This window comes from Hyperolius riggenbachi, chromosome 1 (genome assembly GCF_040937935.1).
Source record: "Hyperolius riggenbachi isolate aHypRig1 chromosome 1, aHypRig1.pri, whole genome shotgun sequence".
In the NCBI taxonomy this organism is placed as follows: domain Eukaryota; kingdom Metazoa; phylum Chordata; class Amphibia; order Anura; family Hyperoliidae; genus Hyperolius; species Hyperolius riggenbachi.
Genome location: NC_090646.1, coordinates 682867648 through 682939736, shown reverse-complemented (window position 1 = coordinate 682939736; position 72089 = coordinate 682867648). Strand labels below are relative to the sequence as shown.

The 72089-nt window shown below is 45.4% G+C and overlaps 2 protein-coding genes across 2 annotated transcripts; one reads left to right on the top strand and one right to left on the bottom strand.

The window, feature by feature from the left end:
* Positions 1–60664: 60664 nt before the first annotated feature.
* LOC137561389 (E3 ubiquitin-protein ligase TRIM11-like) lies at positions 60665–63035 on the bottom strand. The gene has a single exon (XM_068272687.1). It carries the CDS (start codon positions 62826–62828, stop codon positions 60717–60719), a length of 2112 nt encoding a protein of 703 aa, XP_068128788.1. The 5' UTR covers positions 62829–63035; the 3' UTR covers positions 60665–60716.
* Positions 63036–64806: 1771 nt separating this feature from the next.
* LOC137544605 (putative uncharacterized protein FLJ45035) lies at positions 64807–65277 on the top strand. Its single transcript, XM_068265703.1, has one exon. It carries the CDS (start codon positions 64807–64809, stop codon positions 65275–65277), a length of 471 nt encoding a protein of 156 aa, XP_068121804.1.
* Positions 65278–72089: the final 6812 nt, after the last annotated feature.

Below are 72089 nucleotides of genomic sequence, written 5' to 3'. Positions count from 1 at the left end.
ATTTGCAATTATCTTTTCTCCTGTTTTTTCTACTAGGGGATAAGTTTTTATCTTCTCTATATGTATACAGTATATCAGAATCAGAACGTTTATTTCGCCAAGCATGACAGGGTCACGTCCGGAATTGGGTTTGGCACAATACATTTCTCCAGAGATGGACATGGATAGGTAGGGGAGCTGAACAAGTATGCAAGACTCATCAAGCAGAGGAATAACTATCAAGTAGAGGAACATAAAAAATCAAAAAACATCAATTACAGTTACATTGCTTATTATACATAACAGATCATCCTGTATACAGTCTCAGTCTGACATAGGGATAGAGTTTGTCATTGGTGTGATCCATTGATTCCCCATGTCACGTGGCACCCTTGGGGTGGGAGGCTGGTGATGGGACTGATGGGAGAATGTGGAGGGAGTTTAGGAGGCTGACCGTCGAGGGAAAAAATGAGTTCATGTGTCTGGCGGTCCTCATGGGGATGACCCTAAGCCTTCGGCCCAATGGGAGCAAAGTAGTGGTTGCCTGATTGGGAGGAGTCGTTTGCTATCTTCAGTGTCCTAGAACGCAGCCTTGTGTTGTATAGGTGTGCAAGTGAGGGGAGGGGTCTACCAATGATCCTCTCCGCAGTCCTGATGACCCTCTGAAGTGTGTGCTTTTTGTAAGCAGTCTGCAACTGAATAAGTACTGAAAAGTATGTGGAAAAAGTACTATTAAAATTATATTTAGTATTTTTTTTTTTTTTGTTTCCTGGTGGTTTAAAATGCATTTTACTGACAAAGTGTGAACATATCTCCTAGGAGGAATCTCAGGAAAAGAAGTTAATTGCATTTAGTCTAAGGCCTGGTTCACATTAGCGTTCCAGGTCCGGCTTTCCCGGACCTGGAACGCTCCGTACACAGCGGATGGTGAATGGATACATTGTTAATCAATGTATCCATTCACACTCGTGCGACCTTCCGGATCCGATCCGGGAACGCAGCTCCGGGACGATCCGATTTTTTTCCAACATGCTCCATTTTTGCCGTACGTCCCCGTGTGGCTGCGGACCCGGGCCGGATCCTGACCCGAACATGCGGCCATGCTGTGCAATGAGAAACGGATGTTTCCCATCACACTGGCAATAGGACCGGATGCTTCCAGCACCGGTCCTATGCCACTTGGGGGCCCAGACTACACGCCGGTAACCCCATGCTTGCGGTGCCTGTCTGGCACTGCAATGTATCTAGTTCCGGCTACTTTATTGTAGCCGGAACTGATACATTCCGGATCCGCAACTGCTGGCAACTTGTGGCTACCGCAGAGACTCGTACGGTCTCTTTGCGACCCCCGGACACTTGCGGACTGGAACTGCAAGTGTGAACGGGCCTTATAAGGAATGTGCATGTAATTGACTTTTTCTCCAGAAATTTCTCCATGGTGATATTTTCAGACCGTGTCAATATAATGCATTTTAAACCAAGAGCAAGAAAAAAAAAAAATACTTACAATATTTTGATCGTGTATTTTCTCCGACTTGTACTTTTTTTTAATTGCAAAATGCTGAAAAGTACATTTTAAAGAGAAGATGAAAACTTGTCTCCCAAGAGAAAACTTAGAAAAAACTATGGGACCTGGGCTCTAAATGATAGCTTCTCTGCAGTCATACTGCTGTAAGGCTAAGGCGTGTCATTTACTGATGTCCTTGGTTTCTCCTCCCACCTCCATACAGTTTTACCTGGTGTCCTAGTGCCCTCTCCCCAACCGGGACAGTCCCAGGGAAACCAGAATGGTTGGGAGGCCTGAAAATTTCATATTACAGGGCAGTATCTCCTGTGTGCAGCTGCCTGTATCATTACTGACCGTCTCTGTTATTCTATATTACAGGAGGTTATCTCATATGTCCCGATCTCTGGATCATTACTGACCGTCTCTGTTATTCTATATTACAGGAGGTTATCTCATATGTCCCGATCTCTGGATCAGCGCTGGCAATAAATGCTATTACTTCTCTGAGGACAAGAAGATCCACAAACAAAGCTCTGAGTATTGTGCAGGCCATGACTCCAGACTGGCTATGGTGAAGGAGGGGCCCATAAGGGTGAGCATTGGGGTCACCAGGGATGGGAAGAGAAAAGTACAGACACTCAGACAGTATATTTATTGAGCTTCTTCAAGCAAATACTCTGAATAATTTTACTCCATGGCCTCAATTCTGGTAGGGTTATCAAACAAATTACTCATGTGAGGTAATGACATTTAGCAATTCTGGTAGGTTTTAGTCATGTTTTACCTCATGAGGTAAATGATGAGGGTAATTTGTGAGGCAATTTACCAAAAATAGCTATTCTCATGGAAAATGGGCATGTTAGCACATCATTTACCGATCAGTTTAAGACCTGCCTGTACCTGGAAGTAAAGTCAGTTTGGATGCATTTTGCAGTTTTTAATGGAGTTCCGATTGCTGTTTTAGTGTCACTCCTATTCAGACTGTGTAATAGAAAATAATAGTAGAAATACAACTTTACTAAACAAATATTTACTGGATTTTTTTTTTATTTTAATTTTTTTTTAATAAGGGATGCCTATAAATATGCTTTTCATTTGTTGCTACATAATCAAATACACCTCCCCCTCCCCACCTTCAAAAAAAAAATCTTCCAAAGATTATCCTAACTTATGGAAGACAATTAACCAGTTCACCCCCAAGGGTTTTTACCCTAACGGACCAGAGCAATTTTCACCTGTCAGTGTTCCTCCCTTTTATTCCCTAATAACTTTATTACTACTTATCACAAGAAAATGATCTATACCTCATTTTTTTCCGCCACCAATTAGGCTTTCTGTGGGTAGTACATTTTGCTAAGACTTTTTTTTATTCTAAATGCATTTTAATGGGAAAAATACAAAAAGAATGGGAAAAAATCATTATTTCTCAGTTTTCAGCCATTATAGTTTTAAAATTAAACATTCTCCTGTGGATAAAACCAACACATTTTATTTGCCCAGTTGTCTCAATTATTAAACTATTTAAATTATGTCCCTATCACAATGTATGGCGACAATATATTATTTTGAAATATAGGTGTTATTTTTCTGCTTTTTTTGTTTTTGTTTTTTTGTTCTGGCCATAATTACAAGCCCCTATGTCAGTGGTTCCTAACCTTTTTGGAGTCGTGACACATCAAACCAAACGTTCAGATCTCCGTGACACATAGACTAAATGCATGTAATGAGAGACAGCGTTTCCCCACTAAATGCACATAAGAGACAACGTTTCACTAGTAAATGCAGGTAATGACAGACAGCCTTTCACCAGTAAATGCACATAATAAGAGACAGCTTTTCACCAGTAAATGCACATAATAAGAGACAGCTTTTCACCAGTAAATGCACATAATAAGAGACAGCTTTTCAACAGGGGGTGGAAATGTAATCTATTAATTGTATTAATATTGTGTGGCTATTATGTATGTGCCTGTATGTGAAATATACTTTTTGGCCACAAGATGGCGATAGTGAACACTCTCCCGGTAGGAAGTGATCACTTTTTTTTCTTTTTACATTTTAAAAACTGTGACAGTTTCCTGTTTTGTGAATGGATGCGGCCGCTGTTCGCGGTCGCGTCCATTCACTCTAGGCAGTGCGATTGGGTAGAGGACTGCTCGGTCCTCTTCCCCAATCACCCGGCATGGGAAGCCGATGAAAACCGCGGCGGCAGCGGCGTGGAGCGGCGGTGGGAACGCGCGACGTATTAAAACGTCATGTTGCCGTTAATAGGCGAAAGCATGACGTTTTAATACGTATGTTTGTCATTAAATGGTTAAAGACTATTACTTACGTACTGCATGCTTACCACTGAAATACCTCATGTTTTACCTCACTTTATGCATTTACCTTACGTTTTACCTCATGTTCGGAAATGGAGAAAAATCTTTCAGAATTGCTAAAACCATAAATTGATAAACCAAATATCCCTCAACTTCTCGTTTCAAGGGTGTTTATTTATAAAGAAGGCATATTACAGGTTATGCATAAACTGAGGCAAAAAGTCCCCCTTAGGGGTGATGCCAGTAAATAATATAGAAAGATAAAATTGCTTATACATGTTAGCCTTCAAATCAGATATAAGATATCAGATAATAATTTTTTATGTTATATAGCGGGGAAGGGGAAAAAAAGGTAAAGCTAGGGAAGAAGGGAGAGGGTCAGGGATGGGGTATATAAGGATGTACCATGGGCGGGACGAAGCCCGCAGCATGCCAATGGTATCATCCAGAGGAAAAGACAGGGTAAAGATAGGGAAAATAGGGTAGGGGGACACTCACATATAAGTAGAACAGTAGGGTGAAACCTATCGGAAACCAGCCCAAAACTACTCACTATATGGTTATATGCTCAGGGTGTGTTCCACCAAAAAAGGTTAAGAAAAATTAGCGGGAAAGGTTTAGAAATTATGTAGTGTATAGGACAAGCCAAGATTATCCTGCCACTGGATCCAGGGGGACCATACCTTAAAAAAGTGTTCTAGTCTATCCTTTAGTTTTGCGAGAATGTGTTCTGATAGCATGGTATGGTTAAGGTCTTGTAACACTCTATCAACATTCAGAGTCTGTGATTTCCATTGGGTTGCAATGTGTCTTTTGGCTTGAGCCATGAAAAACTGGATGAGTTTGTGCGAGGCATACGGAAGGGAGGATGGTTTGTTGCCAAGCAAAACAATTGAAGGGTCTAATTGAATATTGATTTTTAATATAAGTGAAAGCTTATTCCAAATTTCCCTCCAGTATGTCTCCACCTTGGGACAATCCCACCATATATGTCGTGTTGTACCTATAGCATCACAGCCTCTAAAACATCTATCCGAGTAGGAATCAGAGAAGAGGCTCAGTCTATGTGGTGTATAGTAAGCTCTATGATAAAGTTTATAAGATGTCTCGATAGATGAGTAAAAAAGGCTTGATTTTGTGAGTGTGGTTGAGCAGTGAGCCCATTTAGCATCCGACATGGTGATTCCACAGTCTGTCTCCCAGTCGGTTTGTACCTTGAGCTTGGTCTGAGAAATGGACTGGGTAAGGGTGGAGTATATGTCCGAAATTATACCTTTTCCTATAGGATTATCTTTACATAAAATTTCGAAATGTGTATATATTAGGACCTCTTTATCTGGATCTAATTGTGTTAAAAAGTTAAAAATATCCATACATCTACCTCGTTCAGATAGTGGGATTGTGTTAGTTTCACTGAAAATTGTGGGGGTCATAAGCTTAAATGCGCTTGTGAAGTTTCCTACTCTATATAGGCCCTTATTCCTCCACCATACAAATCGGCTTGGAATTAATCCAGGGGGAAAATCTGGGTTGTTAAATAGGTTCGTCATGCGGGAGACCTTAGATTGAAGGCCATGGGCAAATCTGTGGATGTTCCAGAGTTTTAATGAGTGAGCTGAGATAGGGGAGGATTTACGAATAGTTTTAAATGGGATTTGCTTAGCCCACATTACACCCGGCATAGATAAGGGATATATCAATTGAGATTCCAGAGATACCCACAAGGGGGCGCTCTGGCCAGCGTTAACGGCCACCATCTGAGATAGTTGTGCCGCGATGTAATATTGCCAAAGAAGGGGAGCATTAAGACCTCCTGCATCCCTCCTTCTGGCCAGAGTAAGATATTTAATGCGGGGTTTGCGCCTCCTCCAGATAAATTGCTGAATTTTACGTTGGAGGAGTTTGAGGGGGCCCTTTTTAACGGGTATGGGGAGAACTCTAAAAAGATACAATATGCGAGGTAGTAATGTCATTTTGACAGATGCGACTCTACCCAGTAAAGATAGGGGGTAGTCCATCCAAGTGGTCAGATCGTTGGTCAGTTTATTATACAATTTAGAATAATTTAATTCATATGCCTTCGAGGGATCAATGGGAAGTTCTATGCCCAAGTATTTAAGATATTTGGGTTGGAATTTAAGGCCTAGGGAATTCGCCAGATTCTGGCCATCTTGTGCTGAAGTAAGGGATAACATTAATTCAGATTTATCTAGATTCAGTTTGAACCCCGAAAATGTAGAGAATCTTTTGATAATAGACAATAAATTTGGAATAGATGTGTGTGGGGGGAGCTGGGAAAAAAGGGCGCATGCCGCTAGTGGACAAAAAGGGCGCCGCCATTCACTCCCATAATAAATAGCGTTTAATGGGCGCCGGGTAGGAAAAAAGGGCGCCGGAGCTAAATAAAGTTTATAAACGGCGCCAGGAGCTAAATAAAGTTTACAAACGGCGCCCGGAGCTGTTTAATGATTTATAACTGAACTTGTGGTGATTTACGTTTATAAAATGCACCCGTGCCGAATAACGTTTATGAAAATACTAAACATATTTATCTTATTTAAATAATTAAAACATTATTTAAAGTTTTATCCCTTACTGTTTGTAAAACATTATTATTCACAAAATAAAGCGATCAGTACGTAACGTAAATTGCAAAATATTTTTTTAATCCACAATTAGTAAAACATAATTATCCACATAATAAAGGGGGGTCTTAGGTTTAGGCACCAACAGGGGGGTCTTAGGTTTAGGCACCAACAGGGGGGTCTTAGGTTTAGGCATTAACAGGGGGGTCTTAGGTTTAGGCATTAACAGGGGGGTCTTAGGTTTAGGCACCAACAGGGGGGGTCTTAGGTTTAGGCACCAAGAGGGGGGTCTAGGGGTTAGGGGTAGGTACAGGGAGGGTTACTTAGGCACCAACAGGGGGGTCTTAGGTTTAGGCACCAACAGGGGGGTCTTAGGTTTAGGCACCAACAGGGGGGTCTTAGGTTTAGGCACCAACAGGGGGGTCTTAGGTTTAGGCACCAACAGGGGGGTCTTAGGTTTAGGCACCAACAGGGGAGTCTAGGGGTTAGGGATAGGTACAGGTAGGGTTCTGTGTAAGAGTAGGCTTAGGTATAGTTTTAGTAAAATTTTAGTAATAATTACTAATGTATTACAACACTTATTACGAACGTAGTTATATTTATATCATCTTTATAAACAATATTTTCAAATTTTATTATAAGAACAAACCATAAATGACGGTTATTCACAATAATATACAATTATAACAATTAAACATATATTATTGGTTTTTTTATAAACGTAATTATAAGTTTAACTTTTGAAACAGGGAAGATTAACGTTTTCACAATTTCCGATTTCATAAACATTATTTAATGATTTATAATTTTGTTAAACATTATTTGTAAACGAAATATAGCACACTATATTTATAAACCCTATTAATGATTAATTATTATTTAGAGTTTACACCCCGCGCCCTTTTTGTCCAGGCGCCCTTTTTGTACGTACGCGTGTGTGGGGAGGTGAGTGTGAGGAATATATCATCCGCAAACATACTTAATTTGTAATCACATGGTCCTACCCGTACCCCCTGAACATCCACTGATTTACGGATCATGATAGCCAATGGCTCCATCATAAGGGCGAAAATCCCCGGTGAAAGGGGGCATCCTTGCCTTGTGCCTCTCTGGATTGGAAAAGACGTCCGACCAGATGCGGGCAATTTAAGGGAGGCAGTAGGAGTTGAATATAAGGCTTGAATTGCTTTAAGATAATTGCCCGTGAATCCAAATTTTTGAAGTACCGAGATCATATATGGCCACTTTATAAGGTCGAACGCCTTCTCCATATCCAGAGAGAGCAGGGCTAATTTCTTCTTTTTTATAATGCAATGGTTTTGGATATTCATGATTTTTCGAATGTTATCGGGGGCCTGTCTGTCTGGAATAAATCCTACCTGGTCTTTATGTATCAGTCCCGGGAGGACAGTGTTGATTATTTTAGCTAAAATAGAGGTAAATAATTTATAATCAATGCCCAATAGGGAAATTGGCCTATAATTTTTAGGGGAAAGTGGATCTCTATTCGGTTTGGGAATAACTACTATGTGGGAGCTCAAGAAGTCTGGTGGAGGAACATTGCCTTTCATAATATCATTAAAAAAACGCAAAAGATGGGGGGACAAAGAGGCTTCGTATTTTTTATAATAAAGTGCTGTGAGGCCGTCGGGGCCAGGGGCTTTTGCCCTTTTTAATTTTTTAATGGCCTCATGTAACTCTGTTGGGGAAATGTCGCTACTAAGAGCGTTGGCTGTTTCTGCGGTTATCACTTTATTAATAGTTTGATTGATGAACTCAGTTTTGTCGGAGACATAAAACATCAGGTGATTGTCTGGTGTAGTCCAAAAATGCCTTAGATCTCCTATGTGGGGAATTTAGCCCATTAACATTGTGGGTTAAGATCTTTATGGGTTTAGAGGCCATAAGGTGGTGTGGAAAAAGCTATCGAGCAGTAAATCACAACCTGAGCAGGGAAATAATCGTTACCATATCGGGCATGTAGAATATTAAGTGGGCTGGTTTCATCCTGAACTATAGAGTGAGTGTGGGGGGGGGGGGGGGGGGGGGGAAGGGGAACATTACATAAAGAGCACAAAAGTGCCAGAAAGGCTCGAAGGGGCAGCCCTGTAGTTGGGTCGCTCCCACGATGCCTTCCGGGGGGGGGGCAACAAATCGTACGGGCAGGACCACCTAAGTAAGATAAGTGTAGTAAAATATACGATACCATATTGGACAGCTAAAACTTTTAAAGTGGAAGAGGGGATCATTTGAGTCTATTAATGGACCTTATGGGCTTTCTGTCCTCTAGGTGGTCAGGAGGAAAATTCAAGGGGGCCATGTGTACAATATAGGTTATAAACAACAGACCATAATAACAGAGAAAAACATATCAACACCTATTTAGTCTCAAGTACTTGAGTCCACCTGCCAGCAGTGCAGACCAAAGCATTCTAGAGTGTTCTCCTATAACATCAAAAACATGCTGTGCATATCCAATAAACATCATCTATAAGTATTAAAGATGAGAGTAAAACAACACAAAAGTCACGAAATATTAGCTAGAAATTATGTTAAAATAAGCTAAGCTTTTCTAGTGTGGGTTATATCACGCTCATGAGAAAGAGGGTGATTGGGATAGAACAGATCTCTATAATAACTATTTACTTATAACTACAAACGTGAAAAACGATGGGGTAAATTCACTCCGTATTATGACAGAGAGCAAGTAAAACTGGTTCTCGTTATATGTTCAAATAAGCGATCAGGGGACACCGTCTCATCTGCGTAGAATGGTATATGTGGCAAAGGCTATTTACCTATGTTCCGAAGTTCCTAGTAGGTTAAGACGAGTATAGGATGAGTCACCAAGTGTATGGGACATATCACACTAGTGTGAGACTGAAGTAGAGCATCAGAACAAGAGAACCCTGCCCCCACATCATAAAGGGGAGCAGGGTTGCCAAACATAAGAATAGCGGAACAGTAGTGATTAGGTAGTAAGGACATGGTGGGCTCACATCATAAAGGAGTCCGCTTTTAAAGAGGACAGATGGTAATAGTGTGTGCAAGGGATCTGAACCATCTTGTCAATGAGACGACCAGGGTGGCCATCGATCCATCAAGTGTCGTTGGTCGTTGGTGATCTTGAAGGGGATGAGCGGTTGCTCACCGTGGACCAATTGCGATTCAGTCGGGGACGTTGAGTAGTGGATGGTATCTGGTAGTCGGTGGGCAAGGTGAATGAAATGTCGGCATCTTTCAGTGCGTCAGCTGCTTCCTCCACGGTTCTACAAATGTATTGGCAGCGGCCAGCTTTAAAAATAAGAGAAAATGGGAAACCCCATTTATATCGTATGGCGGCATCTCTCAGGCCCTGCGTGTAGGGACGCATCAATCGTCTTTTATTAACCGTGGTAGGCGAAAGGTCTGCGTACAGCTGTACAGACTGTGGAAGATCAGGGAGATTGCTTAGATCTCTGGCAGCCAGCAAAATTCTATCCCTGGCGTCCTCGGAACATATTTTGGCGATGACGTCTCGGGGAAGTTCTGAGTTGCGGGGCTTCGTCATGGCTCTATGGATTCTCACCACCCGCAGAGATAATGGGTCCACTTGAGGTAGTAGAGCTGTGAACAGGTTAGCTGCCATGGCACCCAGATCCTCTACACTCTCGGGAAGGCCTCTAATTCTGACATTTGCCCGGCGACTCCTATTCTCTAGATCTTCTAATTTCGCCTCCATTCCCTCCATACGATCGTCTTGTTTGACTAGCTGCGCTCTATCTTCGTTTACTGCTGTTGTAAGATCGTCTGATTGTTTTTCTAGTGTGTGGACCCTCTCCCCTATTTCCGCCATCTGCGCGGCAAATTCACCCATAGCGTGGCGCATCTCCGCTCTGATAATGCGGGAGATTGTGCCCTCAAGCTCAAGTATAGTCATATTGCCCACGTGCTGGGGTTGAGCGTAGGTTTGGGAGTGTGGGGGGCAGGGGGAAGTTGGGGGAACACTCACTGTGGTTGCGGAGGCTTCCATGTGGGTCTGGGAGGTAGGCCTCTGAGATCCTTCAGACATCTTATTTGTGTAGCGTCTGTAGCTGGTCTTGAGTGGTGAAAGAAGCTGTCTGACGCTTGTGTTACTTCTGGTCTGGCGTCCAGAAGGGGTCCCTTGCATTGCCCAGGTCTTCCTATTTTGGTTTATATGCAGCAGACGTGGTTTCACTCAGGATGCGGAGTTCACTGGCGTCCATAAGCGGCCCCTCGTATTGCCCAGGCTCTCCTATGTTGCTTTATGTGCAGCAGACCTAATATGTGTGCTCTAGATAAGCATGGCCCGGGTCTTCCTGCATCGGGTGATGTGCCAGATCGCAATGTCACTAGGCGGAGACTGCCGCTGCGGAGGCATCCATGCGGGTCTAGGTGGCGGGGCTCTAAGGAGCGTGGGCCATTTTCTTTGTATGCCACGTGTTGCTGGCGATGAGCGGAGGTAGAAGCTAACTGACGCTTTTGTGGTTTTTTTTTCAGCGTCCGGAGAAGATCCCCCGTGTAGCCCAAGTCCTCCTGCGTTGCTTGATGCGCCAGAGTCCCGGTATCGGAGGTTTAGGTAGGCGTAATCCCGCCCGTAGTGCGGAGCTTACCGAGAGCACATCTACCCTCTGCAGCTGCGCGCATGCGCCCCCCCCCTCAACTTCTCTATCCATAACACATGTACAATTCTGAGGGGTTTTCACATTGCAGTAGAATTCCTTCACTTTATACCTGCAATACCTCAAAATACATTTTCACTGATTAGCTACAAAGTTGAAGTTAATTTACAAACCGGTTATTTTGGCGCTTTACACTCAATTGATGTGTAAAAGCCATAACTGTAGAAGTATAACCCTTTCTGACCATATGGCAGGCTCTGTTGGCACTTCCTACATATATATGCCTGATGTTGGACATAGTGCAGCACAGGAAAATGGGTACGCTAGGTGCTGCTGTTGCTGGTAAAAATCCGGCACAGTGCCAGTCTCTTTATTCACATAGTATATGCCCCCCTTCGGACCGGTACGCCAAAGAGAGAGAGAGAGAGAGAGAGAGAGAGAGAGAGACCAGCAAAGTTGCTTAGAAACCACTTCATTGTGCTGTTTTCTAGTAATCTGATCAGTTTTGTTTTTTTCCTCCTGTCTACTGTATGTGTGTGTGTTTTTTTTCCTGTGGTTTGGGGGACTGGGGAGGGTGGAGAATTTTAATAGCTGTGCTGGGGGGAAAGAGGGATGGAGTCTCTTCTGTTTGCAGGTTAGAAGAACTCACTAGGTATCCTATGGGATGCTAATAATGCTATACAAAATTATGTAGCACAGAATAATTTTAATTCAGTTAGACAGCATGGGTTTACTAAAGACAGGGCCTGACTTACCTACATGCTCAACTTTTAGTGGTGAATGAAAATGTAGCTCTTGGGAAAGCTATAGATGTAGTGTACTTGGGCTTTGCAAAGGCTTGTGACACTGTTCCCCACAATAGCGTAGTGCAGAAGCTGAAGATACAGGGACTAGGAGGAAATGTGTGTTTGTGGATAGAGAACTGGTTAAGGCATCGAAGGCAAGTAGTGGTGGTAAACGGAACATACTCAAAATGGGAAACTGTTAGCAGCAGGGCCACCATTAGAAATTTTGGGACCCCTCACACATCATCAGGCCTGGGCCCCTGCCTCCCTGGGCCCACCCACTGGTTGATGTCCCCGCCCACTAGCCACCCCACTCTTGTATTCGTGCGCGAAGTGCACTGCGGCAAAAAATGTGCATGGCTCCAACTCTGAAAAAAGCGGCAAGCACAGCGTGATGCAGCAAAAAGTGGGCGTGGTCATGGCATGTTGTGGGTGGAGCCAAATACAAGCAAAATACAGGTAGTCCCTGTCAGGAACCGGCCCCGCGGCATGCCTGCAGATACGGTTCCTGACTGCGGGTTCGACCAGTTCGAGAGGGAAGCAGCCTGATTCAAGCTACAACAAGGCTGTCGCCCCTCAAAGCACTTCTCACTGCCACCACTAGCTGCTGCTAGACACTTCCACATTTCCCACTCTGAAAAAAGCGGTCGATTGATCTGCATGCAGTCTGTGTTTTCGTATTTGGGTCAGCTTTGCGCTTAGGACAAACACGGGAACGCCACACACACAATACAATCGTACAGTAGCAAGGCACAATCAGGCACTGAACTTTGTAACGCAAGTTACACTGCAGACTCTCTCTAGAATATGAGCGTTGGCTTAGTACAGCAGAAGTCAAACTTATTAAATAAAGGTTTAATATTCCAGAAAAAAAGTGGAACAGTGCAGAAAGAAATATATACAAAAGATTTACAAAAACAAAGTAAAAATTACAAAGGATAAAAGTTACAAAGATACACAAGACAGTGTGCATAAAATAAAATGGAATAAACGTCACCAGCATATAGATCTGAGCGTTGTTGCGAGGAGAATGCGGTTCTGGTCAGACCAGGTTAGTCCTAGCGTTTTGCTATCTCCAAAGAACTACGAGTTGTGACTATCCTAGCTGATGTTTTATAGCAAAATGTGTGTCCCGGGGCCACTCAAATGTCCAGATCCAGGAATAATCCAATTTCCTCAGGTGTGACAGCCCATCCTTGCTGGCTATGACATGCCACTTCAAATCTTTTCCTGTTTATACACATAGACTTCAAAACACTTCACACACTTCCAGCAGGCTGTCATATGTAAACTTCAAACGTTCCTGTGTTAGCTCCCAACTGTCCAGACTCATTTAGTCTGGATTGTATATTGGCTTGTTTACATATACACAAAGTTCAAAGCAATGCAACACTTTTTCAGGATGCAGGACAAAAGCGGAGGTTGTTATGTAATTACCTGTTTCCTTGTTATGGCACTCTAGACTTCTGTACTACAAGTTACAGGCGACAAAGCAAAGTATTTCATAGCAGATCAAAGGTAAGGACCTGGCTGGCTATTGACTAATTAGCCATCTCCTAATTAGAGGCTAGGTAGACAGTCCCTAATTGAATGTCTAGGTTCATTTGCCTATCCAATGTAATTGATCTATTTAAATGCAGACAATGTGTAACGATCGGTGTAACAAAGAGAGGATCTGATCATCGGTGATCTGCAGTATCACCGAAAATACAGATATATACCCGATTATTGATGATCTGCAGTATTACATAATAATCAGATATATCACTAACCTCTGGACACCTGAGTAATATGAGTGTTTGGTGCAACAGTAATACTTTGAGGAGAGCACCCATATAGAGGGTGCCAGGCAGTAAGAGATACTGCTCAGAGAACAGGTTCCTTCCAATGGTCTGATGCTCCCCAAGGGGCGGAGACAGACTGAGAGTGGGAAGGATCAGAGAGTGAGTGACACCAATGGTGAAGTGTTACTGACAGGTCTGTGAACTATCTCCAAACAGGGAAGATAGTTCTCGAAGTCGGACAGGCCAGGTCGGCAACAGACAGACAGATCAGATACAGACACAGGAGACAGATTCGGAATCTAAAGACAAGCAGGGATCAGCAACAGAGTATCAGATATAGCGAAGTACCAAATCAGAGATCAAGAGAGTGGTCAGGAAAGCAGAAAGTCATAACAGATAATAACAATGCCTAGTCTTGGGTGTGAGTTCCTTGATCATCAACACCCTGGAACTAATCTGAAGTATAACAGAATGGTAATACAGTTCCCTAGTCTTGGGTGTGAGTTCCTTGATCATCAACACCCTGGAACTAGCCTGAAGTAATAACACAGAAAATATCACAGATACTGACAAGGTCTGAGTGCTACCACGTAGTGATCACAACGCCAGACACCAGAGAAATGACCAGCACCCAGTATATATACACAAGCGCTCTCCGGCGCCTCCCCTAAGTGCTGGACCAATGAAACCTGATAGAATTGTCAGCTGATCGGCTGGATCAGCTGACACCCTTCTGACTGTCATAAAGGCTCTGCCTCTCAGTGCGCACGCGCGTCCTTCTGAACCTGTGTGGACTATCAGTCCCAGCCACACCAGACATGTGTTGTAATGTATCTGCTGGTTTGAACGCGGAGCCCGCTGCACCGCAGTCAGAGCATGCGGCAGTTTCCCCGCGTTCAGCCATACTGCTAGTGGTAGGCCCCTGCATGCAAACCACCACGTCGGACGCAGAATCCGCCGCCTTGTTCACTGAGCATGCGGTGGTTTCTCCGTGCTCTGTCAGGCTAGTGGATGCAGGCCCATGCACGCAAGCTGCCATGTTGGACGCGGAATTAGCCGCCTTACTCTGAGTACTTGCGGCGCCTTTTCCGCGTTTTCTCACAGTACCCCCCCCCCCCCCTGAGGAGTGGACTCCGGACAGCTCCTACCCGGTTTCTCAGGATATAAAGTGTGGAACTCCCTCCTTAATTTATCCGCATGCATGCGACACTCAGGTACCCATGTTCTCTCCTCAATACCATACCCTTTCCAGTGAACTAGATACTGCACTAAGTTCTGTACAACACGTGAGTCTAAAATCTTTTCTACTTCGTACTCAGGTTGGTCATCTACCATCACAGGAGGAGGAGGAGTGGGACCTACATGAACTGCTGGCTTAAGCAGAGACACATGAAAGGCTCTTACACCACGCATGCTGGCAGGGAGATCAATGGCATAAGTAACATTGTTGATCTTCCTGGTCACTGGAAAAGTGCCCACAAATCTGGGTCCTAACTTGGGGGAGGGCTGTTTCAGGGTCAAATGACGCGTGGACACCCAGACCAAGTCTTCTGGCCGGAACTTCCACTCTATGGAACGTTTCTTGTCAGCTTGACCTTTCTGACTTTGAAAAGCCTTCTCCAAATTATTTTTCACAATCCCCCAAATGTTCTTAAATGACTTTTGCCAAGCCTCCAAAGCTGGAAACAGAGTGGAAGCTACTGGCAGAGGAGAGAACTCAGGCAACTTTCCAGTTACCACCTGAAACGGAGAAAATCCAGAGGAAGAGCTTTTCAAATTATTGTGCGCAAATTCTGCAAACGGCAAGAACTTGACCCAATCATTTTGCGCATCCGCAACATAACACCTTAGAAACTGCTCCAATGACTGATTAACTCTCTCAGTCTGACCATTGGTCTGTGGGTGGTAGCCCGACGAAAATGACAGTTCCATGCCCATTTCATGACAAAATGCCCTCCAAAATTTAGAAACAAATTGGACTCCCCGATCTGACACAATGTTTTCCGGAATGCCATGTAGCCGGAAAATGTGGATGATGAAAAGATCGGCCAACTCCTGGGCCGAGGGGAGTCCTTTCAGGGGCACAAAATGGGCCATTTTATTGAAACGGTCGACTACCACCCAAATGACCGACATAGCCTCAGACCTCGGAAGCTCACCCACAAAATCCATGGACAAATGGATCCATGGTTCATTCGGGGTGGGCAAAGGCTGCAACGTTCCCACAGGTGCCAGACGGGAGGGTTTGTTTTTTTGCACATACTGCACACTCTCTAATGTACTCCTTGCAGTCAGTTGCCAATGAAGGCCACCAAGCACACCTAGCAACAAGGTCCTGTGTTCTAGTGGCCCCAGGATGTCCAGCATTTTTGTGGGAGTGGAACATCTGCAATATCTGGAGATGAAATGGCAGTGGTACAAACATCACCCCTTCAGGCTTTCCTTCAGGGACATCCTGCTGGAAAGGACTTAAAGTCTCCATCCAGTCTTTCCAGGTCTCTGTGGCTGCCAATACTACTCTCTGTGGGATAATAGTCTCTGGGTCTGAGGGCTGTGCTGTCTCTGGCTCAAAGCATCTGGACAAAGCGTCTGCTTTAACATTTTTACTACCAGGAGTGTACGTAATTACAAATCTGAATCTCGAGAAAAACAGTGATCACCAAGCCTGACGGGGACTCAATCTCTTAGCCCCCTCAATGTATTCCAAATTTTTGTGATCAGTGTAAACGGTAATTGTATGTTCTGCTCCTTCTAGCCAATGACGCCATTCTTCGAAGGCCAATTTAATAGCTAGGAGCTCCCTGTTGCCTATATCGTAGTTTTTCTCTGCTGGTGAAAACCTACGAGATAAATAGGCACACGGGTGTAATCTTCCCTGCAACCCAGAACGCTGAGACAGCACAGCCCCTACCCCGACCTCCGAGGTGTCCACCTCCACAATAAAGGGATAGGAGGTGTCGACGTGTCTCAAAATGGGTGCAGAGCAAAAAAAATTCTTTCAAAGTGGAGAAAGCAGCTAGCGCTTCGGGGGACCAGTGGTTGGTATCTGCCTCTTTCTTTGTGAGACTGGTGAGGGGTGCTATGACTGTGGAGTACCCCTTTATGAACCTTCTATAGTAATTAGCGAATCCTAAAAATCTCTGGAGAGATTTTAGTCCCACTGGCTGAGGCCATTGCAGGACAGCAGAGACTTTGGCAGGGTCCATAGAAAGGCCCGAGGTGGAAATTATGTATCCCAGAAAAGTGACAGATGTCACCTCAAAAATGCATTTCTCCAATTTAGCATAAAGCATGTTCTGTCTTCACTTGTGCAGCACAAATTTGACATGAGCTCTGTGCTCTGAGAGGTTAGCTGAGAAAATTAGTATATCATCCAGATATACCAGGACAAATTTACCCAATACCTCCCTGAATACTTCATTAATGAGTTCCTGAAAGACGGCCGGGGCGTTACACAACCCGAAGGGCATCACCAGGTACTCGTAATGCCTATCGGGTGTGTTAAAGGCCGTCTTCCACTCATCCCCCTCTCTGATCCACACCAGGTTGTATGCACCCCGCAAATCCAATTTCGAGAAAATCTTAGCATTGGTGACCTGAGTGAATAAATCGTCTATCAAAGGCAATGGATAGCGATTTTTTACCGTGATTTTATTCAGGCCCCGGTAATCAATGCATGGCCGAAGGCCTTCGTCTTTTTTCTTTACAAAAAAGAAACCTGCTCCGGCAGGCGACCGGGAAGGGGCGAATTAAACCCTTAGCTAAGTTTTCACGGATGTACTCTCGCATGGCCACTTTTTCTGGCCCAGACAAATTGTAGAGATGGCCTCTAGGGGGCATACAACCAGATCGGAGATCGATGGGGCAATCGAAGGGGCGATGTGGAGGTAGTTTATCTGCAGCTTTGGGACAAAACACATCTGAAAATTCAGAATATTGTTCCGGTACTCCCTCCACATGAATCCTGGTCTGACCCAAGGTCACCCTCACTAAACAGTGATGAAAGCAATGGGCTGACCAGCTTGTTAGCTGACCAGTGGCCCAATTAATCTGAGGGGAGTGAAGGTGTAACCAAGGCATGCCAAGGATGATAGTGGAGGTTGTCATGTGTAACACAAAAAAATACTACTTCTCCCTATCCAGCACCCCTATAGTGACTCCCACCTCTGGTGTCTGAGACAGAGGACGGCTATGTTGCAGGGGGGAGTCATCCACTGCCGTAACCTGGATAGGTGGTGTTACCGGGGTGAGCGGAATACCCGATTTTTTAGCAAATTCGTAATCCATAAAATTAGCCCCTGAGCCCGAATCAACGAAGGCCTCAGTGACTTCAGATTTATCTTCCCATGCAATTGTACAAGGAAGAAGCAACCTTTTATCATCTAGGGGTAAAAGTTGTATGCCTAGGGTATTACCCTCAACTACTCCTAGGCAGTAGCGTTCCCCGATTTCTTAGGGCAATTCTGCATCGGCTCGGGTGGAGGCGAAACGGGAGGAGGTGGTGTCACAGAAGGCGCAGCGTAGGACACCATCTTTACATGATTTCTACCCCGGGTCTTTCTCTGATAGCGTAGCCTACGGTCGATCCTGATGGCTGATGAGATGGCCTCATCAATGGTCTTAGGTTCAGGCTGACTTAACATAAGATCAGAGTCTTCATCTGACAATCCTGATAAGAAACAATCTAACAGAGCAAAGGTGTCCCACCTGGCTGATACTGACCACCTTCTGAATTCAGCAGCATACTCCTCGACCGGACTCTTGCCTTGACGTAATAACTTGAGCTTCTGCTCAGAAGTCGAGGCAATGTCTGGATCGTTGTAAATTATTGCCATAGTTTTAAAAAAAATCATTTACAGAGGTTAGGGCTAAGTTTCCAGCAGGTAGACTGTATGCCCAGGTCTGAGAATCGCCTGATAACAAAGTCTTAATAAATGTGACCCTTTGGGCCATATTTTCTGAAGATCTAGGTCTCAACTCAAAGTATGATAACACTCTACTCCTAAAATTTCGGAAATCAGATCTGTGACCAGAACATTTTTCAGGTACAGGCATACGTATGTCTGTGCTAGGAGGAGATCGCACTTCGTCCACAGCCGTCTGGAGGGTTTGTAAAGACCCAGACAAAGCATCAATTAACGCCCGGTGATTACCCAGCACTTGGTTGATGGTATCCACCGAGGTGGTAAGTGCGCCCAGACGGTCGGTGTGTGCGTTTTTGGTCTGGCGTTCTGTAACGATCGGTGTAACACAGAGAGGATTTGATCATCAGTGATCTGCAGTATCACCGAAAATACATATATATACCCGATTATTGATGATCTGCAGTATCACCGATAATCAGATATATTTCTAACCTCTGGACACCTGAGTAATATGAGTGTTTGTGCAACAGTAATACTTTGAGGAGAGCACCCGTATAGAGGGTGCCAGGCAGTAAGAGATACTGCTCAAAGAACAGGTTCCTTCCAATGGTCTGATGCTCCCCAAGGGGCGGAGCCAGGCTGAGAGTGGGAAGGATCAGAGAGTGAGTGACACCAATGGTGAAGCGTCACTGACAGGTCTGTGAACTATCTCCAAACAGGGAAGATAGTTCTCAAGGTCGGACAGGCCAGGTCGGCAACAGACAGACAGATCAGATACAGAGACAGGAGACAGATTCGGAATCTAAAGACAAGCAGGGTTCAGCAACAGAGTATCAGATATAGCGAAGTACCAAATCAGAGATCAAGAGAGTGGTCAGGAAAGCAGAAAGTCATAACAGATAATAACAATGCCTAGTCTTAGGTGTGAGCTCCGTGATCATCAACAGCCTGGAACTAGTCTGATATATAACAGAGTGATAATACAGTTCCCTAGTCTTGGGTGTGAGTTCCTTGATCATCAACACCCTGGAACTAGTCTGAAGTATAACAGAATGGTAATACAGTTCCCTAGTCTTGGGTGTGAGTTCCTTGATCATCAACACCCTGGAACTAGCCTGAAGTAATAACACAGAAAATATCACAGATACTGACAAGGTCTGAGTGCTACCACGTAGTGATCACAATGCCAGACACCAGAGAAATGACCAGCACCCAGTATATATACACCAGCGCTCTCCGGCGCCTCCCCTAAGTGCTGGACCAATGAAACCTGATAGAATTGTCAGCTGATCAGCTGACACCCTTCTGACTGTCATAAAGGCTCTGCCTCTCAGCGCACGCGCGCGTCCTTCTGATCCTGTGTGGACTATCAGTCCCAGCCACACCAGACATGTGTTGTAATGTATCTGCTGATTTGAACGCGGAGCCCGCTGCACCGCTGTCAGAGCATGCGGCGGTTTCCCTGCGTTCAGCCATACTGCTGGTGGTAGGCCCCTGCGTGCAAACAGCCGCGTCGGACGCGGAATCCGCCGCCTTGTTCACTGGGCATGCGGCGGTTTCTCCGCGCTCCGTCAGGCTAGTGGATGCAGGCCCATGTGCGCAAGCTGCCATGTTGGACGCGGAATTAGCCGCCTTACTCTGAGTACTTGCGACGGCTTTTCCGCGTTTTCTCACACAATGGTAGCTTTTCCTGCTGGCCACTGAATGCAGAGTTAATTTACATTTACATAAGGAACTCACATTAGCAGCCCGGTGTCTAATTACCCTGAAGCCAGCTGGCTTTGAGCATACTTACACATATGACACAGGCAGAAAAGGTGAAAATATGGCTTCCACAAGATACAATATGGCTGCTATGTTCTGCATATTACCGTACATATCATCATCACCACATATATCCTCACAGTCCCCAGTTAACAAATGAGATACGGACTCGTAGGTCCATTCTTATCATTATCCGTTCTCTTTTGTCCCCCTCTTTTCTTCCTGTGCCTCTTTTGTCCCCCTCTGTCTCACCTCAGTTTGTGCCTCTTTTGTGTCCCTCTGTGTAACCTCATGTTCCCGTCTCATCTCTTTCCTCCCTGTGCCTCTTTTGTCTGCCTCTGTTCCCCATGTGCCTCTTTTATCCCCCTGTGTTACCTCTTGTCCCCTTCTGTCTCAGCTCCTCCCCCTGCCCTAGCCAGGTATAGGTGCCCCAGTATAGGTATCTAGGCATAGGTACCCCCAATATAGGTAGCCAGGTATAGGTGGTGCCCCAGTATAGGTAGCCAGGTATAGGTGGTGCCCCAGTATAGGTAGCCAGGTATAGGTGGTGCCCCAGTATAGGTAGCCAGGTATAGGTGGTGCCCCCCTATAGATAGCTAGGTATAGGTGGTTCCAGCCCCAGTACAAGTAGCCAGGTATAGGTAGTGCCCCAGTATAGGTAGCTAGGTATAGGTGGTTCCAGCCCCAGTATAGGTAGCCAGGTATAGGTGGTGCCCCCTATAGGTAGCTAGGTATAGGTGGTTCCAGCCCCAGTACAAGTAGCCAGGTATAGGTGGTGCCCCAGTATAGGTAGCTAGGTATAGGTGGTTCCAGCCCCAGTATAGGTAGCCAGGTATAGATGGTGGCCCAGTATAGGTCGCTTGTAGCCAGATTTAGGCAGTATATTGGTGGTAGTATAGAAAGTCCACTGTAGCAGCCTAGCGGGCCCATTCATCTGCTCCCCACATTCAAGAGCTGATGTCACTCTTTTCTTAGTGCTGGAACGCGGTGTGCTGGTTAGTGAGCCACAGGCCCGCAGCCAGCACATGGGGCCCTTCCAGTGCTTTGGGGGGGGGGGGGACAGGGTTCCCACTTCCCAGAGGCCCTGGGCTCCTCACTGCAGTGTCAGTTGTCCCCCCTGATGGTTGCCCTGGTTAGCAGGGGGTACCACAGGGGTCAGTACTTGGTCGTATTCGTTTCAATTCATTTATTAATGATCTAGTGAACAGAATACAGAGTAATGCAGCAATTTTTGAAAATTATACAAAATTATGGAGAATTATCAACACTAAGGCTGATAGTGACATATTACAACAGGAGCTTGACAACATGGCCACATGGGCAGGCACGTGACAAATGACATTTAATGTCAATAAATGTAAAGTCATGCACCTTGGACGTGTCAATGGTAGATCATCATATAAAATAAATGGCATACAGCTAGGAACATCAGACTTGGAGACAGACTTAGGAATACTGGTTGATAACAAGTTAGGTAATCGTACACAATGCCAAGCAGCAGTAGTTAAAGCAAATAAAATTCTGGGATGCATAAAAAGGGAAATAATATCTCGAGATGCTAGTATACTACTCCCTCTGTTTTAATCACTTGTGAGGCCACATCTGGAGTATGGGATAATGCAGGGGGAGGGGACATGATGCAGGGGGAGGGGACATGATGCAGGGGGAGGGACACACACTACTCCCTCTGTATGAATCACTTGTGAGGCCACATCTGGAGTATGGGATAATGCAGGGGGAGGGGACATGATGCAGGGGGAGGGGCACACACTACTCCCTCTGTTTTAATCACTTGTGAGGCCACATCTGGAGTATGGGATAATGCAGGGGGAGGGGACATGATGCAGGGGGAGGGGACATGATGCAGGGGGAGGGACACACACTACTCCCTCTGTATGAATCACTTGTGAGGCCACATCTGGAGTATGGGATAATGCAGGGGGGAGGGGACATGATGCAGGGGAAGGGGATATGATGCAGGGGAGGGGCACACACTACTCCCTCTGTATAAATCACTTGTGAGGCCACATCTGGAGTATGGGATAATGCAGGGGAAGGGGGCATGATGCAGGGGGAGGGGATATGATGCAGGGGAGGGGCACACACTACTCCCTCTGTATAAATCACTTGTGAGGCCACATTTGGAGTATGGGATAATGCAGGGGGGGGGGATATGATGCAGGGGAGGGGACATGATGCAGGGGGAGGGGCACACACTACTCCCTCTGTATAAATCACTTGTGAGGCCACATCTGGAGTATGGGATAATGCAGGGGGAGGGGATATGATGCAGGGGGAGGGGCACACACTACTCCCTCTGTTTTAATCACTTGTGAGGCCACATCTGAAGTAGAGGATACACTTTTGAGCACCGCACTATAGAAAGGACATTGACCCTCTGGAACGGGTACAAAGACGAGTAACTAAATTAATCAAGCGACTGTTTGTCAGGACTTTTAATGCTTCTGCAGAATTGTATTGTAAAATTATCATCACTTTGTCTTGTCAGAGGATCTTATTATCTATGACCACAAGTGCAGCACATCACATCAGTCATTGAACATCACTGCTACTTGTCTGCATAATATAGTCCTATAGTCCTATATATATATATTTAACTGTTCATGCGTGTGCTGTCAGTGCTGTTAATTTCTGGTCTACAAATATGCAGCATATTACACGTCTGTTGTGTGTAGTTTATTTCTGCTTTAAGCTTGCTGTGCTTTTTATAACAACTTAAAAATAACATGTGGATTAGTGTTATGGTTTCATGCATATTTGTGTATCACATGCCACAGATTTACCTATATATATATATATATACAGTATATATTCCCCATGTTCTGTGAGCTGTGTGCTGCCCCTGGTTTTTATTTAGGGTTTTTAGGTATAAGTCCTTAATAAAGATGATTGTTATATTGTTGGCACTATTAGTGTGTGATTTTTCTAGTTAAGCCATGGCTGTCTGTTTAGTTTGACTATGTGGATTCATTACTTCCATGGCTGCATATTTGACTCTGTTGGGCTCTGTATTGTATTCTTTGGTTAACCCGTGCTGTGTGTTTCTTCAGAGGTTGCTGGACTTCATGGAGCAGGACTTCTGGGTGGGACTGTCCCTATACTATTATAACAGCCATGAAGGAGTCTGGACAGGACGATGGGCTGATGGTAGTACACAGTGAGTATCAGATTTGTCTAATGTTCTGTATTTGCCTCACAAGAATGATAGAGAGGGGATCAGTGAATAATGGCGCACAGCGCCTATGCATAAAAATGGCGCCGCATTAAAAAGATACGCTTATCGCTATTTATCGTTAGTACTGCATAATAATGGCGCACAGGGAAAAAAGAAGAAAAACGGCACACACTAACGTTATTTATCAATAGTGGCACACACTAACGTTATTTATCAATAGTGGCACACACTAACGTTATTTATCAATAGCGCCCTACATAAGCCAAACTGCAGATGTTATTTAACTGCAAATCGGTAAATGGATTTAATGTAACACTGTCAAGGTTAGGGTTAGGCACCACCAGGGGGGGGTCTTAGGGTTAGGCACCACTAAGGGGGTGGTTAGGGTTAGGCACCACCAGGGGGGGTCTTAGGGTTAGGCACCACCAGGGGGATGGTTAGGGTTAGGAACCACCAGGGGGGGGGGTCTTAGGGTTAGGCACCACCAGGGGGGTGGTTAGGGTTAGGCACCACCAGGGGAGTCTTAGGGTTAGGGATAGGTACAGGGAGGGTTCTGTGTGAGAGTAGGGTTAGATTACGTACAGTTACAGTACAATATACACCACCAGGGGGGTGGTTAGGGTTAGGCACCACCAGGGGGGGTGGTTAGGGTTAGGCACCACCAGGGAGGGGTTATGGGTTAGGGATAGGTACAGAGAGGGTTCTGTGTGTTAACGCTAAATAACAATAAGGCTTTAACGTTAAATAGCGATAAGCGGCAAACGGATTAGCGGCAACACTGTGCGCCATTATTCACAGGCGCCATTTTCAGATGGATGCGATAGAGAGACCCTCTTCCAAGTTATCACAGAAAAGTTGAATACTGTTACTTTTCCACTCTGTGTATTTTGATGGACACCAAATCTGTGGGGTCTTACTGTATGTGTATTGGCAGAATTAAAGAGGATTTCCTGGCAAATAAAACTCCTACCTGCTCCACCCATTCCCACCTATAACCAAAGCAGTGTCATGTGCCCGGTAGCTAGGGGGCATGAGGAGGACCCTTAGGCCCCTCTGATGCATGCAGCCCGGCTGCTTAATGTGAAGGGGCGCCCACTTTGCCTGCCTTACATAGCTGCGCTCGCTGCCATGTAAGGAGCCTGCCTTCCTTACTTACGCGCACTGCTTGCATAGCAACGCACGTAACAGGCGGGCAGACCTGTAAAGTATTGTTACCGTGATACTTCACTGGCGGCCGCTACTATGTTCAATAACATTTATTTAGTTGTAACTATGTAAATAAACGTGGTAGCAGCCATGATTGAAGTATTGTGGTAACGACACTTCACAGGATTGCCTGCAGTTAAAGTTCCATACGTTGCTATAGAAGCAGCTTGCATAGCTAAGGCAGGCACTCTCCTCACATAGCAGCGGGTGCTGCCATGTAAGGCAGGCACAGCGGCCACTCCTTCACATTAAGCTGAGTTGCTTTAGCAGCACAGCTTGATGAATCAGGCCCTTTCTGTCTACACAACAAGCTCGTCTTGCTATCCTTTAGGTCCTGTTTACACTTAATCAGTTGGTATGCGTTATTTTATTTTTTTTTCTTCTCCATAGCAGTGCATTGTGATAAACATTTCAGTTAAAACGCGTTAAGTGTGAACTGAGTCATTGGGAAACATGGGCAATATTTTGAAAATCAGTTGTCCTTTCAGTTATAACTGAGAGCAACTGATTAAGTGTAAACGGGGCCTTACTTTTTTTTCCCAGGACAAGTGATAGATTAAGATAAAATGAGGCCGTAGGTAAAGTAGTAGGTTTGGGTCATCCTGATGGTGCTTTAGGCAATCTGAGGTGGTAGACAGGAAAGAGAGAATGGCAATTGGCCCCCTGTAACCCCCTGGGCCCCAGCTACCTGCCTAGGCAGCCTTGTGGATACTACTACTCTATACAGGACTATACGTTTCCATAATTTACTTAAAGAGAACCTGAACTGAAAATAAAAAGTCAAAATAAGCATACACAGGTCACACTTACCTTCCATGTAGTCTACTCATCAATCTCTTTCTCCTCTTCTGCGTCCCATTTGTCCACTGTGATCAATGCAATTCTCCGTCCTCCATTTTAAAAATGGCCATTACCTCCTAACAGCTTCCTGGTCAGCACACTGTTACACTGCAATATTGCCCACTTGAGTCATAGGGAAACATTATTATTATTATTATTATTTATTGTATTTATAAAGTGCCAACATATTACGCAGCGCTGGACATTAGTTATGGTTACAGACAATATTTAGGGGTGACAAACAGCAAAATGACAATACAGGAATACAAGAAAACCAGATCACACAGCACAGTATGAGTACAAGGTAATGCTTAGTCACTGGATGGAGCATGGAGATCACACAGCACAGTATGAGTACAAGGTAATGCTTAGTCACTGGAGGGGAGCATGGAGACCACACAGCACAGTATGAGTACAAGGTAATGCTTAGTCACTGGATGGGAGTATGGATATCACACAGCACAGTATGAGTACAAGGTAATGCTTAGTCACTGGAGGGGAGCATGGAGACCACACAGCACAGTATGAGTACAAGGTAATGCTTAGTCACTGGATGGGAGTATGGAGATCACACAGCACAGTATGAGTACAAGGTAATGCTTAGTCACTGGAGGGGAGCATGGAGATCACACAGCACAGTATGAGTACAAGGTAGTGCTTAGTCACTGGATGGGAGCATGGAGATCACACAGCACAGTATGAGTACAAGGTAATGCTCAGTCACTGGATGGAGCATGGAGATCACACAGCACAGTATGAGTACAAGGTAATGCTTAGTCACTGGTGGGGAGCCTGGAGATCACACAGCACAGTATGAGTACAAGGTAATGCTTAGTCACTGGTGGGGAGCATGGAGACCACACAGCACAGTATGAGTACAAGGTAATGCTTAGTCACTGGATGCAGCATGGAGATCACACAGCACAGTATGAGTACAAGATAATGCTTAGTCACTGGAGGGGAGCATGGAGATCACACAGCACAGTATGAGTACAAGGTAATGCTTAGTCACTGGAGGGGAGCATGGAGATCACACAGCACAGTATGAGTACAAGGTAATGCTTAGTCACTGGATGGGAGCATGGAGTTCACACAGCACAGTATGAGTACAAGGTAATGGTTAGTCACTGGATGGGAGCATGGAGATCACACAGCACAGTATGAGTACAAGGTAATGCTTAGTCACTGGATGGGAGCATGGAGATCACACAGCACAGTATGAGTACAAGGTAATGCTTAGTCACTGAATGGAGCATGGAGATCACACAGCACAGTATGAGTACAAGGTAATGCTTAGTCACTGGAGGGGAGCATGGAGATCACACAGCACAGTATGAGTACAAGGTAATGCTTAGTCACTGGATGGGAGCATGGAGATCACACAGCACAGTATGAGTACAAGGTAATGGTTAGTCACTGGATGGGAGCATGGAGATCACACAGCACAGTATGAGTACAAGGTAATGCTTAGTCACTGGAGGGGAGGATGGAGATCACACAGCACAGTATGAGTACAAGGTAATGCTTAGTCACTGGATGCAGCATGGAGATCACACAGCACAGTATGAGTACAAGGTAATGCTTAGTCACTGGATGCAGCATGGAGATCACACAGCACAGTATGAATACAAGGTAATGCTTAGTCACTGGAGGGGAGCATGGAGATCACACAGCACAGTATGAGTACAAGGTAATGCTTAGTCACTGGATGGAGCATGGAGATCACACAGCGCAGTATGAGTACAAGGTAATGCTTAGTCACTGGATGCAGCATGGAGATCACACAGCCCAGTATGAGTACCAGGTAATGCTTAGTCACTGGATGCAGCATGGAGATCACACAGCACAGTATGAGTACAAGGTAATGCTTAGTCACTGGATGGAGCATGGAGATCATACAGCACAGTATGAGTACAAGGTAATGCTTAGTCACTGGAGGGGAGCATGGAGATCACACAGCGCAGTATGAGTACAAGGTAATGCTTAGTCACTGGATGGAGCATGGAGATCACACAGCCCAGTATGAGTACCAGGTAATGCTTAGTCACTGGATGCAGCATGGAGATCACACAGCACAGTATGAGTACAAGGTAATGCTTAGTCACTGGATGGAGCATGGAGATCATACAGCACAGTATGAGTACAAGGTAATGCTTAGTCACTGGAGGGGAGCATGGAGATCACACAGCACAGTATGAGTACAAGGTAATGCTTAGTCACTGGAGGGGAGCATGGAGATCACACAGCACAGTATGAGTACAAGGTAATGCTTAGTCACTGGATGGAGCATGGAGATCACACAGCACAGTATGAGTACAAGGTAATGCTTAGTCACTGGAGGGGAGGATGGAGATCACACAGCACAGTATGAGTACAAGGTAATGCTTAGTCACTGGATGCAGCATGGAGATCACACAGCACAGTATGAGTACAAGGTAATGCTTAGTCACTGGATGGGAGCATGGAGATCACACAGCCCAGTATGAGTACAAGGTAATGCTTAGTCACTGGAGGGGAGCATGGAGACCACACAGCACAGTATGAGTACCAGGTAATGCTTAGTCACTGGAGGGGAGCATGGAGATCACACAGCACAGTATGAGTACAAGGTAATGCTTAGTCACTGGAGGGGAGCATGGAGATCACACAGCACAGTATGAGTACAAGATAATGCTTAGTCACTGGATGGAGCATGGAGATCACACAGCACAGTATGAGTACAAGGTAATGCTTAGTCACTGGATGGGAGCATGGAGATCACACAGCACAGTATGAGTACAAGATAATGCTTAGTCACTGGAGGGGAGCATGGAGATCACACAGCACAGTATGAGTACCAGGTAATGCTTAGTCACTGGATGGAGCATGGAGATCACACAGCACAGTATGAGTACAAGGTAATGCTTAGTCACTGGAGGGGAGCATGGAGATCACACAGCACAGTATGAGTACAAGGTAATGCTTAGTCACTGGATGGAGCATGGAGATCACACAGCACAGTATGAGTACAAGGTAATGCTTAGTCACTGGATGGAGCATGGAGATCACACAGCACAGTATGAGTACAAGGTAATGCTTAGTCACTGGAGGGGAGCATGGAGATCACACAGCACAGTATGAGTACAAGGTAATGCTTAGTCACTGGATGGAGCATGGAGATCACACAGCACAGTATGAGTACAAGGTAATGCTTAGTCACTGGAGGGGAGCATGGAGATCACACAGCACAGTATGAGTACAAGGTAATGCTTAGTCACTGGATGGAGCATGGAGATCACACAGCACAGTATGAGTACAAGGTAATGCTTAGTCACTGGATGGAGCCTGGAGATCACACAGCACAGTATGAGTACAAGGTAATGCTTAGTCACTGGATGGAGCCTGGAGATCACACAGCACAGTATGAGTACAAGGTAATGCTAAGTCACTGGATGGGAGCATGGAGACCACACAGCACAGTATGAGTACAAGGTAATGCTTAGTCACTGGATGGAGCATGGAGATCACACAGCACAGTATGAGTACAAGGTAATGCTTAGTCACTGGATGGGAGCATGGAGATCACACAGCACAGTATGAGTACAAGGTAATGCTTAGTCACTGGAGGGGAGCATGGAGATCACACAGCACAGTATGAGTACAAGGTAATGCTTAGTCACTGGATGGAGCATGGGGATCACACAGCACAGTATGAGTACAAGGTAATGCTTAGTCACTGGAGGGGAGCATGGAGATCACACAGCACAGTATGAGTACAAGGTAATGCTTAGTCACTGAATGGAGCATGGAGATCACACAGCACAGTATGAGTACAAGGTAATGCTTAGTCAGTCACTGGAGGGGAGCATGGAGATCACACAGCACAGTATGAGTACAAGGTAATGCTGTAATGAATAGCGGAGATGCCGCCGCATGGGAGAGCGGCATGGCGGCTATCTCCGTGTCCCAGCCGGTGGCTGCTGCTGCGCAGTAGCGTGATGCTGCCTTGCCTGGTCCTTCTATTGCACGCAACACGCACACGCCCCAGGTGACAGGACCTTTATGCTGCTAGAAGAGGAGTCAGCTGATCATGCCGATCAGCTGACTCCAGCTATGCTCTGGATTGGCTGAGTGACTGGGGTGGCGCTGGGGAGCGCTTTTAGTATATATAGGACTCGCTTATCACTTGCAAGTTGTCTGCTGTTACGAACATCTACGTGTGAGCGCTCAGACCTGAGTCAGATCCCGCAGTGTGTTAGAACCAGCCGGAGCTGGGAATCCACACTGAGTCAGATTCCATTGTTAGCTTTAAAGTACTATTGCTTGCTACTGTTTATCTGTTAGACTAGTTCCCAGGTGTTGAGACCAAGGACCTCACACCTAAGACTAGGAGATTGCTATATTGTTACTATCATCTGTTAGACTAGACCCCAGGTGTTGAGACCAAGGACCTCACACCTAAGACTAGGATTGATATATATATACTGTTACCTGTTATGACCTCTGGCTTTCCTGACTACTCTCCTGTTCTCTGATTCGGTACTTCCGCCCATCTGATTACCTGTTGCCAACATTGCCTGTACCTGGATACCGAATCAGTCTTCCGCTTTTATACTTTGTCTGTCCGTGTTTTGCCGACCTGGCTTGTCTGACCTTTCTGGCTGTGACCTAGCCCCTGGGTGATCAGCCTTACTGTATACCTGTGACGCCTGTTCTTCAGGTGGTTATTAGCTGCTATATCAGGCCTATGGTCGCCAGCTCCACTGGAGACCATCGTGCAGCACAGTTAGTGGGTCTCTACCTATCCAAGGTCCACTGGCTGCAGTACAGTCTGATTCCCTGCCTCTCAGGGAATCCTTGGCTGCAGTACAGTCTGATTCCCTGCTCCTCAGGGAATCCCTAGCCTCAAACCAATCATCATCAATATTACTTCAGACAGTGATTCCTGCTCCTCAGGTATCCACTGGCTGCAGTACAGCCTGGTTCCCTGCCCCTCAGGGAATCCTAGGCTGCAGAAGTGTTTGTATCTCCCGCTTCTCGGGAGATAATATCTCCAATTACTGTTGCACAAAACACTATATCACATTGGGTGTCCTGTGTCTAGCTATACTAGTATTATTGGGGATTCTGCAGATCACCACATAATCAGGTATAGCATCTGTATTATTGGTGATACTGCAGATCACCAATAATCAGAAAAATCGGTGTTGCTGGCACCAATCGTTACAAATGCTTAGTCAGTCACTGGATGGAGTATGGAGATTAGGCAAGTTAGGTTCACTCAGATGCATAGCATGGGTTCACAGTAATGGAGGTGCATGATCAGGTAGGACACAAAAGGAGGACCCTGCCCAAAGGCTTACAATCTAGAGGGAGAGGTAGGGACACGAGAGGTAGGAGACCAGAGTTCAGCTGTGGGTTTAGAGCAATTGTGAGGGGTAGTAGGCCAGAGTGAAAAGGTGACTTTTGAGGGCCTTCTTGAAGGTGTTGAAGGAGGGGGCTGCCCTAATGGGTGGAGGTAGTGAGTTCCATAGTGTTGGAGCGGCTCTTGAGAAGTCCTGGTGGCGTGCATGGGACTGGGTGATGCAAGGGGCGGTTAGGCGAAGTTCATTGGAGGAGCGGAGTGAGCGGCTAGGTATGTACCTCTGAGTAAGATCGGAAATGTAGGTTGGACAGGTTTTGTGGACAGATTTGTGGGTCAGACACAGTATCTTGAATCTGATTCTGGACTGAATAGGAAGCCAGTGGAGGGATTCACGGAGGGGAGCCGCCCTGGTGGAGCGATGGGAGGAGTGGATAATTCTGGCTGCCGCATTCATGATAGACTGCAGTGGGGCTATTCGGGTCATAGGGAGACCAAGACAGAACATGGTCATTACCTTGCACATTCAGTTGTAACTGACAGCTGCTGATATATAACTGACAGCAACTGGTATATTTCAGTTCTGACAAAATATTATCAGAACTGGAAGGGATCACTGTAAGAAGAAAACGGTGAGCTTCTGAGCGGAACTGACGATGAGGTTAGTATCTAATATAATATTCATTTGCAGCTATGTCATGTGTTTATTTTAAATAATTTTACTCGCTTCAGGTTCCTTTTAAAATAATCCCAGTTGCCTGACTCTCCTGCTGATCCTGTGTCTCTAAGGCTCGGTTCACATTAGCTTTTGCCAATGGATCCGGCTGTACGGTTCCGTTGTCTGTTCAAAAAAATGCAGCAGGACCCAATTTTCAAGACCTTTGTACCCAGGGGAACGGAAACGGAAGATTTTGCAGCTGCATAGGGACAAATAGAAAACTGACAGTTTTTGCCTGATCCTGATGGCCAGATCCGTACGGCCGGCTCCGCAAAAAAATGCAGAAGTGAACCAGGCCTAATACTTTTAGCCACAGCCCCTGAACAAGCATGCAGCAGATCAGGTGCTCTGACTGAAGTAAGACTGGATTAGCTGCATGCTTGTTTCAGGTGTGTGATTCAGCCACTACTGCAGGCAAAGAGATCAGCAGGACTGCCAGGCAACTGGTATTGTTTAAAAGTAAACATCCATATCCCTCTCAGTTAAGGTTCCCTTTATGTGCCATAGAGGTTCCAGGGACAGGAAGTGAGGGGAGAGCACAAGAAGGGCAGAGACAACAATACAAGCCCAGCACACTCAGGTGTGGTGAGTACCAGCAGAGACATGACACCGGGGTGGGGTCCACCAGCTTTGACCTGGGAGGAGACAGTCCTTCAGCAGTGCCCTGGCTCATGTGTTCTGCAGCTGCAGAGGATGTAATCATTGCAAACCTGTAACGATCGGTGTAACAGAGAGAGGGTCTGATTATTGGTGATCTGCAGTATCACCGAGAATGCAGATATATACCCGATTATTGATGATCTGCAGTATCACCGATAACCAGATATATCACTAACCTCTGCACACCTGAGTGATATGAGTGTTTGGTGCAACCGTAATACTTTGAGGAGAGCACCCGAAGAGCGGGTGCAAGGCAGTAAGGGATACTGCCCAGAGAACAGGTTCCTTCCAGAGGCCTGAGCCTCTCCAAAGGGAGGGGTCAGGCTGAGAGTGGGAAGGACCAGAGTGTGAGTGACACCAATGGTGTAATGTCACTGACAGATCTGTGAACTATCTCTAAACAGGGGAGATAGTTCTCAAGGTCGGACAAGCCAGATCGGCATCAGACAGAGAGATCAGATACAGAGACAGGAGACTGATTCGGAATCATAAAGCTAGCAGGGTTTGGCAACAGAATATCAGATATAGCGAAGTACCAACTCAGTGATCAGAAGAGTGGTCAGGAAAGCAGAAGGTCATAACAGATAATCAATAATGCCTATTCTGAGGTGTGAGCTCCGTGATCATCAACACCCTGGAACTAGTCTGAAATATAACAGGATGGTAAGGCTAATATCTAGTCTTGGGTGTGAGCTCCGTAGTCATCAACACCCTGGAACTAGTCTGAAATATAACAGGATGGTAAGGCTAATTTCTAGTCTTGGGTGTGAGCTCCGTAGTCATCAACACCCTGGAACTAGCCTGAAGAATAACACAGATAATATACAATATTCCTAGTCTGGGGTGTGAGGTCCTTGGTCATCAACACCCTGGAACTGGTCTAGAGAATAACACAGATGATATACAGAATTCCTAGTCTGGGGTGTGAGGTCCTTGGTCATCAACACCCTGGAACTGGTCTAGAGAATATAGCAAGGAAATGAGCAGCGCTACTTAAAAACAGACTAGTGCCTACCTGCAAAAGAGTGCAAGCCCCACTTGTGGGGTCGAATACACACCGAGCATACACATGACCTGTCTACCACTAGAGGAGGATGTTGGTTTCCATTAACAGCTTGCATGCAACCTATTAAGTACTCGTCCCTCCCACTGCGAAGAAGTCAATCCTCCATGGGAGGGGCCTAACACTAACTAAATCCTAACCTATGTATATGCATATCCTGGGTGCGGCTAATCAAATAAAATCGAAAATTGAAAATTGCTCAAAAGGTGGATCAGCGCAACACCAGGCCGCCTGCAAATGGCCTCCATCAGAGATGCGCTGAGCCCCCCCAGGAACTACAAACGCACCTTGAACCCAAACAGAAGCTCTGCATATACACCAAAAGCATGGCTGTTAAGTGGGAGCAGCTGACCAAAAACAAATTACATTAGTACATAGCAAGGAAATGAGCAGCGCTACTTAAAAACAGACTAGTGCCTACCTGCAAAAGAGTGCAAGCCCCACTTGTGGGATATAATACACACCGAGCATACACATGACCTGTCTACCACTAGAGGAGGATGTTGGTTTCCATTAACAGCTTGCATGCAACCTATTAAGTACTCGTCCCTCCCACTCTAGTGGTAGACAGGTCATGTGTATGCTCGGTGTGTATTCGACCCCACAAGTGGGGCTTGCACTCTTTTGCAGGTAGGCACTAGTCTGTTTTTAAGTAGCGCTGCTCATTTCCTTGCTATGTACTAATGTAATTCGTTTTTGGTCAGCTGCTCCCACTTAACAGCCATGCTTTTAGTGTATATGCAGAGCTTCTGTTTGGGTTCAAGGTGCGTTTGTAGTTCCTGGGGGGGCTCAGCGCATCTCTGATGGAGGCCATTCGGAGGCGGCCTGGTGTTGCGCTGATCCACCTTTTGTGCAATGGTCTAGAGAATAACACAGATACTGACAAAAGGTCTGAGTGCTACCACGTAGTGATCGCAACGGCAGACACCAGAGAAATGACCAGCACCCAGTATATATACTGTAGCGCTCTCCAGCGCCTCCCCTAAGTGCTGGACCAATGGGAGCTGGTTGAATTGTCAGCGGACCGGCTTGGTCAGCTGACTCTCTTCTGGCTGTTATAAAAGCTCTGCCTCTCAGCGCGCGCGCGCGTCCTTCTGAACCTGTGTGGACTATCAGTCCCAGCCACACCAGACATGTGTTGTAAACCACTCACTGTGCTGGACGCGGAACCAGCCGCGCCGCTATCAGAGCATGCAGCGGTTTCTCCGCGTTCCGCCATACTGACAGATGTAGGCTTATGCGTGCAAACCGCCGCGTTGGACGCAGAATCAGCCGCCTTGCTCTGAGCACCCGCGGCGGCTTTTCTGCATTTTCTCACAAGACCTTTTTACTTGATTTTTCTTCCTTTGTACGTAGATCTGTCACAGGAGGAGATGGAACCTGCGCCAAGTTCAAGCATAACCTCGTCTTGGAGAATTGCTTCACTGAGGTGCGCTGGATCTGTGAGAAGGACATTGAGTGACTCCCCCAATCTGAGAAATGGAGCAGCTTCGAGGGCCTCAGTAAAAGACCTAACTAAGATCAGCAATATTTCCACAGCAGCTTCACACTCTCTTCACTCTCTCGCCATGCATTGTGGTTCAGTCTACTGGTCTGTGCAGTCTCATTCCTTATATATACTTAACCACTTCACCATCCTGGGATGAGTATCTACGTCCCTGCAAAATTCCTCTACAGCTCTCAGGGACGTAGATACTCGTTCCTTGCCACTGCGCACTCCCGCTTGCTCCCGCACATGCTGTCACACACGCACTCCCGCTTGCTCCCGCATGCGCTCTCACCGCTGATCGTTGGAGGGGAGATGAATGAATAGGAACACAGTTCCAATTCATTAATCTAAGTCCCCTTCTCAATGATCGCCGGTAAGAAGCCTGCGGTCATTGTAACTAGTGATGCTCGGATACCCCAATCACGAATTTGAGTAAATCCAGCAACGGCAGAATCGAAATCCGGATATGCCGTGATCACGATCTGGATTTGAATCGGAACTCCGAATTCGATTTTAGCCGTGATGACATGCAGAATTCGGGATCACGTATTTGACTTTAACAATAATAGCAAAGCCCCCATACATGCTACAATCACCAAAATTGCATGGATTATAAAGGTGATCAGTAGCTACAACGTAAAAAAAAAAAATCAAAAAGACCTTATAGTTTTTGAGAAAATAGATTTTAAAGTCTTAAATGAGAAAAGTATTTGTGATTATCCTCCTCAGCGTTCAATTTCCCCAGGATTTCTGTGCAAAAAGGGATAACATTTATTTTTAAAACTTTTTTTTTTCCAGTAATTTGCCAAAATGTGTCAAGCAAGGGTCTAGTATACAGTGCAGGAGAGTATTGGTGTGAATGCACCTCAATACTGTTCACAGCATGTTTTTATGGACGGAGATATCTGTCAATACCGCTAGGGTTAAAAACCCACCAAAACCTGTCGAATTTAGAAATTAATAGCAAAGCCCTCTTACATGGTAGAAACACCAAATTTGTCAGATATGTTAAGTAGAAAAGTGGGAATACAGGGATTTTTTTTTTCCAAAAAGACTTTACAGTTTTTGAGAAAATCGATTTTAAAGTTTCAAATGAGAAAAGTATTTGTGATTAAAAACCCACCAAAACCTGCAGACTTTAGAGGTTCATAGCAAAGCCCCCTTACATGGTAGTAACACCAAATTTGCAGGTTATGTTAGGAAGAACAGTGGGAATACAGGGATTTTTTTCCAAAAAGATCTTATAGTTTTTGAGAAAATCAATTTTAAAATTTCGAAGGAAGTTTCAAAAGGAAAAAAGTATACATGTAAATGCGGTAAATACATTAACTGTCATTTACCGCATTTAAATGTATACTATTTTCCTTCGAAATTTTAAAAAAGTTTTAGTTGGGTATTTATGGGAGGGTGTGGGAGGTAAGGAGTTAATTTTAAATTATGTGTTGGTCTTTTTATTGAAATAAATGTATGCAGGTGTAGTTTTACTGTTTGACCACAAGATAATAGTAATATTATCTAGCACTAATAGTACATGCACAGGAAGTCATTTGTGGACGTGTTACTTCGGTGGTTGAGATTAGTGTTGCTCTCCACAGCCTCGTGATCATGGGTAACCCGTGATCACGAGCTGTTTTTCCTGATCACGAGGTCGGATTCCGAATTCATGATTGCCTCTCCATCACGGATTCAGTTCCAAATGCACTCGTGATCGTGGTTCAAATCCGGCTCATGATTACTGATTTAGAATAGTAAGTAGAATAGTGGGAACAAGGGGAACGTTTTGTTTTTTTTCAAAAAGACCTTATAGTTTTTGAGAAAATCGACAAGACACAAGGCACAAGGAGCCACACCTGGCAAAATATGTCAGACGTGTAGTTGTGCCAGAGCCGGATTAAGGCTAAATGGGGCCCTAAGCAAAGTAACTGATTTGGGCCCCCCCATCATGTCGTAATAGAATCAGAAGATGCAGCTGCACAGCAACATGCCGCACACACCGGAGCAGCCAAGCTACTGGTTGCTATGGGCAACAGCCCGCTTTCCTCTGTGGGTGCACAATGCAGGGAATAGCAGCGGCGAAATGCAGAGTGAGAGATGAATGGCTGGGACATTTGCACTCAGGGGCTGGGGCACCCCTGTGAAGAGGGCACCAGATATCACAGCAGCAGCACTTTCCCCCTGCATCTCCAGCCTGGCAATAGCAGAAAGCTCTGGACACCGCCAAACCGGAAGCCACTCCCCAGACAGAATTTCATAACCACTCCCACCACCGAACAACCAATTTCCTCCCAAACTAGACGGCCACCATGCAGCCTCCATCCCAGGGAATACGATAGTCCAGCAGAGAAGGCAGCCGCAGTGGGGGAGAATGACAGCACCAGATGAATCACATTCACCTATTGCGATCCAAGCAATAGAGGTCCCGTCATCCGGAGCCCATCTGTCTCCTCTAGAGTGCTGTCGCTCTGTTACTACAACTATTACTACTTCCTGTCTGATCTGAGAATCAGGAAGTTCAGAGCGAGTGGCTGCACTGTAGAAGAGACAGATGGGTTTCAGATGACGGGATCTCTATCGCTTGGATCATGGATAGGTGAGTGAGCGTTTGCCATCTGCTGCTATCATTCTTGCTGCAGCTGTGGTTCTCTGTGGGAAGGAAGGGAGGGAGGAGTGGGCAGCGGCAGAGCGCACAGTAGCAGGAGGGGGACCTAGGAGGAGAGCCTGGCTCTGAAGACAATCAGCAGCACACGGCATCATTTGACAAGACAAGACAAATAACATTTATATCACGCTTTTCTCCTGGCGGACTCAAAGCGCCAGAGCTGCAGCCACTAGGATGCGCCCTATAGGTAGTAGCAGTGTTAGAGAGACTTGCATAAGGTCTACTGAATAGGTGCTGGCTTACTGAACAGGCAGAGCCGAGATTCGAACCCTGGTCTCCTGTGTCAGAGGCAGAGCCCTTAAAGGGACTCCGAGCAGTGCCTGTGGGTATGCCTTTAAGCATACCCACAACTAATTAATTACATCCTCACACCTACCAGCATGATGTTTGTAATTATATCCCCCTGGGTTCCTTATATTTCATTGCATTGTGCTGAATCGAGCTGCCGACTTTGGAGAAAAGTCATCCTGTGTAATACAATGTAACTATGGAAAGATGCATATCATTTTGAAGCTCTCTTTCTCCTTTTTCCAATGATAGATAAACTGCCACCCTACGCCTTTTAGTTTCCGCTATTTTCGCGAAATTGCCGTGGCCGCGATTTCAATCGCGAAAATAGCAAAAACTAAAAGGCATAGGGCGGCGGTTTATATATCATTGGAAAGAGGAGAAAGAGAGCTTCAAAATGATATGCATCTTTCCATAGTTACTGCACTGCTCAGAGTCCCTTTAACCATTATACCATCCAGCCACTGCTGACAGGATGGCGACGGCTGGATTATGTGCTGATGGGGCCCCTTTGACTCTGAATGGGGCCCCAAGCGACTGCTTTTGTTGCCTGGTCGGTAATCCGGCCCTGAGTTGTGCTCACAAATGCCTGGTCGCTGATACAGCCAACATGTATTATAGCTTTGGAGCCATTTAGCCCAGGGGAGTAGCAATAGGGTTTGCAGAGGTTGCGACTGCATCGGGGCCCTTGGGCTAGAGGGGCCCCGAAGGGCCCTCCCTCAACTACAGTATTAGCTCTCTATTGGTCCTGGACTGGAGGCGGCATTAAAAGGACACAGAAAACATGCCTCTGTTTCCTATTAAGATTTCATAAATACACCTTGGGTTGTCTTTAAAGACAAGCAGGCATATTAAAACGTCCTGCTGGATGAAATTGGAGAAATAGTGTATTTCTTCATTTTTTTCCCTTGTTTTTCCATTTAAGATGCATAGAAGAGAAAGTAATTACTGAGAACAAATATCAACCCCAAAAAGCCTAATTGGTGGTGAAAAAAACAAGATATACAGTGGTGTGAAAAACTATTTGCCCCCTTCCTGATTTCTTATTCTTTTGCATGTTTGTCGCACTTAAATGTTTCTGCTCATCAAAAACCGATAACTATTAGTCAAAGATAACATAATTGAACACAAAATGCAGTTTTAAATGATGGTTTTTATTATTTAGTGAGAAAAAAACTCCAAATCTACATGGCCCTGTGTGAAAAAGTGATTGCCCCCCTTGTTAAAAAATAACTTAACTGTGGTTTATCACACCTGAGTTCAATTTCTGTAGTCACCCCCAGGCCTGATTACTGCCACACCTGTTTCAATCAAGAAATCACTTAAATAGGAGCTATCTGACACAGAGAAGTAGACCAAAAGCACCTCAAAAGCTAGACATCATGCCAAGATCCAAAGAAATTCAGGAACAAATGAGAACAAAAGCACTGTAATTGAGATCTATCAGTCTGGTAAAGGTTATAAAGCCATTTCTAAAGCTTTGGGACTCCAGCGAACCACAGTGAGAGCCATTATCCACAAATGGCAAAAACATGGAACAGTGAAGAACCTTCCCAGGAGTGGCCGGCCGACCAAAATTACCCCAAGAGCGCAGAGAAAACTCATCCGAGAGGCCACAAAAGACCCCAGGACAACATCTAAAGAACTGCAGGCCTCACTTGCCTCAATTAAGGTCATTGTTCACGACTCCACCATAAGAAAGAGACTGGGCAAAAACGGCTTGCATGGCAGATATCCAAGGTGCAAACCACTTTTAAGCAAAAAGAACATTAAGGCTCGTCTCAATTTTGCTAAAAAAAATCTCAATGATTGCCAAGACTTTTGGGAAGATACCTTGTGGACCGACGAGACAAAAGTTGAACTGTTTGGAAGGTGCGCGTCCCGTTACATCTGGCGTAGAAGTAACACAGCATTTCAGAATAAGAACATCATACCAACAGTAAAATATGGTGGTGGTAGTGTGATGGTCTGGGGTTGTTTTGCTGCTTCAGGACCTGGAAGGCTTGCTGTGATAGATGGAACCATGAATTCTACTGTCTACCAAAAAATCCTGAAGGAGAATGTTCTTTAACTCAAGCTGAAGCGATCTTGGGTGCCGCAGCAGGACAATGACCCAAAACACACCAGCAAATCCACCTCTGAATGGCTGAAGAAAAACAAAATGAAGACTTTGGAGTGGCCTAGTCAAAGTTCTGACCTGAATCTTATTGAGATGTTGTGGCATGACCTTAAAAAGGCGGTTCATGCTAGAAAACCCTCAAATAAAGCTGAGTTACAACAATTCTGCAAAGATGAGTGGGCCAAATTCCTCCAGAGCGCTGTAAAAGACTCGTTGCAAGTTATCGCAAACGCTTGATTGCAGTTATTGCTGCTAAGGGTGGCCCAACCAGTTATTAGGTTCAGGGGGGAATTTCTTTTTCACACAGGGCCATGTAGGTTTTGAGTTTTTTTTCTCACTAAATAATAAAAACCATAATTTACAACTGCATTTTGAGTTCAATTATGTTATCTTTGACTAATAGTTATCGGTTTTTGATGAGCAGAAACATTTAAGTGTGACAAACATGCAAAAGAATAAGAAATCAGGAAGGGGGCAAATAGTTTTTCACACCACTGTAGATCATTTCATTGTGATTAGTAGTGATTAAGCTACTGGCAAATGAAAGGGATGAGCACTGAAAGGTGAAAATCGCTCTTGTCCATTAATATGATATTAATGGTTTTAAGATGATACAATTTTTGTCAATTTTATGCAGCCTGGACTTGCCCTTTACTTACAGTGAACTCGAGGTGAAAATAAACTGATGAGATAAACAATTATATTTATCCTAAATTCCTTATACTCCTTTTATATTTACACATTTACAAGCTAGGTTGAATGTTTTGTTGCCTCTGCTTAGTGATAGCCTATCAACTGTCCCAGAATTACAAAGGTCAATAGTTTAATATATTTTATCTCTTCCTGCCCTCAGAAATTGTATTCTGCCAGGAAAACTTTTATGGCTGTAATTAGCTGATCAATGATGTTTCTAGATTCCCAGCAAGGTTCCCATAAGACAGAAGTTGTCACTTGCATGCCTAGAAATTAACTCTTTCAGGCAGCAAAATGCACAGCACGTCAGATGGGGCTCCCGTCATTCCGCACATGCATACCACATCACATGCGGCTGCCATCATTCTGCACATGCACACCGCGTCACATGGGGCTCCCGTCATTCTGCACATGCACACGGCACCACATGGGGCTCCCGTCATTCTGCACATGCACACCACGTCACATGGGGCTCCCGTCATTCTGCACATGCACACCGCGTCACATGGGGCTCCCGTCATTCTGCACATGCACACCACGTCACATGGGGCTCCCGTCATTCTGCACATGCACACCGCGTCACATGGGGCTCCCGTCATTCCGCACATGCATACTACATCACATGCGGCTCCCATCATTCTGCACATGCACACCGCGTCACATGGGGCTCCCGTCATTCTGCACATGCACACCGCGTCACATAGGGCTCCCGTCATTCTGCACATGCACACGGCACCACATGGGGCTCCCGTCATTCTGCACATGCACACCACGTCACATGGGGCTCCCGTCATTCTGCACATGCACACCGCGTCACATGGGGCTCCCGTCATTCCGCACATGCATACCACATCACATGCGGCTCCCATCATTCTGCACATGCACACCGCGTCACATGGGGCTCCCGTCATTCTGCACATGCACACCGCGCCACATGGGGCTCCCGTCATTCTGCACATGCATACCACATCACATGCGGCTCCCATAATTCTGCACATGCACACCGCGTCACATGGGGCTCCCGTCATTCTGCACATGCACACCACGTCACATGGGGCTCCCGTCATTCTGCACATGCACACTGCATCACATGGGGCTTCCGTCATTCTGCACATGCATACCACATCACAAGGGGCTCCCGTCATTCTGCACATGCACACCGCGTCACATGGGGCTCCCGTCATTCTGCACATGCATACCACATCACATGCGGCTCCCATCATTCTGCACATGCACACCGCGTCACATGGGGCTCCCGTCATTCTGCACATGCACACTGCACCACATGGGGCTCCCGTCATTCTGCACATGCACACCACGTCACATGGGGCTCCCGTCATTCTGCACATGCACACCGCGTCACATGGGGCTCCCGTCATTCTGCACATGCACACCACGTCACATGGGGCTCCCGTCATTCTGCACATGCACACCGCGTCACATGGGGCTCCCGTCATTCCGCACATGCATACCACATCACATGCGGCTCCCATCATTCTGCACATGCACACCGCGTCACATGGGGCTCCCGTCATTCTGCACATGCACACCGCGTCACATGGGGCTCCCGTCATTCTGCACATGCACACGGCACCACATGGGGCTCCCGTCATTCTGCACATGCACACCACGTCACATGGGGCTCCCGTCATTCTGCACATGCACACCGCGTCACATGGGGCTCCCGTCATTCCGCACATGCATACCACATCACATGCGGCTCCCATCATTCTGCACATGCACACCGCGTCACATGGGGCTCCCGTCATTCTGCACATGCACACCGCGCCACATGGGGCTCCCGTCATTCTGCACATGCATACCACATCACATGCGGCTCCCATCATTCTGCACATGCACACCGCGTCACATGGGGCTCCCGTCATTCTGCACATGCACACCGCGTCACATGGGGCTCCCGTCATTCTGCACATGCACACGGCACCACATGCGGCTCCCATCATTCTGCACATGCACACCGCGTCACATGGGGCTCCCGTCATTCTGCACATGCACACCGCGCCACATGGGGCTCCCGTCATTCTGCACATGCATACCACATCACATGCGGCTCCCATCATTCTGCACATGCACACCGCGTCACATGGGGCTCCCGTCATTCTGCACATGCACACCGCGTCACATGGGGCTCCCGTCATTCTGCACATGCACACGGCACCACATGGGGCTCCCGTCATTCTGCACATGCACACCACGTCACATGGGGCTCCCGTCATTCTGCACATGCACACCGCGTCACATGGGGCTCCCGTCATTCCGCACATGCATACCACATCACATGCGGCTCCCATCATTCTGCACATGCACACCGCGTCACATGGGGCTCCCGTCATTCTGCACATGCACACCGCGCCACATGGGGCTCCCGTCATTCTGCACATGCATACCACATCACATGCGGCTCCCATCATTCTGCACATGCACACCGCGTCACATGGGGCTCCCGTCATTCTGCACATGCACACCGCGTCACATGGGGCTCCCGTCATTCTGCACATGCACACCGCATCACATGGGGCTCCCGTCATTCTGCACATGCACACCGCGTCACATGGGGCTCCCGTCATTCTGCACATGCACACCACGTCACATGGTGCTCCCGTCATTCTGCACATGCATACCATGTCACATGGGGCTCCCGTCATTCCGCACATACACACCACGTCACATGGCGCTCCCGTCATTCCGCACATGCACATCACATCAGATGGTGCTCCTGTCATTCTGCACATGCATACCACGTCACAAGGGGCTCCCGTCATTCTGCACATGCACACCGCGTCACATGGGGCTCCCGTCATTCTGCACATGCATACCACGTCACATGGGGTTCCCGTCATTCTGCACATGCATACCACGTCACATGGGGCTCCCGTCATTCCGCACATGCACACTGCATCACATGGGGCTTCCGTCATTCTGCACATGCACACTGCATCACATGGTGCCCCCGTCATTCCGCACATGCACACCACGTCACATTGGGCTCCCGTCATTCCGCACATGCACACCATGTCACATGGGGCTCCCGTCATTCCACACATGCACACCGCGTCACATGGGGCTCCCGTCATTCTGCACATGAACACCACGTCACATGGGGCTTCCGTCATTCTGCACATGCACACTGCATCACATGGGGCTCCCGTCATGAACACTTACTGCGTCGCCCAGTGACTTGCATTACTGCATCACCTGGCACAGACCATGCGGCACTGTGGTGACTGGGATACTTCTGGCCCATAGCGTTGCATCGCGTGAACTATGCAGGTCTCCATAGACCCTGGTAGCAGGGAATCATCAGGGGAAGATTAGTGCGCACTGATGCAGTGTGCAGGTGTGCAAGGGGCCTTAAAGGGACCCTGAGCGCTACATGAAAACAAAATTTGGACGTATCTGGGGCTACCTTCAGCACCCTGTATCCTCTTCTGCCCTCTCGGCGACTCAGTCGCCGTAAGCCTCATGCACATGCGCATTTCTCTAAAGACTAAACTGTGCATGCACAGGAGGCTTACAGCAACTGCTGTGAGAAGGGGTCAGGGGTGCGCATGCATGACTTCACCCGAGATTTGCCGACTACTGGAGCCGCCAGCGGGACCAGGAGAAGGGAGAAGAGGATGCCGGAGGACCTCCCAGGTTACAGGGTGCGTAAGTCCAAATTTTGTTTTTATGCAGCGCTCAGGGTCCCTTTAAGGGAAAACCGAGGTGAACAGAAGGGGGAATGTAGGTCATATAGAGATGTAATAGTGATGATCTAGAGATGATCTAGTGTCTGTTGCCCTCTGAGAGGCTCTGTATGCCCGTACTCCATTCCAGTAGCGGCTGCAACTAAATTGAGTCAGCAACTATTGACCAGGAGGTACTTGTGCAGCGCAAGTGCAGCATTGCTTGTTTTGCGCCTCTGTCTGCACATCCTGGCCTCAATTCTGGTAGGGATATCAAACAAATTACCTCACGTGAGGTAATTTACCTCATGAAGTAATGACATTTAGCAATTCTGGTAGGTTTTAGTCATGTTTTACCTCATGAGGTTAATTATGAGGTAATTTGCATTCATTTTACAGAAAATAGCTATTCTCATGGAAATTATGGGGCATGCTGGCAAATAATTTAGTGACCAGTTAAAGACCTGCCTAAAGTAAATTTGTATGCATTTTGCAGTTTTTAGTGGAGTTCCTATTCAGGCTGTGTAATAGAAAAGAATAGTAGAAATAAAACTCAAAATATTCACTGGATTTTTTTTTATAAGGGAAGCCTATAAATAATGGGATGCATATACAGTATAATATTTTTCATAGGTTGCTCCCTAATCAAATACACCTTCCCCCCCCCCCCCCCCCTCAAAAAAAAAACTTCTTCCAAAGACTATCCTAACTTATGGAAGACGATTAAAGACTACTATCATTTATTTACTGCATACGTACTGCTGAAATACCTCATGTTTTACCTCACTTTATGCATTTACCTCATGCTTTACCTCATGTTTGGAAATGGAGGAAAATAATTCAGAATTGCTAAAAAAAAAAGAGGAAAATACCTCATGTGGTATTTTACCTACAAAAAAATATTTACCTCACATAGCTACCAGAATTGAGGCCCCTGTGTTCCTTCCACAGACAGAGAAGAGCAACTGAAATACTCTGGTTCTAAGTTCCCTAACTAGAATTACAGGAGCCTCTCGGAGGAGAACAGAGACACATCTTTACACGGCCTCAATTCCCCACATCTCTTCACCTCGGTTCTCTTTTCAAATTCAGAATGAAACACTGCATGGGGTGAAATTCCTTGTGGACTGTCATGAAGTTGTTTGAAAATTTACGGAACTATTACTGCATGTGAGAAAATCTTAGTGAGCACTTCTTTTTACCGAACAAATATATAGTAGAGATGGCAGCTTGGAGAATGAAGCTTCATTTCCTAAGGAAGTCAGCTGACATCAGGCCAGAGGTCATACCGGGCATCAAGGGATGGACATTTGCCAAGTCAATCTATCATCTCCTACACGTTACACAGAACACGTTTCACCAATTGCTAAATAGATTGTTTCTAGGCTCAACTGTGCAATAAAAGTCTATCTGGTCTTATTTTGAGTATTTTTGCCCCTTTCAGGTGGTTTAAAAGGCATTTTATTTATAAGTAGTGAAAATATCACCTGGGAGAAAAAAATAAATTGCATATGAGCCATTAGTCTTAAAGTGAATGGGAACCGCATTTAAAAAAATGAGACAGATACTTACCCAAGGAGAGGGAAGGCTCTGGGTCCTATAGAGCCTTCTGGCTCCTCTCCTGGTCCCCTCGTTCCAGTGCTGGCTCGCCCGGTAGCAGTATATGACTAAATTAGCCAAATACTGCTTTACCCGGCCGAAGGGGGCTTCAGAAGTCTTCAGGGAGCCCGAGTGCTCCTGAAGAAGGGCGGCCCTGTACTGCGCCTGCACAAGCACGCTCTCTTGCACGCTCACGCCTGTGCAGTATGGAGCCGCACGTCTTCAGGAGGACACGCATCCCGGAGACTTCCAAATACCCTTTCGGCGGGGGATTGAAATGGGGGGGGGAGCCGGAACAGGATAGAGACCCCCGAGAGAGGAGACGGAAGGCTCTATACGACCCAGAGCCTTCCCTCTCTTTAAGTAAGTATTTGCTTCATTTTTTTTTAAATGTGGTTCCCATTCACTTTAAAGCGAACTTAAACTGACTGCTATCAGTTGCTTTTATTGTGCTATAAGTGGTAACAATTTGCTGCGACAAGTGCATCCATCAATGAAATATAGAGCACATACCGGAGGTGGCAGCAAGCAGGTGCGGTGCGTTTAGGGAATGGATAGCATTATGGCCGTTTCGCGCTGGTGCGCTTCTACGGAGGCTGCAAGGGGAGACTGCCATCAGCTGGCTTTATAAATTATCCAAGTCAGCATGCGGTGCCTCGCGGGTAATGGTGCCGCCCCCCTTTCATCAAAGTCCACCCCGTCATTGGCTAAGCTAAGCACAGGCTCAACGTGGGGCGTATGACATCAAGCATTTCCTGTCTACAGAAGCCTGCATGGGACACACTATATTAGGTTTCTCCAGCATCCTTTGCATAGCAGGCTCATTGCATTAGACGGAGGTTTGTCTCCATCTTGTGGCTATAAAGGAAATTGCGGCCATAAGAGGGATCTAGTGCAAAAAATATGCTGAAATAAGTTTTTAAAATATGTGCAAAAATTGTGTCTATTAAGTATAAAACTGACCTTAAAACAGAATATTAATTCTTAAGTGGATAAGGACTAGAGTGCTTATGGTGGGCAGTACATGTGTTATAAAAAATGATGAAAATGATGAAAAAATAGAAACATTTAAAAAGTATGTACTTCACACTCTTAGCTGCTGGGACGTTAGAAAAAAGTGGGCTGGTAGGTTTTGTGTTGGTAAAATACTGGATGCAGTATTTTCTTCTTTTTTTTAGCAATTCTGAAAGATTTTTCTGCATTTCCCATCATGTGTTAAAACGTGAGGTAAAACGTGAGGTAAAACGTGAGGTAAATGCATAAAGTGAGGTAAAAGATTAGGTATTTCAGGGGTTAGCAAGCGGAAAATAAATAATAGTCTTAAATTGTGTTCCATGAGTTAGGATAGTCTTTGGAATATTTTTTTTTATGGGGGGAAAGGTGTAATTGATTATGTAGAAACCTATGTAAAGTATTTTTATAGGCATCCCTTATAAAAAAAAAATCTAGTAAATATTTGAAGTTTTATTTCTACTATTCTTTTCTATTATACAGCCTAAATATGAACGCCACTAAAACAACAATAGGAACTCCACTAAAAACTGGGAAATGCATACAAATTTACTTTACTTCCAGGTAGAGGCAGGTCTTAAACTGATTGGTAAATAATGTGCTAAAATGCCCCCTAATTTCAATGAGAATATAAATTTTCATTAAAATGGATGCAAATTAACGCACAAATTATACCGCAGAAATGATCGCATAATTTGTGATAATTCATGACTAAAATTTACCGGATGAGTTAAAACATGACTAAAACCTACTAGAATTGCTAAATGTCATTACCTCATAAGGTAAATTAACGTATGTGAGGTAATTTGTTTGAAAACTCTACCAGAATTGAGGCCATTGTCTCTTGATCTAAATGCGGGTAATCTCATTTTGAGAATCCTCTGAGCACAAGCTGGCGCTCGCACATCACAGACACAACACACTGCAACAGCTCCGCCCAGACACAGGACACGTGGATGTGTGGGGGTGGAGTTATCTCCTAGGAGAGCATTTTTCATCTTTGCTTTAAAAGAACTCTTCAGCATTTTACAATGAGAAATTACCAAATAGTTGCTGAAAAAGTACAATCAAAACTATTCTATGTTCTTGATTGCTGGTGGTTTAAAATTCATTTTATGACAAGGTGGGTCTGTGTGTGTGGCATGTTTAAGTTCTTACCATGTTTGTGTGGGTTTCCTCCAGGCACTCCAGATTTCTTCCACATCCCAAAAACACTACTGATAAGTTAACTGGTCTCCCCCAAAAATGTGTCTTAAAATATATCTGGGACAAGGACTATGATGACTATTGTAATACATACCTGGTGAGCCCCTGTCAGATTATAACTACGGTGGGAAGGAGGAGCAGAGAGCAGCGGTCCCAAGCCCTGGCCAGACTGGGGGGCAGCCTCTTATACACAATTTTACCTACTACTGATGTAAGTGCAGTTTAATCATATGTGTTTTATTAAAGGAAGTTTAATGCACTATAGGAGCTCTTCTCTTTTTCATCTCGTTTCTATAGCCATCTAAAGCCATCCAGGGGAGAAGCAGCACCTAAGTGCCAACAGAGGGACATTTCCTATTTAATTTTCTAAAGCCAAAAAGTGATCTTCTAGTAGCGCAGGATTTAAATACTCTTTTTTCTAGAATTATGGTACAACTAGCTGATGACCCGGCGTTGCCTGTGTATGTATTTGGCTGGTGTTGGCTCCACCCACTTTTTCTAACCCTAACACACAAACACTCAGTGACCAGGTTTGTGAGCATTGGTGTCTTTAGCATTAATAATTTGTATTTCCCCATTGAAATAAAACAAATCAGATTGGCCGTTTGTGGCTGCGCCCCTCCCCAGCATTTGAACCCCAGTCAACCAGTGACCAACTGTACCAAGTTTGAGGCATCTGCTATTAACAGTGTAAAAATGGCAGCAACTGAAAGGATACCACAACCGAATGGTTGTGGTAAAATTGATTGCCGCACTGTGTAGGGGGTGATGAGCGCATACCTGCATTTCCTCCCGCCCCCCTCCGTCTGCCGCCGTTCATACTCTATACACTCCGGTGTGCGGCGACTTGCTTGACCTCTGCCCCGGACATACTGCGCCCTGTGTGCGCTGTATGTCCTTCCCCCTTCGCTTCTGGCTGGCGCAATAGGCTCAGAAGCACGCTGTCCCCTTTTTGCTGCGTGTGCGCTCCATTACACCGAGCATCACAGAGGGGGGCGGCAGACAGAGGGGGGCGGCAGACAGAGGGGGGCGGCAGACAGAGGGGGGCGGGAGGAAATGCAGGTATGCTCTCATCACCCCCTACACAGTGCAGCAATCAATTTTACCACAACCATTCAGTTGTGGTATCTTTTAAATATTCCCCTTGAAAATCAAGAGATACATTTTGATTAGTTATTATAGGCTCCACCCACTTTCCTGAATATTAATCCCAGTCACCCAGTGATCATCTGTGCAAGGTTTGAGAACCCTGCCATTAACAGTGCAAGAAGGGTTGCAGTTTATATTTTCCCAGTGAAATTAGTTGTTGACTCCGCCCACTTTTTGTGACCTTGACATACAGTCACTTAATTACCAAGTTTGTGAGCTTTTGGGGTCTTTGGCATCAATAAGTTGCATTTTCCCAGTGAAATGAAACAAATCTGATTGGCTGTTTGTGGCACCGCCCCCCTTTCTGAATTTGATCCCCAGTCACCCAATGACCAACTGCACCAGGTTTGAGGCTTGTGCCATTAACAGTGCAAGAATGGCAGCAATTTTAATATTCCCCTTGAAAATCAACAGGTTCATATTGATTGGCTTTTTTAGGCTCCACCCACTTTTCTGAATATTAATCCCAGTCACCCAGTAACCAATTGTGCAAAATTTGAGAACCCTGCCATTGACAGTGAAGAAGGGCTGCAGTTTACGTTGTCCCAGGGAAATCTGTTTTTCACTCCACCCAGGTTTTGTAACCTTGACACACAGTCACTCAATGACCAAGTTTGTGAGATTTCGGGTTCCTGGTTGTGTGAATGCAAGCAGTTTATCCAGCAAAGCAGTCTGATTGGCTGTTTGTGGCTCCACCTCTTTAGTGAATTTGAACCCCAGTCACTCGATGACCGACTGTAGCAGGTTCGAGGCCTCTGCTATTAACAGTGTAAGATTGGCAGCAGTTTCAATATTTCCCTTTGAAAATCAATAGGTGAATTTTTTATTGGCTGTTGTAGGCTCCGCTGTCTTTTCTGGATATTAATCCCAGTCATCCAGTGACCAACTGTGTCAGGTTTGACAACCCTGCCATTAACAGTGTAAGAATGGCTGCAGTTTATATTTTCCCATGTAAAAAGTTATTTTGGCTCCGCCCACTGTTTCTAACCTTCACATACAGTCACTCTTTGACCAAGTTTATGAGTTTTGGGGTCCTTGGCATCAATAAGTTGCATTTTCCCATTGAAATTAAACAAATCTGATTGGCTGTTTGTGGCCCGCCCCCTTTTCAGAATGTAAACCCCAGTCTCCCAGTGACTGACTTACCAAATGTGAGGCCTCTGCCATTAAGAGTGTAAGAATGGCAGCAATATAAATATTACCCTTGAAAATCAATAGGTTAATTTTGATTGGCTGCTGTAGGCTCCACCCACTTTCCTGAATATTAGTCCCAGTCATCCAGTGACCAACTGTGTCAAGTTTGAGAACCCTGCCAATAACAGAATGGCTGAAATCAATCTTACAAATCTGATTGGCTGTCTGTGGCTCCACCCCCTTTAGTGAATTTGGACCCCAGTCACCCAATGACTAACTGTATCAGGTTTGAGGCTTCTGCCATTAACAGTGTAAGAATAGTAGCATAATAAATATTCTCCTTGAAAATCAACAGGTGAATATTGATTGGCTGTTGTAGGCTCCACCCTTTTAGTAAATTTGAACCCCAGACACTTAATGACTGACTGTAGCAGATTTGAGGTCTCTGCCATTAGGTGAATTTTGATAGGCTGTTGTAGGCTCCACCTACATTTCTGAATATTAATTGCAGTCACCTAGTGGCCAACTGTGTCAAGTTTGGGAACCCTGCCATGTAAAAGATTGTTGTTGGCACCGCCCACGTTTTCTAACCTTGACATTCAGTCACTCAATAACCAAGTTTGATTGGCTGCTGTAGGCTCCACCTACTTTACTGAATATTATTCCCTGTCATCCACTGACCAACTGTGTCAAGTTTGAAAACCCTGCCAATAACATAATCGCTAAAGTCACCCAATAATTGGACTCAAGTCACCCAATGTCTGACTGTATCAAGTTTGAGGCCTCTGCTATTAACAGTGTAAGAATGCTAGCAATGTAAATATTCCCCTTGAAAATCAACAGGTGAATTTTGATTGGCTGTTGTAGGCTCCACCCACATTTCTGAATACCCGTGTCCAACTGTGTCAAGTTTGGGAACCCTGCCATGTAAAAAATGTAGTTGTTGGCACTGCCAACTTTTTCTAACCTTGACACACAGTCACTCAATTACCAAGTTTATGAGCATTGGTGTCCTCGGTATCAATAATTTGTACTGTATATTCCCATTGAAATTTAACAAATCTAATTGGCTGTTTGTGGCTCCGCCCCTTTCTGAATTTGAACCCCAGTCACCCAGTAACCAACTGTACCTGGTTTGAGGCCTTGCCATTAACAGTGTAAGAATGGTAGAAATGTGAATTTTCCCCTTGAAAATCAACAGGTGAATTTTGATTGGCTGTTGTAGGCTCCACCCATTCTCCTGAATATTAATCCCAGTCACCCAGTGACCAACTAGGCAGAGTTTGAGAACCCTGCCATTAACAGTGTAAGAATGGCTGCAGTTTATATTTTCCCCTTGAAAATCAACAGATGAATTTTGATTAGCTATTATAGGCTCCACCCACTTCCCTGAATATTAATCTCGGTCACCCAGTGATCATCTGGGCAAATTTTGCGAACCCTACCCTAAACAATGTAAGGTGGGTTGCAGTTTATATTTGACCAGTGAAATTTGGTTTTGGCTCCACCCGGTTTTTGTAACCTAGACACACAGTCACTCAATGACCAAGTTTGTCAGCTGTCAGGTTCCTGGCATCACAAATGTGTGAATGGAAGCAGTTTACCCACCAAGGAAATCTGATTGGCTGTTTGTGGCCCCGCACCCAATGACCGACTGTAGCAAGTTTGAAACCAGTTTGCTATAGGCAGCACTGAAGGCACACTGGCTCACCCACTAATCCTTGCGTTTCCTTCCCTTTTGTTTTCCCCTCTACCCTCTAGATTGTAAGCCCGCAAGGGCAGGGACCTCCTCCTAGTTTTTCTCATACTGCTGTTATTTTATCATATGCACATGTACCAACCACATATCAACTATGTATGTATCTGTATTTATTTTATTCAATGTCATGACTGTACAGTATCTGGTATTTCTTATGTATATTTGTTCCCCATTATTTGTTTGTACTATGTACAGCGCTACGGAAGATGCTGGCGCTATATAAATAATAAAAAAATAATAATATTATAGTGCTGCTCGGATACCATTTTTCACTACATGGAACTAATTCGGATCCGGATACCCAGATATCTGATCCGGGTCGGATATCTGGATCAAAAATTTCCAAACCGAATCGGGTCGGATATCCGACCCCACTATCCGTGGTATATGGCCGGATTCGGATATCTGGATAGAAAAAACGGAAGTGCCCTTTAAATTGCTTTATAAAGGGTTTTTAGGGTCAATGAGGCATGTATCCTCATTATTTTGCAAAGGGGAACACTAATTGATGATGTGGGGACTTAAAATACCCCCCCCAAAAAAAATGGCTGTCAATTAACATTAGGCCTAACTTACAGACAGCGGTCATGCAGCCCATATTGGGCCTGATTCACAAAGCGGTGATAACTCAGTTATCACGCCTAAAAGACTTTAGGCGTGATAACCTTTGCACCGCTGAGTTAGCAGCGCTTTGTGCTCTTTATCGCGCGCAAAGTCCCACACGTAAAGTATTGCGCATGCAATTGCGCAATTCCGCGCACAGTGCCCATAGGGTTTAATGGGCGCATTGTGCGCACTGCTCCGTGCGTGGGAATTTCGCGCGAGTTTCATTTTATCACGCCTAAACTGAGTTTAGGCGTGATAAAGGGCTTTTCACAGGCGTGCAAACACTTTGCACCGCTTTGTGAATCAGGCCCATTGTGTCCAAAGTTCAAAGTGCCAAGTGCCATGTGCAAACACGTGCGAAGGGCAAAGTGCCAAGTGCAAAGTGCCAAGTGCCACGTCCAAACACGTGCCAAGTGCAAAGTGCCAAGTGCAAAGTGCCACTTGCAAACACGTGCAAAGTGCAAAGTGCCACATGCAAAGTGCGAAGTGGGAAGTGCAAAGTTCCAAGTGCAAAGTGTGAAGTGCCACGTGCAAAGTGCCAAGTGCAAAGTGCCAAGTGCAAAGTGCCGCGTGCAAAGTGCCACGTGCAAAGTGCCACGTGCGAAGTGCAAAGTACCACGTGCAAAGTGCCAAGTGAGAAGTGCGAAGTGCAAAGTGAGAAGTGCAAAGTGCAAAGTGAGAAGTGCAAAGTGCCACATGCAAAGTGCAAAGTGCCAAGTGCAAAGTAGCTCCGCCCAGGTGTGCAGGGGGGCATGAGACCCCCAGAACATGTCATCAGAGGTAGTAAGGGATCTGTATACCAAGTTTTGTTCAAATCCGTAAAGGCGTTTTCGCGTGATTGCAGGACACGCACACACACACACGCACACACACACACACACACACACACACACACACACACACACACACACACACACACACACACACACACACACACACACACACACACACACACACACACACACACACACACACACACACACACACACACACACACACACACACACACACACACACGATTTTTATATATGTTACGGCCAAAACCAGAAATCGGCCAATTCTAGAATTGGCCGGCCGTTTCTAGAACTGGCCGATTTGACGTTGGCCAAAGTCCAAAATGCTGGGAATTTCTGACATTGGCTGGCCAGTTCTAGAAACGGCCAAAGTCAGTCGGCCAAAGTCCAAAACGCGCACAGATCCCAGAACATCCCGGGTCCTGTCCAGCACCATGAATGACACTCGGAACCTCCTCTCTGCTCTGAAAGATACACAACAGCATAATACCCTTCACAGGAAAAAAAAAATGTTCTTTGTCACAGCGAATACACAATCCTGCAACAAATCAGCAGCATGTCTACTTCTTGACGAAAGCAGACAAATTTATCATCCTGCGATTTAAAATTAGCTGCTCTGCCGCGGCAGTCGAGTGACACAGGGGAGAGATCAAATTACAGTGGTGATTAGTGATGGCTGGGTGCTCTGCATGGCTGGGGGCTTTTCTGGGCACTTTGCATGGCTGAGGGTGCTTTGCATGGCTGGGGGGGCTTGGCTGGGCGCATTGCATGGCGGGGGCTTCACTGGGCACTTTGCATTGCTGGGGGTGCTTTGCATGGTGTGGGGGGGGGGGGGGCTGTGCACTTTGCATGGCTGGGGTGCTTCACTGGGTGCTTTGCATGGCTGGGGGGGCTTCACTGGGTGCGTTGCATGGCGGGGGGGGGCTTCACTGCGCACTTTGCATTGCTGGGGGTGCTTTGCATGGCTGGGGGGAGGCTTCGCTGGGTGCGTTGCATGGCGGGGGGGGGGGGGGTTTGGGCTTCACTGCGCACTTTGCATTGCTGGGGGTGCTTTGCATGGCTGGGGGGAGGCTTCGCTGGGTGCGTTGCATGGCGGGGGGGGGGGGGCTTCACTGCGCACTTTGCATTGCTGGGGGTGCTTTGCATGGCTGGGGGGAGGCTTCGCTGGGTGCGTTGCATGGCGGGGGGGCTTCACTGCGCACTTTGCATTGCTGGGGGTGCTTTGCATGGCTGGAGGGGGGGCGCTTTTCTATGTGCTTTGATTGGCTGGGGGGGGACTTTAGTGTGCGCCGGGAGAGTTGCCTGCGCTACTCACAGACCTCAGATCAGGGCAACCGAAGAGGCGGGGAGAAGCGGAGAGAGGCAGAGCAGCGCGCACGGTGCCCGACCGGACCTGTACACTCCACATGCGGAAGTGCCAAATGACTGGCGCTTCCGCACTGAAGTGTTCACGTCCTGCGGGTGACTTGTGTGCTTTGCCTCTCTCTGCCTCTCCGGTCCGGTCGCCCTGATCTGAGGTGTGATTAGTGCAGGCAGCGGGGGAGAGCCGAGGGAGCAGGACTTCGGGACTTGGCCGGCCACATACAGTCACCACGCGTTCTGGCCGGCCAAAGTCCGAAATGAGGGTACATTTCTTACATTGGCCGCATCAGCCGGCCACTTCTCGTTTTGACCGGCCAGAACCCGAAGTGGCCAGACTTCGGGTTCTGGCCGTAACATATATATAGATTAGAGTGTGAGCTCCTCTGAGGACAGTCAGTGACATGACTATGTACTCTGTGCTGCAGAAGATGTCACTGCTCTATTAATACATAATAATAATATGGTAGGACATTAGACTATGACTATGGTAGGATTAGAGTGTGAGCTTCTCTGAGGACAGTCAGTGACATGACTATGTACTCTGTAATGTGCTGCAGGAGATGTCACTGCTATATAAATACATAATAATAATAATAATAATAATATGGTAGGACATTAGACTATGACTATGGTAGGATTAGAGTGTGAGCTCCTCTGAGGACAGTCAGTGACATGACTATGTAACTCTGTACAGTGCTGCAGAAGATGTCATTGCTATATAAATACATAATAATAATATAATAGGACATTAGACTATGACTATGGTAGAATTAGATTGTGAGCTCCTCTGAGGACAGTCAGTGACATGACTATGTACTCTGTAATGTGCTGCAAGAGATGCCAGTGCTATATAAATACATAATAATAATATGGTAGGACATTAGACTATGACTATGGTAGGATTAGAGTGTGAGCTCCTCTGAGGACAGTCAGTGACATGACTATGTACTCTGTAATGTGCTGCAGGAGATGTCAGTGCTATATAAATACATAATAATAATATAATAGGACATTAGACTATGACTATGGTAGGATTAGATTGTGAGCTCCTCTGAGGACAGTCAGTGACATGACTATGTACTCTTTGCTGCAGAAGATGTCACTGCTCTATTAATACATAATAATAATATGGTAGGACATTAGACTATGACTATGGTAGGATTAGATCCTGAACTCCTCTGAGGACAGTCAGTGAAATGACTATGTACTCTGTAAAGTGCTGCAGAAGATGTCAGTGCTATATAAATACACAATAATAATATGGGAGGACATTAGACTATGACTATGGTAGGATTAGAGTGTGAGCTCCTCTGAGGACAGTCAGTGACATGACTATGTACTCTGTAATGTGCTGCAGGAGATGTCAGTGCAATATAAATACATAATAAAAATATGGTAGGACATTAGACTATGACTATGGTAGGATTAGATTGTGAGATACTCTGAGGATAGTCAGTGACATGACTATGTAACTCTGTACAGTGCTGCAGAAGATGTCATTGCTATATAAATACATAATAATAATAATATAGTAGGACATTAGACTATGACTATGGTAGAATTAGATTGTGAGCTCCTCTGAGGACAGTCAGTGACATGACTATGTACTCTGTAATGTGCTGCAAGAGATGCCAGTGCTATATAAATACATAATAATAATATGGTAGGACATTAGACTATGACTATGGTAGGATTAGAGTGTGAGCTCCTCTGAGGAAAGTCAGTGACATGACTATGTACTCTGTAATGTGCTGCAGGAGATGCCAGTGCTATATAAATACATAATAATAATATGGTAGGACATTAGACTATGACTATGGTAGGATTAGATTGTGAGCTCCTCTGAGGACAGTCAGTGACATGACTATGTACTCTGTAACGTGCTGCAGAAGATGTCAGTGCTATATAAATACATAATAATAATAATAATATGGTAGGACATTACACTATGACTATGGTAGGATTAGAGTGTGAGCTCCTCTGAGGACAGTCAGTGACATGACTATGTACTCTTTGCTGCAGAAGATGTCACTGCTCTATTAATACATAATAATAATATGGGAGGACATTAGACTATGACTATGGTAGGATTAGATCCTGAACTCCTCTGAGGACAGTCAGTGAAATGATTATGTACTCTGTAAAGTGCTGCAGAAGATGTCAGTGCTATATAAATACACAATAATAATATGGTAGGACATTAGACTATGACTATGGTAGGATTAGAGTGTGAACTCCTCTGAGGACAGTCAGTGACATGACTATGTACTCTGTAATGTGATGCAGGAGATGTCAGTGCTATATAAATACATAATAATAATATGGTAGGACATTAGACCATGACTATGGTAGGATTAGAGTGTGAGCTCCTCTGAGGATAGTCAGTGACATGACTATGTATTTTGTACAGTGCTGCAGAAGATGTCATTGCTATATAAATACATAATAATAATATAGTAGGACATTACACTATGACTATGGTATAATTAGATTGTGAGCTCCTCTGAGGACAGTCAGTGACATGACTATGTACTCTGTAATGTGCTGCAGGAGATGTCAGTGCTATATAAATACATAATAATAATATGGTAGGACATTAGACTATGACTATGGTAGGATTAGAGTGTGAGCTCCTCTGAGGACAGTCATTGACATGACTATGTACTCTGTAATGTGCTGCAGGAGATGTCAGTGCTATATAAATACATAATAATAATATGGTAGGACATTAGACTATGACTATGGTAGGATTAGATTGTGAGCTCCTCTGAGGACAGTCAGTGACATGACTATGTACTCTGTAATGTGCTGCAGAAGATGTCAGTGCTATATAAATACATAATAATAATATGGTAGGACATTAGACTATCACTATGGTAGGATTAGAGTGTGAGCTCCTCTGAGGACAGTCAGTGACATGACTATGTACTCTGTAATGTGCTGCAGAAGATGTCAGTGCTATATAAATACATAATAATAATATGGTAGGACATTAGACTATGGCTATGGTAGGGTTAGAGTGTGAGCTCCTCTGAGGACAGTCAGTGACATGACTATGTACTCTGTAATGTGCTGCAGAAGATGTCAGTGCTATATACATACATAATAATAATATGGTAGGACATTAGACTATGACTATGGTAGGATTAGAGTGTGAGCTCCTCTGAGGACAGTCAGTGACATGACTATGTACTCTGTAATGTGCTGCAGAAGATGTCAGCGCTATATAAATACATAATAATAATATGGTAGGACATTAGACTATGACTATGGTAGGATTATAGTGTGAGCTCCTCTGAGGACAGTCAGTGACATGACTATGTACTCTGTAATGTGCTGCAGAAGATATCAGTGCTATATAAATATACAGTATAATAATTATATGGTAGGACATTAGACTATGACTATGGTAGGATTAGAGTGTGAGCTCCTCTGAGGACAGTCAGTGACATGACTATGTACTCTGTAATGTGCTGCAGAAGATGTCAGTGCTATATAAATACATAATAATAATATGGTAGGACATTAGACTATCACTATGGTAGGATTAGAGTGTGAGCTCCTCTGAGGACAGTCAGTGACATGACTATGTACTCTGTAATGTGCTGCAGAAGATGTCAGTGCTATATAAATACATAATAATAATATGGTAGGACATTAGACTATGGCTATGGTAGGGTTAGAGTGTGAGCTCCTCTGAGGACAGTCAGTGACATGACTATGTACTCTGTAATGTGCTGCAGAAGATGTCAGCGCTATATAAATACATAATAATAATATGGTAGGACATTAGACTATGGTAGGATTAGAGTGTGAGCTCCCCTGAGGACAGTCAGTGACATGACTATGTACTCTGTAATGTGCTGCAGGAGATGTCAGTGCTATATAAATACATAATAATAATATGGTAGGACATTAGACTATGGTAGGATTAGAGTGTGAGCTCCTCTGAGGACAGTCAGTGACATGACTATGTACTCTGTAATGTGCTGCAGAAGATGTCAGTGCTATATAAATACATAATAATAATATGGTAGGACATTACACTATGACTATGGTAGGATTAGAGTGTGAGCTCCTCTAAGGACAGTCAGTGACATGACTATGTACTCTGTAAAGTGCTGCAGAAGATGTCAGTGCTATATAAATACATAATAATAATATGGTAGGACATTAGGCTATGACTATGGTAGGGTTAGACTACGAGCTCCTCTGAGGACAGTCAGTGACATGACTATGTACTCTGTAATGTGCTGCTGAAGGTGTCAGTGCTATATAAATACATAATAATAATATGGTAGGACATTAGACTATGACTATGGTAGGATTAGAGTGTGAGCTCCTCTAAGGACAGTCAGTGACATGACTATGTACTCTGTAATGTGCTGCAGAAGATGTCAGTGCTATACAAATACATAATAATAATAATATGGTAGGACATTAGACTATGACTATGGTAGGATTAGAGTGTGAGCTCCTCTGAGGATAGTCAGTGACATGACTATGTACTCTGTAATGTGCTGCAGGAGATGTCACTGCTATATAAATACATAATAATAATATGGTAGGACATTAGACTATGACTATGGTAGGATTAGATTGTGAGCTCCTCTGAGGACAGTCAGTGACATGACTATGTACTCTGTAATGTGCTGCAGAAGATGTAAGTGCTATATAAATACATAATAATAATATGGTAGGACATTAGACTATGACTATGGTAGGATTAGAGTGTGAGCTCCTCTAAGGACAGTCAGTGACATGACTATGTACTCTGTAATGTGCTGCAGAAGATGTCAGTGCTATACAAATACATAATAATAATAATATGGTAGGACATTACACTATGACTATGGTAGGATTAGAGTGTGAGCTCCTCTGAGGACAGTCAGTGACAGAACTATGTACTCTGCAATGTGCTGCAGGAGATGTCAGTGCTATATAAATACATAATAATAATATGGTAGGACATTAGACTATGGTAGGATTAGAGTGTGAGCTCCTCTGAGGACAGTCAGTGACATGACTATGTACTCTGTAATGTGCTGCAGGAGATGTCACTGCTATATAAATACATAATAATAATATGGTAGGACATTAGACTATGACTATGGTAGGATTAGAGTATGAGCTCCTCTGAGGACAGTCAGTGACATGACTATGTACTCTGTAATGTGCTGCAGAAGATGTCAGTGCTATATAAATACATTATTATTATTATTATTATTATTATTATTATTATTATTATTATTATTATTATTATTATTATTATTATTATTATTACTATTATTATTACTATTATTATTATTATTATTATTATTATTATATAACAATACAGTACATTAGTAAACAATGGGGTAGATGAATCACTTTAATGACAGGAGCGGTGGTAGTGCAGCTAGCCTGTGCTGGTGGCTTACGCTGTAGCAGCGCAGCTTGATGAATCCACCCCAATGTCATCGCTCCCAACTGTCCCTCTTTGGTAACCAAATCCCTTCCTCATGTATCCCTCATTCTGGGCTGATTTACAGATCCGTGTAAATATATGTATTTTTCTATTGAAAATGTGTTACATTGATTTTAAACTTTAATCCCATCCTTAAAATTGATTTGTTTCTCCGTTTCAGACATTAAAATGAAGGAAAACTAATGATAATAGAGAGGACCAGTGTGGTCTGAATGATAAAACTACATATTTTTGCTCCTGAATTATTTGTGTTATGCATGATGAGGGGCGTGGTTAGGGTGTGGCAGGGGCATGTCTTAAAGTGTCCATCTTTTTTAGTTCAAAATGTTGGGAGGCAAGCCAATATTATTTAGGTATTCAAAACATGGCAGAGATAAGATGAAGAGAAGGATTTTTTATTAGGTGTAACAAACAACTGTCCATTATGGGCTGCAGTTTTTTGGTAGATTGCTACATTTCTCACATTACTTGAATTTTCCAGGCATGTTTTACCCCCCAGCCATACAGCCCTATACCTACTACCACATGGAGGGGTTCAGTGAAGGTGCCAGTGAAGGTGTGGAGGTGTCTGATTGGATGACTCAGGGCATAAAAGGAGATCTGCCCAGCATCATAATCCAGGTATATCCTGACTCTATCAGTGGGGCAGGTACCTGGTAACTGGATCCTCCTTGTGTCATGTATCACTGAGTAGTGATTATTAAGTCTGTATAGTCCCCAGGACTTGTTATCATATCCGATCAGTGAGTGGTCACCTCTCCTGTTTATGGAGGGGCTACAAATACCGACTGCACCGTATGGTGACCCCCTGATATCCATATCCCAGTAATGTCGCCCAGAGGAGAAACTCTGGCTGCTCATCACCTGAGGATAATCCTGAAACCTCTCTGCTGTTTCTGTGAAGTAGTTTCTCATGTAGGAATATGACGCACTTTTCCTGTCCTCTGATATACACAGAAGAGGATTTGCTGTGTTTACATCCAGTAATATGTCTTCAGGCTGTACAGAGATCCCCCCAGTTACCCCAGACATGATATTAGCCAGTCCTGTGTGTAATGTGTGTGAGATGCCGGCAACATCCAGATCCCCTCCATCATGGAGCTGCTTATCATGTCTGTCCTCCGTGTCACACAAGTCACCTGTGTCTGATTCCTGTAAGACAGTCAGTGGATCAGTCATGTGACACAGCTTCTCAATGTGACGCATCTTCCTGGACAGCTCCTCCTTCTTTATCTCCAGCTGACGAATCCCAAACTCACATGACAATGACGCTTGTTGTGCCCGCCTCATGATGTCACTCAGGACTCTCCTCTCGAGGTGTTCCAGCTGTCTCCTGAGGTCTCTGAACCGGGAGATTACTCTCTCTGTTTCACCAGCTGCTTTTTCTTGTACTTTTCTCCTTTGTTCCTTCAGACTTTCAACGTTTCTTTCAGTCATCTCTGCCTCTGATAACAGTTTCTGCAAAGTGTTTCTTAGTTTCTTCTTTGTGTTGACCAAGGCATCACTCAGAGTCTGCTTCTCGTGACCTCTGTGTTCTTCTACCAGACAGTACACACAGATACAGGCAGAGTCCTCAGTGCAGTAATACTCCAGGATCTTCTTATGGACGGAACATTTCTTGGCCTCCAGAGAAGTGGTGGGTTCACATAACACATGTTCTGGTGCCTTACTGTGGACCTCCAGGTGTTTATCACACAGAGAAGAGTCACAGAGCAGACAGGATTTGACAGCGAGTAAGGGGAAGTCAATGCAGTATGTGCAGAAGACCTCAACCTCCTCCTGATCTGGCTGAGTAGACAGGAAATTCTCCACTCTGTTTTGTAAAGTCAAGTTTGTCTGGAGAGGAGGACGTTCCTGAAACATTTCCCTGCAGTCTGGACAGGAATATCCTCCCATCCCTTCCTGTATGTTCAGCACATGATCCATACAGCCCCGGCAGAAGTTGTGTCCACAACTCAGGGTTACAGGATCTGTATAAACGTTCAGGCAGACGGGACACTCCAGCTCCTCACTCAGATCAGCAGACAGCAGCACTGGCAGCTCCTCGCTCAGATCAGCAGACGCTGTAGCTGGCAGCTCCTCGCTCAGATCATCAGACGCTGTAGCTAGCAGCTCCTCACTCAGATCAGCAGACGCTGTAGCTGGCAGCTCCTCGCTCAGATCATCAGACGCTGTAGCTAGCAGCTCCTCACTCAGATCAGCAGACGCTGTAGCTGGCAGCTCCTCGCTCAGATCAGCAGATGGCATCACTGGCAGCTCCTCGCTCAGATCAGCAGACGCTTTAGCTGGCAGCTCCTCGCTCAGATCAGCAGATGCCATCACTGGCAGCTCCTCGCTCAGATCAGCAGACGCTGTAGCTGGCAGCTCCTCGCTCAGATCAGCAGACACTGTAGCTGGCAGCTCCTCGCTCAGATCAGCAGACGCTGTAGCTGGCAGCTCCTCGCTCAGATCAGCAAACGCTGTAGCTGGCAGCTCCTCGCTCAGATCAGCAAACGCCATTCCTGGCAGCTCCTCGCTCAGATCAGCAGACGCTGTAGCTGGCAGCTCCTCGCTCAGATCAGCAGACGCCATCACTGGCAGCTCCTCGCTCAGATCAGCAGACGCTGTAGCTGGCAGCTCCTCACTCAGATCAGCAGACGCTGTAACTGGCAGCTCCTCACTCAGATCAGCAGACGCTGTAACTGGCAGCTCCTCGCTCAGATCAGCAGACGCTGTAGCTGGCAGCTCCTCGCTCAGATCAGCAGACGCTGTAGCTGGCAGCTCCTCACTCAGATCAGCAGACGCCATCGCTAGCAGCAGGAGAGGAAACGAAAGTGAAAGTCAGCCCGAGGCTGGGGAGGATTGGAATGCAGCTGGGTGTGGAGACTGACTGTAACAGGATAAGCAGGAAGGAACAGACCGCCCGAGGCTCACTTCACCTGAAATTCACACATCACCTAAACATTCAGCTTACCAAGAGAATAAACACCTGGGCCCATATGCAATTAACTTTTTCTACTGAGTTTTCTTCTAGGAAATAATTTTATCTTCTCTTTAAATTAACTTTGCAGCATTTTACAAATGAAAAAGTACCCAAAAGTTGGTGAAATACTGCTATCAAAATTATTTTGAGTGTTTTCTTGCTTGTTGGTGGATTAACTACTTAACAACCGCCCACAATGGGCGTGGTCGCGGCACGTGGTTCCGCCCCCTCTTCAGACTCCTTTTGCCGCTCGGGAGACTGTTAGACAGCATGATCGCCGTCTATTTACATGTACAGCGCTGCGATCGGCAGCAGCGCTGTATCCCTGGGGGACAAGAGAGTGATCGGCTCTCATAGGCAGAAGCCTATGACAGCCGATCGCGTGATTGGCTGGCGGGGGGTGGGTGGGAGGAACAGGAGGAAAAATAATAAGAAAATACACTTTTTTAATAAAAATAGAGAAAAATATTTGTAAAAAAAAAACACAAACAACTGGGAGGCGATCAGACCCCACCAACAGAAAGCTCTGTTGTTGGGGAGAAAGGGGGGGGGGGAATCACTTGTGTGCTGTGTTGTGCAGTCCTGCAGCTTGGCCTTAAAGCTGCAGTGGACAATTATGCAAAACACAGCCTGGTCTTTAGGGGGGTTACCACTGTGGTCCTCATGTGGTTAAAGAGACTCTGAAGTGAACAAAAATTGCTATTTTTATTTGCTAGTTCGCTTCAGAAGTCTCATTAGGTGTAAACCGCCGCATGCTCGCTGCAAAACGAGAGCTTTAGACCCCCCAAATCCCCGGGGGCAATCCGGACGGTGCTTTCTGGAAGGGGCAGAGCATTCAGCTGCAGCTCTGCCTCTCCTGCCATCAATCGCTGCGCGGATCTCTGCCTCTCCCCACCCCTCTCTGTGAAGGAAGAGTGAGAGGGGCGAGGAGAGGCGGGGAGAGGCAGCGATCCAAAGCGATTGACATCAGGAGAGGCAGAGCTGCAGCCCCTTCCAGGAAGCACCGGCCGGAATGCCCCAAGGGATTTGGGGGGTCTAAAGCGCTCGTTTTGTGGCGAGGATGTGGCGGTTTAGACCTAATAAGAGGACTGAAGCAATCTAGCCGGTAAAAACAGCAATTTTTGTTCACTTCAGTCTCTCTTTAAAGTGATCCTTAAGTCTATCAAAAAAATGAGATTTACTAACGTGGGGCTTCCCTCAGCCCCCTGCAGCCGATCGGTGCCCTCGCAGCCCCGCTCAGATGCTCCTGCACCCGCCGGCGAACAATTCCGGCCAGGAGGCTGCAATAGCAGCATAGGGGGCGATATTATGGCTGGGAACGTGGAGAATCACTCGCGTTCCCATGCCTGTCGGCCGGTGACGACCAAACCGGAAGTGTTCGCCGGCGGGTGCAGGAGCATCTGAGAGGGGCTGTGAGGGCACCGGTCGGCTGCAGGGGGCTGAGGGAAGCCCCAGGTGAGTAAATCTCATTTTTTTTATACACTTAAGGATTAAGGGGATTTTTTGGCAAGTTATGAAACTATCACCTAGAAGAAAACTCAGGAGAAACAGTTATTTGCATATGGCCATGTGGGTCCGTGTGGGGCCATGTGGAGCCATGTGGGGCCATGTGGGGCCATGTGGGGCCGTGTGGGGCCATGTGGGGCCGTTTGGGGCCATGTGGGACCATGTGGGGCCATGTGGGGCCATGTGGAGCCGTGTGGGCCATGTGGGGCCGTGTGGGGCCGTGTGGAGCCGTGTGGGGCCATGTGGGGCCATGTGGGGCCGTGTGGGGCCATGTGGGGCCATGTGGAGCCGTGTGGGGCCATGTGGGGCCGTGTGGGGCCGTGTGGAGCCGTGTGGGGCCATGTGGGGCCGTGTGAGGCCGTGTCGGGCCGTGTGGGGCCGTGTGGGGCCATGTGGGGCCGTGTGGGGCCATGTGGGACCATGTGGGGCCATGTGGGGCCATGTGGAGCCGTGTGGGCCATGTGGGGCCGTGTGGGGCCATGTGGAGCCGTGTGGGACCATCAGGCAGCATTGCAGAGCCGTGGGGTCGGGAGCCATTCGGGGTCATATTGAGAGGCGGGGACCCGGCGGAATGGCACGGAGGACGCGGATGGCGTCCTCCGTGCCATACAAAGTCATGCAGGTAGTTAACTTTTTTTACATTTTGGGGGCAGATTTTGGCCTCGGAAGTCCTTTAACATTGATATTTTTTCAAAAACTACAAGGTCTTTTTGAAAGATTTTTTTTCCCTCTTGTTCCCAAGAGGCTTTGCTATTAACCTCTAAAGTTGGTGGCCATTGACTGTGATGTAAAATGCAGAAAATCCACATTAGCAATATGTTATATGCCACTGACTTTAGAGGTTAATAGCAAAGTCCCCATAGATGCTAGAAACACCACATTTTCAGAGTATGTTAACCAGAGGAATGGGAAGAAGAGGGAAAAAAATCAAATACAACTTGTAGATTTTGAGAAAATCAATGTTAAGGTCGGTGGAAATTTACAGCAAAAATCCACATTGGAATGCGGAAATTGGTAGAGGAAAGCAGAATCAGTAGCGGTAATCGGCAATGGCAGAATGTGGATTTTCTGCGGTATCGGAAATTGGAAATTACAACCATCTCTAATTCTTTTATCTTGATTCCTGGTTCTTCTCCAGATTTCTTTTTCATTAATTTTAGTTACAAATTATTGTTGGCCCCTAAGGGCTGGTTCACACCATGAGCAATTGCGCTCAGATTGCAGATCACCAGCGATTGGCAAAGTGCTAAACCAGTGTCACCCTACAGTATAAGGGCGTTCTCACTGCATCGCTTCAATTTTAAAAAAATCAAAAATGTGCTCCCTGTACCTTTTTTAAAGTGATTTTTTCTTGAGGTGGCCACACACCGTACAATTAATAGTTCAAATTTTACACCAATTAGATAATTACGATCGGTTGTCCCGAAAGCTTTTTTTTTTTCCAAAATATCCCATTCTTATTTGATAAAAGAAGGTCGGGAGTGTTGGATTTTTCTGATCAATCTTTATCAATATTGTGTGGTAGATTGTCAATTGATGTACAGACCCAAACTATTTTTTTTCTGAGTTTTCAATCTTTTTTTTTTTTCATAATTGGGGAAAAAATTAACATATATGTGTGGTCAGATTTTTGAAATGTTACAGTCCAAAAAAAAAAAAAAATGATTGCAATTCTTGAATTGAAAACATATGTTTTAAAAAAAATGTATGTTGTGTGGCCACCTTTAAAGAAATATGCAAAAATGCACATTCTTTTAAAAATCACGCTGAAAATCGCTTTGCAAAATCACAATCGCTAAGTACTCAGCGATTGCACTTTGTTGTGTTAACTAGGCCGGACACAAGTAAAAAAAAAAAAAGTTGTCTCATGCTTACTTCGGCTTAATGTTACTTTTCTCAACTACATTTACAGTGCTGCCCATAATTATTCATACCCCTGGCAAATTTTGAGTTAAACTTACTTTTATTCAACCAGCAATTATTTTTTTGACGGTTAATGACATAAGTGTCTCCCAAGAGATAATAAGATGGTGTACAAGAGGCATTATTGTGAGATAAAAAAACAAAAAAACATTTCTCAGCTTTTATTTACATTTGAGCAAAAAGTGTTCAGTCCAAAATTATTCATACCTGTGAGAAAACGCGGGAAAGCCGCCGCCAATACTCAAGGTGAGGCGGCTGATTCCGCGTTCAACATGGCAGCTGGCACGCAGTCGGAGCGCGGAGAAACCAACCGCCGCATGCTCTGACAACAGTGCGGCGGATTCCGCGTCCAATGCGGCAAGTTGCACGCATAGGCCTGCGCCTCTCAGTAATGCGGGATGCGGAGAAAACGCCGCATGCACGGACAGCGGTGCGGCGGATTCCGCATCCAACACAGCAGAAACATCACATGGCATGACTGGTGTGGCTGGGACTGATAGTCCACATTGGTTTAGGAGGACGCGTGCGCGCGCAGAGAGGCAGGGCCTTTATGGCAGTCAGAAGGGGGTCAGCTGACCAAGCCGGTCAGCTGACAATTCCAGCAACCTTCATTGGTCCAGCACTTAGGGGAGGCGCTGGAGAGCGCCAGTGTATATATACTGGGTGCTGGTCATTCATCTGGTGTCTGGCGTTGTGATAACTACGTGGTAGCACTCAGACCTTGTCAGTATCTGTGTTCTTTAGACCAGTTTCCAAGGTGTTGATGGCCAAGGATCTCACACCTTAGTCTAGGAAATCTGTTATTATTTGTGTTATACTCTAGTTCAGTTTCCAAGGTGTTGATGGCCAAGGAACTCACACCTTAGTCTAGGAATTCAGTATCATCTGTATTATTGTCATATTCTAGGCTAGTTCCTGGAGTGTGAGAATCTTGGAGCTCACACTCAAGCTTAGGCATTGTTGATTATTTGTTATGACCTTCTGCTTTCCTGACCATTCTTCTGATCTCTGATCTTGTACCTTGTCATTCTGATATTCTGTTGCTGAACTCGGCTTGTCTCTGGAATCTGCATCTGCCTCTTGTCTCTGTGCCTGATCTGTCTGTCTGTTGCCGACCTGACCTGTCCGACATCGGGAGCTATCTTCCCAGTTTGGAGATAGTTCACAAACCTGTCAGTGACACTGCACCATTGGTGTCACTCACCTTCTGTTCTTCCCTCTCTCAGCCTTGCTCCGCCCCTTGGGGAGCTCCAGACCTGTGGAAGGAATCTGATCCATTGCTGTATCTCTTACTGTCTAGCACCTATCTCACTGGTGCGTTCCTCAAAGTATTACTGTTGCACCAACACTCTCATCTCTCAGGTGTCCAGAGGTTAGAAGATATATCTGATTATCGGTGATACTGCAGATCATCGATAATTGGGTATATTCTGTATTCTCGGTGATACTGCAGTTCACCGGTAATCAGACCCTCTCTGTGTTACACCGATCGTTACAATACCCTTCACAAACTGTCACAGTCTGTGGGAAAATCCGAAGTTCTATACCATTCCAAATAGTCCAAGCTGTTCTAAAGCATCCTCATTACGCTATTTAATTGGGAACAGCTGTTTTAATTAACTCAAAAGGTAAAAAACAGCAGCTCTCTGCGGGTAGTTTGTGGACAGTCATGGCTAAGACAAAGAAGCTAAGTGAGGACCTTTCGGCTGCACATTGTGGCTGCTCACAAGTCTGGAAAGGGCTACAAGGCCATTTCTAAATGTTTTCAAGTTCTAGTGGCTACAGTGCAAAGTATTATTAAAAAATACAAGATTTTCAGCACTGTGGAATCTCTCAGAGGACATGGTCAGAAGCTAAAAGTGACACCTGTGCTGGCCAGGAGTATAGTGAGAGAGGTGGAAAGGAATCCAAGGAACACCACCAAGGCCATCCTGGTGAATCTGGGCTCTGCTGGTGGCAATGTCTCAAGGCAGACAATGCAACAGACTCCGCACACTGCTGGGTTCCATGGATGCAAACCAAGGAGGATGCCACGTCTCCAGATAAGGCACACAAAAGCTTGCTTGGCCTTTGCAAATTCTCATCTGGACAAAGAAGTAGACTTCTGGTCTTCTGTGTTATGGTCAGATGAAACAAAAATTTAGTTGTTTGGTCACAATGATGTTTCCTTCATTTGGCATACAAAAGGAGAAACCTTCAACTCAAAGAACACCATCCCCACTGTCAAGCATGGTGGTGGGAACCTAATTCTTTGGGGGTGTTTTTCAGCCAATGGACCAGGGAACTAATCACAGTAAACGGAACCATGAAAAAGAGCAATACATGAGGATTCTCAATGACAACATCAGGCAGTCTGAAGAGAAACTTGGCCTTGGGCACCAGTGGACATTTCAGCATGACAATACACAGCAAAAGTGGGGAAGAAATGCAAAAAGTTGGTCTGCAACTAACAGTTAATTATATATTAAGTTTTTGATTGCTGTAATAGCCAATAAAGGCTTTTCTATTGATTAGTGAGAAGGGTATGAATAATTTTGGACTGGACAGCACTGCAAGGGACAAAAAGTATTATTTTTTTATTTATTTTTTTAAAGAGTCATCAGTTCAGTGACGCTCTACAGAGAACCACACAAATGATAGTGGGAACATGAATACATAAATTGTTTTTACACCGGACAACCTAATTATCCAGAAACATGAGTACAAAATCCATACATGCTTTATGTGTGGTGGGATAACATCCAGGAACACCGGTACATGTTCATGTGATAGAATACATACAGCAAAAATGGAAATTACTAGTGAAAGTACACTGCCCTCATGAGCTTACAATCTAAAGGGGAGTGGGGTGGGGAAATTTAGGGGAGAAGCCTGGAATTATGAGCTCACAATTAGGGGAGAGGCCTGGCAACTTACAATCTAGAGTGGAGTGCGGGAACAAACTAGGAGGAGGAGCATGCGCTTGGACGCTTACAATTCAGAGGGGAGTGGCAGGATGGAGACACTAAGGAAGGAGCCTGACCTTGGGGGCTTTCAATCTAGAGGGTATTGGGTTGGAGACAGGGTGGGAGGAGCCTCCGTTTGTGAACTTACAATCTGTGAAGGGGCTAGATGGGCAAAAATATCTCTGAAGGAGAACGATGACAGATTACAAGCTTGTCTGAAGAGGTCCTTTTTCAGAATGCATTTTCCAGACTTGGAGCATGATGTTCAGGATAAGAGAGAGAGTACCAAAAAAGAGGTGACACTCATGAGAAGTCCTGAATGTGAAAGTGAGAGGAGGAGACCAAGATAGAGGACAGGAGGGTTTCATGGGAGGAGCAACAGTTGCGGGTGGACTGGTATCTGGAAATTATTCAATAAATGTATAACATAACTTTATACGCACGTGTTGTCTCCCGTTAGCCCAGAGGTCAATGAATGGGAACATAGTTCCTACTCATTGATCTAAGTCCCCGGTAGGAAGACCGACAGCTTCTTATCAGAAGCCGCCCTCTTTCTGATAAAAAAAAGTTTCCCGTCCTCCTTATGCTTCCTGGAAGTGAGAGTGCTCGCTTCCAGGACTAAAAAAAAATGTTGACTGTGGCCATCTTGTGTCCAGATAGTAAAACTATATCTTCATACATTTTTTAATGAAATAAACACACATTATTACGTTTAGAATTAACTGTTTAACTCCCACACCAAAAATTACCCAAATTCAATTTTTAATGAAAAAAAATACAATAAAAAAACCCATAAATAGTTACCTAAGGGTCTGAACTTTTTAATATGCATGTGGAGAGGGTATATTACAAAACAAATTTTAATTATAAGCTTGTAAACAGTGATGGATGCAAAACTGAAAAAATGTACCTTTATTTCCAAATAAAATATTGGAGCCATACATTATGATAGGGACATCATTTAAATGGTGTAACAACCGGGATAAATGGGCAAATAAAATACATAGGCTTTAATTATGGTAGCATGTATTATTTTAAAGCTATAATGGCTGAGAAATAATGATTTTTTTCAATTTTTTTCTTAATATTCCTGTGAAAATGCATTTAGAAAAAAATAATTCTTAGCAATATGTACCACCCAAAGAAAGCCTAACTGGTGGCGGGAAAAAAACAAGATATATCAATTTAATGTGATAATTAGTGATAACATTATTGGCGAATTAATGGGAGGTGAAAATTGCTCTGATGCATAAGGTGAAAAATACCCGCGGGCTGAAATGGTTAATTGGCAGTCATTGGAGGGTCTGGCAGAGTGGGAAGAGAGGTGGATGAGATTAGTGGCAGTGATCAGTAGGGACCAGAGAGGTACCAGCCTGTTTTCTGGTAGACTTCGGTGCATGTTGCAGTAGTCCAGTCAGGATAGGATTAGGGCATAAACAATAACTGGGCAGAAAAGATAAGAACCATCTGCTATGAAAGAATTCTGGATACATTTAATTGAATAATCTTCTCAGTTTCTTTTATACAAAACAGCCTGAAACAAGCCTGCTCACTGTATCCCTTGCTCTATATAAATAAGATAAATATTGCAATGCTGGATTATTTCCCACTGATTCTTCAGTGCCTAGCTTTGCCTCTAGATGGCAGTGGTCCTTAATTTCAGTGGATCACAGTGTTGTTGCTCAGCTGGCAGGAATCCCCTGATGCTGTATACATGTGCATCAGGCAAACAAGTGCAACTTGCCCTCCTCCCATGCAGCATAAAATTCCCCCCAGAGCCTCTGTGCACCATCTTCTACCCTTCCTGTAGCTCCTGGCATCTTTCCGGTGTCCTCGTTGTAAGGCTCTCGGTGTGTCACCTGACTCACATGACACACCTCGGCATGTACGGTGGCTGGAAAGCCGCTAGGAGCTACTGAAAGGGTTGGAAAGTATTTTATGCCCTCCAACCCTCCCAAGCACTGTCCCTGTTATCTCTCAGGCATGCCGGTTGGTTGAGGCGTACGGTTGTCTGCACTCTGGTGCTTTATGGACAATATTGTGCAGAGTGAAAGGAAGCCGGTTACCTCCTACTACTATGTTGTGAGATATGGCAGGAAGCCCTGAAGATAGTATACACCCTCCATGCAGGCAGCGTCTTGGCTTGGGACCTCAGTGCTTTAAGGTACGGTTATAATGAAAGTTTGGGGAATAACCAAGATGAGGCTTTTATGCTTTTAGGAAGATTAGGAGTGGGAAACACAACAGGAACAAAGACAACAATAATAACACCATTTCTATTCACTAGAGTGACTACATTGTGCCAGCCTCGCACACCCCACAGACACCTGGGGCAGCTCCTGTACATAAAGGGTGCTGAGATGACAAAAAAGAAAAAAAAATGATACATACCTGGGGCTTCCTCCAGGCTGATTGCCCCCTTGCTGTCCTCCTGCATCGTCTGGATCCTCTGCAATTCACCCCAGAAAGCCCTCCTGTTTGGGGAATACTGAGCAG

Excerpts from the sequence above, each read along its gene's own strand:
- LOC137544605 (XM_068265703.1), top strand. The coding sequence starts at position 64,807 with ATGTGGAGCCATGTGGGGCCATGTGGGGCCATGTGGGGCCGTGTGGGG.
- LOC137561389 (XM_068272687.1), bottom strand. The coding sequence starts at position 62,828 with ATGGCGTCTGCTGATCTGAGCGAGGAGCTGCCAGCTACAGCGTCTGCT.